Source organism: Centropristis striata, chromosome 12 (genome assembly GCF_030273125.1).
Source record: "Centropristis striata isolate RG_2023a ecotype Rhode Island chromosome 12, C.striata_1.0, whole genome shotgun sequence".
Lineage (NCBI taxonomy): Eukaryota > Metazoa > Chordata > Actinopteri > Perciformes > Serranidae > Centropristis > Centropristis striata.
Window position 1 is genome coordinate 20,875,965 of NC_081528.1, and position 72,089 is coordinate 20,948,053.

The window sequence follows — 72,089 nt, forward strand, 5'->3', positions numbered from 1 at the left end:
TTAAAAAAAGACCTTTCCACTATTGTAGGTCCACTATAATCTATCTTTGGTGGCCGGTTTGAAAATGTATACTTGTGTATGTTCTATCTCTCTCTCTCTCGTAGGTTTAAACCTAAATGTGCCTTTTTGCATTGATACAGCACAGAATGCATATTCATATACGTAAGTGTGACAATTGATTAAACACCTTGTCCAACTTAAATACATTGTTTACTTGGTTAGGCTATGTAACTGCACTTGTTCTTGTTATGTTTTGTTTGAAAGTCGGAAGTACGCACTTTTTGAGGCGACTTGAACGCAACAAGAGAGTGACAGGATGGAGAGAGAGGGAGAGCGAGAGAGGTTGTGTGTGTGTGTGTGTGTGTGTGTGTGTGTGTGTGTAAGGGGGGCGGGATGTGAGAAATTGTAAGAAATGTATTGCAAGAAATCCCAGGTCTATAAATGTGATCTATACAGCTTTAACGTAAGGTTATTTGGTTTCAAGCCAGACAGATAGGCTACTCTATGATATGAATTATACATAGTAATATACACACACCAGAGCCATAGACAGTACTTTTGAATAGCCACCCGTTTAGCATAAAAGCAATTGAAACGGCAGGCGGATGTACTGAACACACGCCATCTCGACCTCATTATATATTTATATATTATAGGGGGCGTGGTAAGTGGAACCCGGCTCAGCCAATGGCGTGGCAGTGGAGGGAACGGGGCGTTCCATTCGGTTAGGAGCAGAAGTTGAACAGCGCGAGCCGAGCCAGAGGTCTAGAAAGGCAGATAGAGAGAGAGCAGAGGCAGCGGCCCTCTTCTGGAGGGGGGGCTTATTATAACAAATATATACACACATGTGCGAACTGTTTGGCCGCACGATAGGTCACATGTGGATAACAGTAATTTTAGAAAAGCATACAACCGCGGCTTTACATTTAAAATGCCTATTTTACTTTTCCTGTTAGACACGTCCGCCTCTATGAATCAGCGCACTTATTTGGGTACGACGTATCTGGACGTTGCTAAAGGCGCGGTTGAGGTCTTTATGAAGGTAAAGAATGATTTTACCCCGACTTTTTTCAGCAAGAATGCACCTTTGGTTAGCTTAGGGTTCCTTGGACAAAAACGGTCGAAATTAATATATGTTGTTTTGGTTTTCTTTTTTTGACAGCTGCGTGCCCGAGACCCGGCTAGTAGAGGCGACAGGTACATGCTAGTTACATTCGATGATCCACCATACGGAGTGAAGGTAATTAGCAACTGATACAATGTTTACATTTCACCAGTCGAACGTATTTTTCTGTCAGTGAGACTTTAATGTCCTTCTGGTTTGTAGTCAGAGCTGGGCGGCTTCCCGGTGGCGAAAAACGGCATTTTTTTTTGCTCCAAATAACCGCAGACCCGGAGCTGCACTGCCTCCGACCATCCAGCGGACATTTTGCTTTTGTGTTGAGAAAAGTCTCGGGCGTTGAGATGGAGGCGGAGAGATTTATTATCGCCTATGACGTCGCTCTTTTTTTGAAAGTACAGCGTCTCGATTGGTCAAAGAGCCCGCCAATCATGCTCCACTCCGCCCCTCGCATCATCCACGCATTACCATTGGCCAGCCTGGGCTGAAAGTTGATAAGCCCCTCTTCATCATGAGATTTTTTTTTTATGCGAGTTCGCTAGAAGAAAATTATCATTATTCATATGATAATCATTTGTCATACCGATACTATGAGCATAATGGGCCCAGCATACAAACACTTAGTTTTCATACACACACACCAAGCATACAACCTGTGAATCACTGCAATAATTTGATGGGCTTCATGTCAGCAAAGCTATCCTCACCAGTAATCAATTGACTTGTTTTATGAGCTGGCACACACCTCTCTCTTAGCCTTTCATGCCCAATAAAATACAATCCTTAGTACTCACATGAACCCCTCAAGTCCCTGATCTGCTTTAGTGGTGGCTCTGTACTAGCAATCTCTTGGCTTGTCTAACTCTGACCATAAACAACACTCTTACTCCTCTCAACACAATATGCATTGCAGTACTTAGTCCAGCTTATGTCATTAATGCTTGAAAGCACATAGAAGGGTGCGCTTTCCTTGTAAAGCCACATTTTTATTGTTTGCATGTCTCATGATCAAATTACAAGATGCCAGAGCCGGAAAGTAATTGATTACTTCCTCTTTATTAGCAGCGGCTGATGTAAGATTTTAAAGATAGACACAGAAGCATATGTTATAGAGTACACTGCAGAAAAATAAGTACTTGTAACAACTAGTTAATTCTATACTTTGTGTTTTTATATTACATATACTACTTTCTTTCTCACATGTACTACTTTTTAGTGTCGTAATACTTATAATACTACATTTTAGTGCATTGTGGTGCACCAGCTGCATCTTATTACAATCTATCTTTTGACATTTAAATACATACTATACAATAATATAGCATAGTATTACATACTGTTTATTTACAAGCCTAGGCACCATGGATGCACTTCTAATTATGCAAGATGGAAAGAAAATTGGATGTTTGAATAATAAAACATGTGCTTCAGGGTGTAAAAAATATATATGTTTTTTTATCAGCTAATTAGAGAGTTAAAATAAATCACTGTTATTTGTGTATTCAATTATACTTTTGACTAGACTGTTATTAGCATCCTACAGAAGGGCTTCTTCTGTCATGCTAGGTAAAAAATGAAATTAAACTATTTTGTTTTGCAAAATGGTATTAATATAACCCTAACTTTTTATAGACACGCAAAAAGAGAAGTGACTTCTCCTTTTCTCATATAGAAATTTAAACAAACAACTTTTATCATAATACTTTTATTGCAGTATATTAAGTGTATATTTTCAACAAGGGTTTTAGGTTTGATGCTTTTTTAAAATTAACTAATGTAAATTCCTGATTCCTGAAAGTTGGGACGCTGTGTAATCTGTAAATAAAAATGGAATTAATCAAATTTAGAAAAAGTGTATATATTCATAACATGCTAAAGTTTCCCAATGTAAGCACTAAATATTGTCTTTGTACTGTATTCAGTTGCATGTAGGTCACAAAGGATTTGCAAATCACTGCATTTTGATTTTTTATTGGTTTTTACAGCATCCCAACTTTTTGGAAATGGGGTGTAAGAGCCATTTTGTTTTGTTTTGTTTGTTTGCAAAACAAAACAAACACGCAAAAGCAAAAACAAAACAAAACAAACGCGCAAAAGCGCTCATTATGGGTTCTTACGTGATGGGTTTATATATGCCCCGGTGTATGGCTGATTTTTTGACTTATGGAATGACCCCTTTGCTACTTGAAAAAGATGCCTCTGCTATGATGAGATCACATTCACAGTGTTTTACACCCACAAATGTGATATATCAGTTAGAACTTTATTTTGTTTAAGAAGTGTATGTTTGTTTAGAGAAGCTATAATTAACTGCAGTAAGTGACATCTTATGTCTGACTTGCACTATTGCACAGCATACTGCACAACTTGCACTTTAAGACTATTTATACCTGTACCTGCCTCTCTCTTGCAAAACCGTATATCTACATACATGTATATTTATCTTTGTTTATTTGCACATATTGTTCTTTTTCTATCCTATTTTTTATATATTTTTATCTGTCTTCTCTAGCATCTGACAGACAGCAAAGTAAGATTTTCATTGTGCAAGGAAACATGTTTCTATTGGGTATACGACAATACATTTTGCATTAAACTTGGAACTAACAGAATTATTATAGCCAACGGAAACTGTGGACATTTTAATTTGTGCACGTAAAACACTTTGAACGGGATCTCCTCATAGTAGTGGCATCTTTTTACAGTAGCAAAGGGGTGCTTACATGGAGGTTGTAATATTCAAAGCAGTACAAAATAACAGTCAGGCTGTGTGTGGCTCTTTATTGACCTCCACAAGGACCATGCTGAGCTCCCTGCACCAGCAGAACTTCAAGCATTACTGCATACTTTTTTATTTTGCTACTGTTACTCTATGCCTATGTGTCGGATTGGGTTCATGGCGAACTGTTCATGTAGTGCTTCCTACTACCCTCAGTCATTCACCTTGCAATTCTAGCCAAGTCCATATCATATCTTCATGTATAACATTTGAGCCAAATAATCCAAGAAGGGCCATTCCCTCATTGTTAAGTCTGTCCTCAACTCCTCTTCCTTCTGCTCTTCCTCTCTTTGTCTTCATTGCTTTCTCCTTTGTTGTTTCTGCCTGCTTTGTGCACTGAGAATTATGATGAAAGGACAAGGTTATACTGAATGGGGCTACTCTGATTGCACAGTAACAGAGGCAATAAATTGTTGATGTAGAGGGAGAGTAGAGGAGGTTGGGTGAGAGGAAGATAGAAATATTCTGTAGTCTGAATTATTGAGTGCAAGCTAAGCCTTACATTTCTACTAGCCTACAAGGGTCTGTGTCTGGCTTATTACCCATGTGAGTGTGTTTCCACCTTCAGTTTGGATGCCGATTGTTTTGTCTGTATAATATTTATCTAACGTCATGTAATACTCTGAGCCTTCCTAGGAATTCCACCAAATTCCTGGCTTTGGAATGATATCCCATGATAATCCAAAAAACCTACCCACTGGCCTGATTAAGAGCAAATGTGTAGACACACTGTGGCTTCAAGTACTTTCTCTCTTAGTCTTGAGCTTCTCCCCCTCCCTCTCCTGATGAAGGAAGTGGTAAGCTTGCAGGTCATCCTTAGATTAAGCATGGAGCGGCAGTAGTAAGGTACTTGACCCCGCCGGAGAAAAGTCCCGAGAGCAGTTACACACCCACATCCTCTCCTGTGGGAGTGTATCTCCGTCACAGAGGACAGGCAGCAGTGGGAAGTGTATTTTTGGATGCTTGTCATGTATGAAATGCGACTCTTTCTTAAACAGCACCATCCAGCTCAAATGTGGGCCTGAATTTCAACAATATTATCTTCCATTTCCAGACGCTTGACATAAGCTGATCTCATTTTCTGGTTACTGTTATGTCATGTTGCACATAGTCAATGGATTGCTAAGATTTCCACTCCTTTTACTGAAGGTGGCAGTCACATGCTGGACATGAATCAGTTTGTGGTCGTCAGCGAACAAAACTCTGTCTGTTTGTCTTTGTAATTACACAGTTTGGGTATCTGTGGGTGTGGATCTATTTTGGTTTGTGGCTGCACTGTAACTTCAGGCCTCCTCTGCTTCTCAGTTATATAGCTGCTTGCTGCACAGTCCATTCACTGTCTGTGTGCTGTGTGTATTTCAGGCAGGCTGGAAGGAGAACCATGCCACCTTCATGTGCGAGTTGAAGAACCTGCAGGCATCTGGGCTGACCACATTAGGTCACGCTCTCCGCACAGCCTTCGACCTGCTAAACCTCAACCGCCTCGTCTCAGGCATCGACAACTACGGACAGGTAACGTCCTATTATGCATTTCTTTAGCAGCTGTCTCATCTATAACCATGTCACAGTTGTTAGCATAAACATTCCCAAAGTGTCCTAGTCTAGCTCCTGATGCAGTGTATGTGAATGTAATCAGCTGACGGGAAGTTAAAGTGCAAGCTGCCTAGTAATGAAATTCCATTGAAACTGTGTATAAAGAAGTGAAACTCTCCATAGTATCCAGAGTAGTTTCAGTGGTTTCCAAAAGAGTTGAAACAATGAGTCAATTCCTTGTCAATCTTTAGAAAAATCAATCAAATATTTTTTAAATGATTTAGGTTAGGGCTGGGCGATATCGATATACAATATATATCCTGATATTTTTATCACAAAGTGAGAGCAAATGTTCAGTCAAATTTAAATATAACATGTCACAAGTAGTTTTATTGAAACCATTTATTTAAGTGAACATAAATACTGTATAACAACAGGAGTACCTTTTTTATATATATAAATAAAAGCTCCATAAAGTGCACATTTAAATTTTAAAAAATATCTTAAATAAAAATAGGCTATGAAATAAAATAGGCCAAACTTTTTCTGAAATAAATATATTTATCTTAGAAAAGAATAACAAACATTATAAAAGAACTAAATATGACAAAACCCTAGTTAGGGCAGCATTTATATATAAAGCAGCTGGCCTGGATCAAGGATCAACTACTTTGAACTATGTCAATATATGCGATATGGTCTAATTCCATATCACATAAAAATATATTGATATATCTTTTATATCATTTTATCGCCCAGCCGTAATTTAAGTCGTTTATCAAGCAAAGGTACCAAAGTGTCACTTTGGTACCTATTTTCAGACATTTTATAGAACAAGTGTTAAAAACATGACATATTTTTAGAAAATTTGCAGTGCATGTTCACATACATGTAGGTATCTGGAGTGCTAACCAACCTACAAACTGTAAAATAAGATAACCCAGTCAGTTTTTTGTGGGCTACATAAATCAGATAACATGGGATGGATTAAATAAACCATTCAGATTTGGTTCCCCTTCCTATGTCCCATGCAAGCTGATCTGAGTATCTCCAGCCATGATTTGAGAACTAGCTTTTGTAAATGCGCGTCCTATTTTTCTTGTAAGTGAATCAGAGCAGACTGGGCCCTTTTCAAAAGGCAGGCATAAAGAGACAGGTGCTAAAACTGAGCCTTTAATTAAAAGTTTAATACTGGTATTATTTTTAAGCTGATCTCCACAAAACAAAATTAGTTCTGACAAACCAGCTAGTAACTGAGTGTAAAACAAGGTTTTTCTAATACAGCCAACACATGAGTAAAATACATGATAAGAGGCCTTTATCTGTTCTTTATTCCTTTACCTTGAGACAAAGACGAGAGTATTGACTTTTGATTGCAGCGTAATCCACTCCGTCTTCCTCAGTTAGCACCATCATCAGCTCCTCTCACGCACTGTCTCTTCAAACCGCCGCTTAAAGGCAGAGAAAGATTACTACGCTCAAGAAGCATCACAAGTCGTGTGCACCGCGCGTGTGTGAATCTACTTAGGCATTCTGTGAGTGTTTGAAAAGACAAGGCTGACCCCTGCGGCACAGTGGTGGAGGCCTCTGTCCTTAACGAGTAGCACAAGGACACTCCACAGCTCACAGATGCATTCTGACAAAAGACAAAGATTACAAACTTGCGAAACACAGTTGATATTAGTATTCAGGAGGTAATAAGAGGTGTGAAGATGGTACCAGACCAAATACTGTGTGTACCTGTATTTTGCCCATAGACTGTGTTAAAGAAGTAATCAGCCATTTTGGCATACCGTCTAACATTTTGACACCTCAAGTTTGGCACTTTGGCCGTCACCGTCACCCAAAAACAACTCTATCAAATCAAGCAGACAAGGTATTCCAGACGTACGTCCCTCCCTCAAGCAATGTTTTTGCTCTACCAGGGGAAACACTGAAGCTTTTTCAGGCAAGACAAGATATATAATCTCTCCAACGTGTACTCTTCCACCCAAGGGCCTCTAACCAGATGGACGTTCCTAGAATACCTCTGACGAACCATAATTTACAAAATGAACATCATGCTGTGTTGAAGAAGACTTGCAAATGAGACCAAACCTCATAAAAATGTTTACTGGGGTAATGGATCAAGTTAGAAACTGGGTAATTTTAGCATGGACTTCTATAGGGCATCACAGGGATGAGTTCTTATACCAGGAAGCAAGTTAAATTTTTATCACCTTGGGGTCTAACCTCTCAAACTCAATAAGGATTTTGAATGTGTTGGTGGTAAGAGACCTGAAATAAGGTCTGTGGTTAACACAAGCTGAAGAGATGTTCATGTATTGTTGTACGACATAAAATAAGTTAGTAAATATCCCCACTTGTGAATTTTGGAGTTTTTACGTGTCCTTAAACAGGCGGTTGCTAACAAGTGGTTAAATGAGACTACAGTGGTTGTCGGGGAGTTTAGACGTCATCACACTTGACACAGACAGGAACTCTCTCACTAGTCCATCTCACAGCCTCTAGTCGTGCTTTTCAGTGCTTTTGCAAACTCTTGTAGATTATAGATTCGATAGATACACTTTATTAGGCTACGGTTTCAAAACTGGTGGTTAGCTTGTCGGAGACTGTCTAAAGCATAATGGCTCTTATGTTTACATCATGCGACCGTGGTGTAGTTCACTATAGCATAATGTTAGCTTTTTATTTCTGTCGGCTGCATTAACGCTTAACATACAACATAACATAAAAGTGGTGTTTGTTTGTGAAGATTATCCTGCTGAACAAAACATCAGCATCAGAAACGTGTGTTTGCCACATTTTCTGCCATGATCCAAAATCCAATGCAAAAATCACATAGGAGAATTCTCAATAGATCCCATGGAGATGCTACGTCGGGGTTGGCCTACAAAAACACTTTGTTTGCTCTCTATAAAATCACACTTATTTTGCAACCAGTGGAGTCGCTCCCTGCTGGCCATTAGAGAGAATACAGCTTTACAGTACTACCGCATTAAGTTAATTTTTCAAACATGGAGACTATGTCCACTTCTGTTATACAGTCTGTTATTTTTCCATTGCCGTAAGCACAAGAGAGCAGTTACATTTTATGTTTTAGGTGGGGTAAACACAGGACAGTGTGAAGAAAATAAAGCAGACTAGACAGAATAAATGGGGTCACTGTTTGCTTGAACCTGGATGTAACTGCTGAATGTTTTTGTTTCTGTCTCAGGGCCGTAACCCCTTCTTCCTCGAGCCATCTGTGATCATCACTATCACTGATGGGAACAAGCTCACACACAGCTCTGGGGTGCCAGATGAGGTGAGATCACAAACAAGTGCAGCAGTGCTTCTATGTACTGTTTGTAGTAATGAGTAACATGATTGGTATAGTTTATAAACTGTGCAGATGATGACCTTTGTGTTGTTTTTTACATATATAACTCCTCTCCCATCGTCCTTTTCTTCCTTCACCCTGTCTGTTGTGTAGCTGCACCTGCCTCTGAACTCTCCATTGGCAGGCAGCGAGCTGACGAAGGAGCCCTTTCGCTGGGACCAGCGTCTGTTTGCGTTGGTGCTGAGGCTGCCGGGAGCAGCCACCCCAGACACTGAGCAGCTTGGCAGCGTCCCCACAGACGAGTCTGCCATCACCCAGATGTGTGAAGTCACTGGAGGTTGGTGTTTTTCTTATTTTGGCAACCCAAACATGGTTACTGTATTCACACCACCGTTTATTTTTAGAATCATTACTGATGTCTTTACTCATTATTGATTCTGTTATATAAGATCATTGTGCCTGCTGTCTTTCTCTCAGGGCGATCGTACTGTGTGCGGACACAGAGGATGCTGAACCAGTGTCTGGAGTCTCTGGTCCAAAAGGTTCAAAGTGGGGTTGTCATTAATTTTGAGAAGGCAGGGCCAGATCCGCCTCTCGTTGGGGAAGGTGAGCAGCACACAGAGCAACAAAAAAGGGAATGCAGACAAAGTGGACAATAATTTTGATTTATATTTTTAAACAGTTTCTTGACATGGATTTTTTTTATTCTCGAATTACATCAGAGCAACTAAACCTTCGTCTTATGTTAGCTTTCTGTTACTATCTCTCATGTTAATGGTTTGGTTTTGACCCGTGTCTTAAATGATCAAAAAATACCCTCAAAAGAATTATTTATCATCCAATTTGTTTCTTACCTCCAGGGTTCGTACGGGTGCTTGAAATCCTTGAAAATGCTTGAATTTAAAAGTTGTATTTTCAAGGTTTAGAAATTCGTACTTTATTTCCTCTTGCAATCTGACTCTATCCATCTATAGACTATAGATAATCACATGTTCAATGTAAAAAATAATGACAAGCCTATCTTAAATGAAGACCGTTCCTCCTAAAAGTGTAATACCATCGCTGTTGGTGTGGTTAAGTGAAATCTCCCCCTTTTAGTATGTAAGCACTCATATAAAACATGTAATTTACAACAGGTGTAAGATACTGGAAAAGCTTGAAAATGGACCTTGAAAGTCCATGAAAAACGCTTGAATTTGACCACTGCTAAAGTGTACGAACGCTGAACCTCTGTGTGACCTTGTTAGGCTTTCTTATCCATGAAAAGATTAGCTTTAATATTTTAGGTGTTTTCTTTCTTTTGACAGCATACCCCTTGTTTTCAATTTTAAAAAATGTTAAAATGAACCTCAAGAGATTATATAACATAAAAGATTGTTATGTTATCTCACTATTACTGAGCGGTATTAGAAGACATCTCAAATAAATGTTTTATTTTAATATTAACTATAGTTACGTCTGTGGTGTTACGGGTCAATATGGACGCGTATATATATCTCCCTAATAATGTTTTATAATCTTATATTATAACTAAACAACACAAACGTTATAATTTTCCGCAGGGCATTTTATAATTTAGTGAAATTTATTTTTTTGTTCTATTTTGTTTCAATAGAGGTTCCTGACAAATTAAAAAAGCCTTGATGCAATAAACAAAAGTTGTGTGGTACTTTTATGCATTTAAAACCTAAAACGGGTCGGAGCCGACCCTAACACAAGAGGGATGCACAAGAGTTAAACTCATTTATGTTTTTAAAAAGATAAAAGCTTATTCATATCTGTGAGTCAGGGTTTGTTTGACAATGGTTGCTCTCATATTTACACTAATTGTTTGTGTTATTTGGATGATAAATGTGGTCTCACTTATATATATATATATATATATTTTATTTTTTTTCACAGATAACTCAGTGGATTCTACTCGTCCTGTGTCCTCCTTCAGCCCACAGCCGTGGCACAGTTGCCACAAACTCATTTATGTGCGACCGAACCCAAAAACAGGGGTTCCAGTTGGGCATTGGCCCATACCAGAGTCCTTCTGGCCGGACCAGAATTCTCCCACCCTGGTGAGCAGAGAGGCTTTAAATATCCCAGCAGCACTTTAAGTGTTCGTTATTCTTTTCTCATATAAATATGTCATTCTGCTGGTCACCTCTTAAAAACACAAACTTTCTCTTCCACTTTCACCTTGTCTGTCTTTCTCTCTCTGTCTGAATTAGTCAGAAACTTTGACTCACAGCCAGTATGATAAACAGTGACTGTAAACCCATTTTCAGTTGCTTTGGTAAAGTCATCACATGGGTCTGAATATATCTTAACAACTTCTTCTCTTCTCTCCATCTCGTGCTCCCAGCCGCCTCGCTCTGCACATCCTGTGGTGCGTTTCTCTTGTGTGGACTGTGAGCCCATGGTGATCGACAAGCTTCCCTTTGACAAGTATGAACTGGAGCCATCTCCACTCACCCAGTTCATTTTGGAAAGGAAGTCTCCACACATGTGCTGGCAGGTATGGTAGATATTCACACACCCAGCAGTTATTGGCTCGTTTCCACTGTCTCTGGTGTTGCTTCCAGGAAATTCCTGAAAACCAAAAAACATGGGGGTTGCAAACTCAACAACCAAAATGATATGTATCTATAATATTCTCTTTATTCCCCCTCAGGTGTTTGTCAACAGCAGCGGGAAACAAATTGACCTGGGACAGCCGTTTGGCTACCTTAAAGCCAGCACCACTCTCACCTGTGTCAACCTGTTCGTCATGCCTTACAACTACCCAGTTCTTCTCCCACTCCTCGGTAAGACCCCTGGCAGTAGACAGTTCTTTTAAAGTGGCCTGAAAACTTCTGGGTCAGTAGGTCTGAGCTCATATTAAATTTAAAAAGGCTTTCCTTTTCTGGGTCACTTCATCATCATCTCCATCTTTTGGCCCTGATCATCTTCAGCTATAAACATTATCACAAGTGACGTGCTTAAAACAGAGCAACTCCATGAACAGTTCATCTTCAATAATGCTGTGCAGGAAATAGATGGGTAATGAGATATTTAGCAGGATGAATAGTAGTGTGTGTTTTAGGGCTGTGCATCTTCACTTGTCTCTCGATTCAGTTTGATATTATCTATCTACTATTATCTAGTCCACGATTCGATTTGATTCCCAGATGCACTACATCCTATTTTTTTTTTACTTTAAATACTAGTGGTCTGATAAATGTGGGTTCACTTTTTATTATTTAAAGTGCTTTACAAAATGTGTAGTTGGCTTTTGGAGTGAAGTTGCAACTTCTAACAATGTCCTAATGCTCTAAGGACATTCCTGATCCTGAATATGGAAAACATCACAAACATGACTTTAGTCTAGCAGACAGCAGACGGCAGATGTGCTTAGGATATTAATACTAAAAGAGCATCAAACTGTAGTAAGAAACATTAATGATAACAAAGAGAAGTTTGAATACTAGTGCAGTGTACTCCTCATTCAACAGCAAGTTGAATTGTAAACCAAAATACATAGTATAGACCTAGCCTACTACCCACATTATCTGTCTGATTATTGATTTATGGACCGCCACTGCATCGATTCAGGATCATCAACATCTGGATTATACAATTATTTTCAACACCCCTAGTGTGTTTTGATGCTTGTTTTAGACACCTGAGTATTAGGTATTAATAGCTGACTGATCACTGATCCAGAATGCAAAAACCTAATAGTCCCTCTTTCTGTGTCTCCTTCCAGATGATTTGTTTAAAGTGCACAAACTAAAACCAAACCTCAAGTGGCGACAGGCTTTTGAGATGTACCTGAAGACGATGCCGCCGTACTTCCTTCTGGTAAGCCAACGCTACTATGTCACTTACAGTATGCTGCCTGTTCAATACATCTAGTTATATTCTTTCTGCATGTAAATAACATCCACAATTTCCTTTTACTATTTTTTTCTGACAGCCCTTAAAAAAGGCGTTGAGGATGATGGGTGCACCTAATCTTATTGCAGACACCATGGACTGTGGCCTGAGCTATAGTGTTATTTCTTACCTGAAGAAGCTCAGCCAGCAGGTAAACACTTTGACTTTACCACCCAAACATGAGGAAAACATTTCAACTTTGTTCTGTTATGTGGTGGAGGAGTTGAAGGATGAGTGAGGTTAAGTATGAAAAGAAAAATTTACCAAAAATGCTTTGACGTGTGTCTGCTCTATGTTTTGCTGCTATAAAGGCAAAGATGGAATCAGATCGTCTAATTGTGTCAGTGGGGAAGAAGGCTCCCCAGGAAACAGGCATAAAGGTGAAGAACCACTGCAGCTCTCTGTCTCTGGCACACCGGCGGGACTTTAAGCAGCTGCTGCAGGGAATCACCGGGGAGGGGCCTCTTCGCCTGGTGGACATCAACTTCAAAGAGTTTGCTGGCTTCCAGATCGCCCTGCTCAACAAGGTGGGTTTCAGAAAAAAAAAAGCATGACAGACTTTATGTGGGAGGGAAAGTTACAGTGAAAAAATTGGAACATTCGATGGGTTTTTAGTCCGAGACTAAATATGCTGATGTGTTCACAGGATCTAAAACCTCAAGCTTATCGAAATGCCTACGACATCCCGAGACGGAACCTCCTGGATCAACTCACACGAATGCGCTCCAATTTGCTACGGACGTCACAAAAACTGATCCGAGGGCAAGACGAAGGTATAAAACCTTATCTGAAAATGTAATGTTGTTATTGTTAGTTTTAACTGATGAAATCAGGCTCGAAAGTCAAGTTTAACAACTAACTGCAGTCTTAAATAATCATATTTCATGTTGCAAGGCAGTTATAAGAACATCTATTCTATTGCACACATACCGTTGTGAAAAAAAATATTAGATCACCCTTGTTTTCTTCAATGTCTTGTTCATTTTAATGCCTGGTACAACTAAAGGTACATTTGTTTGGACAAATATAATGATAACAACAAAAATAGCAGGTAGGAGTTTAATTTAAGAGCTGATATCTAGACATTTTCCATGGTTTTCTTGATCATGATTTTGGTTAAAACCATGGAAAATGTCTAGATATCAGCTCTTAAATTAAACTCTTATCAGCTATTTTTGTTGTTATCATTATATCTGTCCAAATAAATGTACCTTTAATTGTAACATGCATTAAAATGAACAAGACATTGAAGAAAACAAAGGCGGTCTAATATTTTTTCCATGACTGTATGTGTCCAATAGAATCTAATCTCTGCACTGAGATGTGCACAGTTAGCAGCTGCCATTTATTAAACATAAATGATACTAAAATCACTAAATACTAAACTTTGTCAATACTTGAAAGAGACTGTTTGGTGTGGTGATGTTGGTTCAGTGAACATCTGATGTGGTGCACATTTAAACAGGATCCAGGATGCCGTTCCAACTATTTATTTAGTCACAGCGGTTTCACTGCATGGTCAACAATAGGATGGATGACTAAGACATGGATTGTTGGATGATTTTTTTCTATACAATGATATACAATAGAGAATATAACTTATCTGAGAAATATCAAACAAATGATGTTACTAATAAATTAGGTTACTCCTTAAACTCACTTTATTAATGCATCCACAATGGCTTTTCATTTAGTCAAAAACAGGAATTAAGTTGTGAATCTAGTATAACAAAAACATAACTACAATTACTTTCAAACAATACACAGCAAAAAAGGTGTGTCTAAAAACAAGATGAAAACACTAAATCTGAGGGAAATGATCTTGCTGCATGGACAGATAATTTCACTTGACAAGATTTCTTAAATTAAGATTATTAAATCTAGAAAAAAAAAGGCATGTTGAACGCTTAAAATAAGAAATTAACTTAATTAAATTAAAGCTGCAAGCAGCGATTAACTGGCCCGAGCAGAGTGCACTGACAATTATTTGTTTGTTACCAAGATAAAAAAAAAACGTTCTTATTTTAAGTGTACAACATGCTTATTTCTAGATTTAATAATCTTAATTTAAGAAATATTGTCAAGTGAAATTATCTGTCCATGCAGCAAGATCATTTCCCTCAGATTTAGTGTTTTTATCTTGTTTTTAGACACACCTTTTTAGCAGTGTACATGCCATAACGACCAAATAGATAAGGCATCATAAGGTAAAACAGTCCTGTGGGTGCTGCTATGGGCTGTTTGGGGACTTGTGATTTAAAAATACTAATAATATTTCCTGTGGTTTTCAGACTATTTGCACAGTATCCCAGTAGCTCAGATGGGAAACTATCAGGAGTACCTAAAAATGATGCCGTCTCCTTTGAGAGAGATCGACCCTGACCAACCTAAACGGCTGCACACATTTGGGAATCCTTTCAAGCAGGACAAGAAGGTAAAACTACATCAACACATAATACTAGTAAATATAATATACCAATGCAAAATGTGTTTTTTTAAAGAGACATAGTCCTTTCATTCTTTAATATTTTGTTTTCCCGTGTGTTTGCCTCAGGGGATGATGATCGACGAGGCGGATGAGTTTGTAGCGGGCCCTCAGAATAAGAAAAGAGGAAATTCCAACGATTCCAACTCGAGTACTACGATGAAGAGAAGGCGGAGCATGTCTCCGTTGCTGCGGCGGCCTCAGACTCCACCAGCGAGCACCAACCATGTGGTGGTGGGGAAGACTCCGGTAGGGGTCCAAGGGCAGCAGAACCTCCTCAAACCCATCCCACAGCACAAAGGTAACATTAAGATGTACCTAGAATACAGGTTTTATTGTACAGGCATGGAAAAAAATCATTAGACCACTTTTTTCCCACAATTTCTTGTTTATTTTAATGCCTGGTACAACTAAATGTACATTTGCTTGGAGAAATGTAATTATAACAACAAAAATAGCTGATAAGAGTTTAATTTAAGAGCTGATATCTAGACATTTTCCATGGTTTTCTTGATAATAACCAAAATCTTTATCAAGAAAACCATGGAAAATGTCTACATATCAGCTATTAAATTAAACTCTTATGAACTATTTTTGTTGTTAGCATTATATATGTCCAAACAAATGTACTTTTTTTTTATTTGATTTAAAAAAATATATTTTTATTGCATTTTCCAACATAGACAAAAACAACAAACGACACACTGTGGCCACAAAAAACAAATATCCAACTACTTATTATGTAATACAGACAATACTATGAAAATGATCTGTCCCATTACAATTGACAGTGATGTAGCAAATACACATCTGGAAAGAAAAGAAGTAAACTAAAAACTAAAAAAAAAACAATTTTTACAAAAATCTCAATTTCCATTTCGAGAGAAAATGCTATATTTTTTTGATGATTAAAAATAATAATAATTATAAGTAAATTAATGTCCTGCCTTATAACCCAAAAACATCAGTTAGCCAGTTTCCCTCATTGCCATCTAGCATCCCTTTTAATAGAATATAATGTACTTTTAGTTGTACCAGGCATTAAAATGAACAAGAAATTGAGTGAAAAAAGTGGTCTAATATTTTTTTCCATGACTGTACCTATAATGAACTGGTTGAAAAATGTTGCACAAATGGCAGTGAGTAATAATTTTTACTTGTTGCGCCGTCAGGAGTGGATGGCAACAACGCGGTAGTGTCTGAGAGTAACGGTGACGGGATTCTAGAGCCTGAGACGAGGGAGATCTGGCCCGCCGAGATAGACGCTGTAGCAGAGACGCCACCTTCACTGAGCCTAGAGGAGAAGGCCGGGCTGGTAGAAGCAGATCAGGAAGAGGACGTCGACATGACCGAGGAGAGATTAGCAGAAGATCCTCTGGATGAGCAGCAGCTGGAGGAGAAACACAACTGTGACCGACTGAGTCCACAGAGCCAGATAGAGGACACTGAAGCTGACCCTGCAGTGCTGGAGACCATATTCATCGCCCCCCTAGATGGCAGCCAGGCAGAACTGAGAAGTCAGGTCATCAAGGAGGTCCGCAAACCCGGGCGGAGTGAGTATGAACCAGTGCAGCATTTCACACTACATTCATTATCGCCTCTGCCAGGCGTCTGCCTGTCAGTCTGCAGCTGATCTCGTATGCTACTTCACTAATCAGCTTTATATTTTCATGCACATTGAAGGACCTACGTGTTCTGTTTGTGGTTTCAACAGCTGCTGTCACTATGACAAATAATGACACATCAGCTGAGAGTCACCAGTTAACATGCTCTCTCATGAAACCAAAACACCAGAAGGCACCCAGGCTAAAAACAAGCCTGTTTCAGGTCACATCTTGGCCTTTGTCATGGATTATCTATATTTTATCTATTGAAAAGTTTCGTCTAACATTTAACTGGAGCACCTGCAGATTAATTCAATACATTATATGCTGTGATTGACTAAGGCAAGGCGAGTTATTTGTATAGCACCTTTCAACAACAGGGCAATTCAAAGTGCTTTACACAAAACATTTAAAGCGTTTAAAAGAGACACATTCATGGAAAGAATTATTAGACCCTTGTTTTCTCCTTGCTTTCTTGCTTTCTTTTGATGCCTGGTACAACTAAAGGTACATTTGTTTTCACAAATAGCTCATAAGAGTTTAATTTAAGAGGTGATATCTAGACATTTTTCCATGGTTTTCTTAATAATAACCAAAATCACTATCAAGAAAACCATGGAAATGTCTAGATATCAGCTCTTAAATTAAACTCTTATGAGCTATTCTTGTTTTTATCATTACATTTTCCAAACAAATGTACCTTTAGTTGTACCAGGCATCAACATGAACAAGAAATTGAGGAAAACAATGGCTGTATGTATATATTGTATATAGAATATATGAATATGTCTTATTTTTATATTCTTTATTCTGTCTCCTATATCTATGCGTTTGTACCTTAAGCTGCTGTGACAACTACATTTCCCCACTGCGGGATAAACAAAGTCATACCTTATTTTATCCTATCTAATCTGATAAAGTGCTTTACAGTATTGTAACATTTGGCCCTTTATTTACTGTCTTTGTGTTTTTTCAGACTACGAGGCAATACTGGGTCTACTGCAGCAGGTGAAAGGACCAGTTAATGTTCAAAAGTACTTCATCCAACATGCTATCAAAGAGGCCGTCAGGTAAGAAACAATCACTCATTTTACACTTACAGCTGCATCTCAATAAATTAGAACATCATGTAAAAATCAATTTCCAGTAGTTCAAGTCAAACGGCACCAACCAAGTATTGAGTCATATAGATGACATACTTTTCAGAGGCCAACATTTCCATATTAAACATACTTTTTAAAAATTGGTCTTTTGTAATATTAAAAAAAATTGAGACGGGTGGTCCGTAGCGTAGTGGGTTACGCAGGCGCCCCATGTATAGAGGCTACAGTCCTCGCTGCGGTGGAGCCGGGTTCGAATCCGGCCTGAGCTCCCTTTACCGCATGTCCCTCTGTCACCCCCTTTCTATATGTCTCTCGCTTTCAATAAAGCATGTAAAATGCCCAAAAAAAATGATCTTTAAAAAAAAAAAAAAAAAAAATTGAGACACTGAATTTTAGGTCTTCATTAAATGTAAGCCATGATCATTATAATTAGAAGAAATTAAATATATATAATATAATATTAAATATAATGTTTCATTCTGTGTGTAATGGATCTATATAATGTGGTATTTCCACTTTTTCAATTGAATTACTGACATAAATAAACTTTCCTATGAAATTCTAATTTATTGAGATTTATTGTCTTCTCTCTAACTTCCTTTGCCTCTGTGGTTCAGATTCAAGAAGCGGGTGCTGATCCAGCAGCTGGAGATGTCCCTCGCTGAGTTGGAGGCGAAGCCGGCAACACCCTCACAGCTTCCCAACGATCACGGCAGTTAGTGGTGAAGACAGATTTCCTTTTGTTACTCGAAAAAAGGGAATAAAGCTTTTATTTTGTTGATTGTTTCACCATCATAAAAAGACAGACGTCCTTGTTGAGCGGCCTCAAAGCGACAAATTGAGGAACTGAAGGAAGGGGGAGAAGGACAAATGCACTGATAGCAGATGCTCCCACTGTCCCTGTGCTGTTACGTCACATCCTGTTAGAGGGTTTAACTGGAGGGGGGGCCTTTAGGACGGATCCACTGAGGATGAGGAAAGTATAATCCTCTTCATATTGACAGATGCCTTATACGTCCCATAGGGCTTTTGTCTGTATCGACACATTCATTCGTTACACACACACACACTCACTCTGTCAGAGAGATGCATAATAAGCTGTTAGCTCCTCAAATGGACAGGTACATTCCTGTTATTCCTTACAAGCAGACCTTTCTTCAGCTGGTCTGATAAAAGTGTTTGTAAGACTGCAACCATTTTTTTCTATGAGTGAGAAAATATTGCAGGTCAACGTCATATTCTGAGTGTTATATCTACAGAAAGGCTGCACTGATCAGGGCTGGGTGTCATTTAAAGAACACCAATACCAGTGATCCCCATACCAACACAGTACTAAACCTGTTTTTCTCCTTCATTAGATACCGATCATGTGAATGGAAGTTGCGTAAAATGCTGCCACCCCTTTTTCTTCCACACAGAAATTATTTTTATGCAAATTCATTACAGTCTGGACTGCCAGCTACACACTCGACATTAACACCATATAGACTGTACAAGTTGTTGCTGCTGCACTTGTGGTGACTAGGCCTGTCACGATAACACATTTTTTAGGACGATATATATTTTCCCAGAAGCTATCAAGATAAACTAGGGCTGGGCGATATGGACCAAAAGTCATGTCCCAATATATTTAGGCTGAATATCGATATACGATATGTATCCCGATATTTTTATTGCAAAGAGAGAGCAAATGTCCAGTCATAGTCAAAGCCAAATATGACACGTCACAAGTAGTTTTGTTGAAGCTGTTTATTTAAGTGAACATAAATACTGTCTAACAACAGGAATATACATTTTATAAAATCAAAGGTCTATAAAGTGCACATTTAAATACAAAAATATATTAAATAAAAGCAGCAGCTTGTCTTTAACAAGGATCACAGTGCAAATTTGAACTATATCGAGATGTGTGATATGGTCTAATTCCATATCTCATTTAAAAATATATCGATATATTTTTTATATCTATATATCGCCCAGCCCTACGATAAACGATAGTATCGTAGTATCGATGTTGTTTTAGTTTTATAATGATATTAGAGCATAGTATAGCAAGTATATCCTTTTCCACAGCAATACATTTTTAATTCTCAAGAATATTAAACATTGGAATTGAAATGTGGAGAAGAAATACTAAAATATCCGAGATAAATAAAACCTAAATAAATAAACTACAACCAAAATATTAAATAGACTCTCAGGCTGTGTTAACAAAACATTGCACTGAGATAATCATTATGTATTGTATTATTTTATTATTAAAATAACATAAACACTGGAATGGCTGCTTGGGAAATAGTTTTTTTGTCAAACATTTGCAGCTTTACTTTAAACACAACACAAAAAAGCACAAAATAGCATGTAAATGACAAAATATCGAGTCCAGAAAAAAACTATCGTGTCCATTTTTATATATCGAACGATAAGTCGATATAGTAATTATCGTGACAGGCCTAGTGGTGATTGACTGAGAAGTTTCAGTACTACTTGGTACTGGGTTGTTCTGGTTGCTACCTTAAAGGTATTAAATACTGATACCCAGCCCTAGCACTGATGCCCCCTTTTTATTTTGTATTTTTAATAAAACTCATACCGTTATCTACTTTTTTCCGCGCCTTATCAGCTGATACTGACATGATTTAGCCTTAGGGGTGGGCAATATGGACAATTCTATGAGCTTATTATATGAAGTACTAGCAATATATTTTGATATATATATAGTCATGGAAAAAATATTAGAACACTTTTTTTCTTCAATTTCTCGTTCATTTTAATGTCTGGTACGTTTGTTTGGACAAATATAATGATAACAAGAAAAATAGCTCATAATAGTTTAATTTCAGAGCTGATATGTAGACATTTTCCATGGTTTTCTTGATAATGATTTTGGTTATTATCAATAAAACCATGCTCTTAAATTAAACTCTCATGAGCTATTTTTGTTGTTCCCATTATATTTATCCAAACAAATGCACATTTAGTTGTAACAGACATTAAAAATGAACAATAAAGTGAAGAAAACAAGGTTGTTCTGATAATGTTTCCATGACTGTATATTGTCAATTTTCTGAATATTAATTGAAAAAGATTAAAAGTACCCAGATGGAAATTTTAGGCTAATCTGGTCAATAAAGTACCTAACTCATGGTTTATTTTGTCATATCGCCCATCCTTAATAAGCATAATTTCAGTGCAAAAGTCCAAAAAAGATGAACCTGCACATCTTCACCTGAATAATAATGAATTGGCTTTTTAAAAATGGGTCCATTTTGTTACAGCTGTCCAACTTCACATACTAGGGCCTTTTAAAGCTGGAATTGATGGACACCAGCATTAAAAAGACAGTTGTGTGTCTGGTTTATTGATCGAGCATTATTATCCTCTTACCTGCCATTACAGCAATAGAACATGAGTTCAGTTAACGCAGCTGTTGGTGTCCATCATTTAGAGATGAATCCTCCAACCCCCAACACACACACACACACACGCACACACACACACACAAACACACAAACACACAAACACACATCTTCCTCCACAAACACTCCATTGATTCCCAGAATTACAACTTTATTGGTTGGAATTTCTGCATCTGTCCGGCTCAGTCGACAGTCACCTGTTGTGGATTTTAACAGCTGGTTTTCTGCCCTCTGCTGCTTTTTACATGAACCCAACTTAGCGCTCCTCCTTTTGTTTTCCTTGTTTTTATGACAGATGTACACTACTTTTTAATGTTCATAAGGAATATAGATTATTTTTGTGAATTTGTTTATTTCAGAGTATAAGAGATATTTTGAATTAAATGTTTAAAGCCAATTTTGTAAACTGTTAAATACATATATAAAACGGAAAGTTTTATGAACCTACTTTTTTTTTACAAAACAAAAAATAAACCACAGTTAGAATGGTATCTCCTCTTGTGTGTCAGTGTCTTGATTTTTAACGTAAAGTGACGTGTAATAGCTAAAACAGTTACATGTTGCATCATGAACAAGTGTCGGTTTCATAAAAGGAATGACTTTGCTCTCCTGTGCAACTCAGCAAACATTTGAGCTGATCCCTTCAAAACAATGTCCATCTGTGAACAGTCTCACCAAAGAGTTCTGAATGTTGTCCTTGTTTTATCTGAATCAGTGCAGAGGTAAGGGAAATGAGTAATGCCTTAGAAAAAGTGTTGGGTTTTTTTCTATTTTTTTGAAGAATTGGCAACCAGTTCTCAGCCTGTGGTTGCCATCAATTGGAGCCACTGTAACAAAACAAAAAAAATAGAGACTGCAAAACATGCACCTCCAAAATTCTATTTTTAATAATTGTTGACTGCTGATTTGTGAAGAACACGACAACAGCTACACTACTGGTATTTTGTGTGCTAGAAATTAAGAGTGGACAGGTTAACACTGAAGATAAGTATCAGGTAACACACACTCCCAAGAATTTAGTTTGGCTACTGTAATAACGGTTTCATTCTTACATTTTTATTATTAATCCGGCATACAAGTGCATCTCAATAAAATAGAATATCATAGAAAAATTGTTTATTTCAGTAATTCAATTCAAAAAGTGGAAATAACACATTATATGGATCAGTTACACACACAATGAAACATTTAATGTCTTAATTTATTTAATTTCTTCTAATTATTTTAAAAAGTGTGTTTAATATGTAAATGTTGGCCTCTGAAAAGTATGTCATCTATATGACTCAATACTCAGTTGGGGCTGTTTGACTTGAACTACAGGAAATTTACTTTTCCATCATATGTACTGTATAACTGTATGGTATGTTCATTAGTATCGTTGTGCTTCAATGATAATAGTTAAAACTTTGTTTTGCTGCTAATCGTGGTCCAGTCTCCCTTGTAAAAATAGATCTTCACTCTCTGAGGGACCAACCTGGTTAAATAAAGTCTAAATAAAACAAAAAATAAAATGTATCAAAATATAAAGTGATTAAAAATGGTTATATTTACAGTTCCAGCTACCAAGAGCTGATGCCTGCAACCATGTCTGCTTTTCTATCTTGTTAATCATGTTTTAACCCCAACTATTTACCTTGTGAGCCTCAGAGGTGATGCTCAGGTTGGGAAACCTTTAAAGCCCCAAAGAGTGGGTTCCAACAATATTCTGCATTAAATAATAAATCACAACAGACCAGAGCAGAAACAGCCTACAGTATATGTTTACTTGTAACTAACCTTATTTAAAATGTGAGGGAAGATGGACATAAAAACACTTTGTGCTGAAGAAGTCTAACAGCTGAAACATCTGGATTTTGTGAAGCTTCTTTGACTAAAAAAAAAAAAAATCAGCTTGCTCTGCCACCTAGAGGCCAACATGTGGAACTGCTCAGGTGGAAATTTTTCTGATGCAGCAGACAGGCAACAAGGTCACAGACACGTCTCTGCATTGCCATTTTTAAATTAACTTCCATTGCAGACAAATTACTTTAATCTGTGATACAGTTGTTGCTTATTTCTCCCCAGTGATTAAGCAGCAGGGCAGGAGAGTTTTCTGCCCTACAAAGTCTAACTGCAGTAACTACATTTTTGGTAGAAATTGAGTTAGAACTAAAAATGAACTCCTTGATGTCTGTTTTATCTTGTGACAAAGTTTTAGATTTCAATTTTGCTTTATTTCAGAAAGAAAATGTCAAAATTGCATTAACTACAAAATCCAACTCAAAACCAAACAGCAGCGGTCTGCTTTGAATATATACACAAATTTAGGCTTAAAACCAAAGCAGACGGTCTACACTGACTGTGATACAGCGTAGCCTTGTATTTCTTCATTGTGTTGAAAAGTGAAGACTAGTAATAGAAATTATATTATAATTAAGTTTATTTGATAGGGAACTTATACTAGATAGTCATCAGGTAGAAAGTGAGATAAAATCATATTAAGACTAAAATATAACATTAATTTATAATATTAAGTCTAAAATACACAAATCTTTGAATAGAGTTGTTAACCAAGCTGAAAACAAGAACAACATTGTACTTACTGCTCTCTGGTTTTGCATTACCTTTTACAGCAATGCAAAACCAGAGTGCAGTAACTACATTTTTGGGGTCAAAGTTCAAATAAATCGTCATGATTTGAGTATAAATATGACATCAATACATGTAGAAATAAGTGTCATATCACTGACCTACCTATAACCTGTTAGGCTGGCCTGTTAAAAATCTTTATTAAACTTTAAAGCAGTTTTTCTCAGGTTTACCCTTTATGTAGTTACTGCAGTTAGACCTTGTAGGGCAGGATAGATAGCACTGATGCCCTACAGCTCACACCACACTGGAGCCCTGTAGCTTTTTATTCCAGCCTCAAAACAAAAGATTCAGAGACCTTGTAAAATCAGTAAGCCTTTTATTAAATTAAAAACATCTGTTGAATCTTAACAAAATGTAAAATGAAGGAAAAAACAAACGTCACCCAAATGAATGTACCGTTAACTTTCTAGTCCGCCTTAGTGTTCACAGTATCAGTGGAACGGCTGTCTTAACGTCTTCTGCTCTCACATCTCACACCCTGAGCTGATTTCCTGTGGCACAAAGCAAAACTCTCTAATGCATACAGGATGTACAGATGAGTCTTTATGCTTCCAGGAAACCATCAAGGAAATAAAAGGGGTCCTCAGTTCAAACAACAAAACTAAACTCAGTTCACAAAATGTTGCCCCGACAGTTGCTGAGGACTGATGTGTGGTGGAAATGAAAGAAAAAACGAAAACAGGCGTTTTTATGCCCCTCATACAAAGGATATACAAAGGACAGCAATGTCCCCGTTCAGTTCAGAGGGGACAAGAAGGGCAGATGTCTCTGTATCTTAAGACTCCAAAGCGATTACATACTGTATATACAAACAAATCGGCTTGAAAAATTGAAGGGTTGGCACAGTCAGTGTTGAATATGGTGGTGACCACTTTTATGGACAGAGATGCATGTTTGGACAGCATATTAGTTTATGTACAAATACAAATTAAAGTCGAGGAGGGTGACTTCTCACTCTGCCTCCTCTGTCTAACAAAAACAAATCTTATCTGACGTTGATGATGTTACAGGCAGGAAAGGCCAGTCTCAGTGCAAATGCTCCAGCTTGCGTAGCCGTAAGGGGTTGGGGAGAGCCTGCTGGTTGCGTACGGAGGAGGGCTCCTCCTCCGGCGAGCGGAATAGCACCCGACCCCGGTGATTGAAAAGGTAGAAGGATGGGTGGTTCCTCAGTGTATCGAACGTTCTGGAGAAAAAAAAGCATCAAGTGGTGAAAAAACTGGCACTGGACAAATATGGTTCTGCTTGCCAAGAGACAAACCTTGCATGAATATAAATAAATAAAGGATGATTTCCTTTTGTTACATAGATGATGGCTGGACCACCTTTTTTCCAGTAATTTTCTTGTTAATTTTAATGCCTGGCACAACTAAAGGTACATTAGTTTGGACAAATATAATGATAACAACAAAACCAGCACATGAGAGTTTCATTTAAGCTGATATCTAGCCATTTTCCATGGTTTTCTTGATCATGATTTTGGTGGGAAATGGAAAATATCTAGATATCAGCTCTTAAATTAAACTCTTATCAGCTATTTTTGTTGTTGTATTTGTATTATATTTGTCCAAACAAATGTAAACAAGGTATGTATGTATGTATGTATGTATGTATGTATGTATGTATGTATGTATGTATGTATGTATGTATGTAAGTAAATTGGGAATGTAAAGGCACTTTGTTGTTTAATGTTTTTCGGGCTGCACAGGCACAAGTTCTGTTTTGTAGTTTATAATGTCCTCAAAAATCAAAACATTTAAAAGAGAGACTGAAGTTTATGCGTTTGTTCTAAATAAAAAGTAACATTAAAACATTTCAAAGTCATATTTAGACATTTTAAGGCCTTAAATTCAAATTGTTGGATTCTAGACGTTTTAAGACCCCGCGGATACCCTGAGTAAATCAATCAAGAATCACTAAGGACATTGATAAAGATTCCGACCAATGAGCAGAATCAATCATGGCATTGGTATCAATAAAATCTTACCAACTCCAGCCCCTTTTTCTGGTAACTGTAAAGGAAATGTACCACTATTTCAAGATATTTCATAGAATAAACAATAAGAAAAAAGAAATAACTTGTTTTCCTCAGTCACATTTCCACAATTGGACTCATAATGGGCAGATAGATGTAACCAATCTACCATCACATCATGTTGTTATGGCAGTTATTACTCTCATAAAATAGCTTGAGGAAGCCAAAATCATTTTGTTGACTCAACAGTATTTTTCCTTGAATCTTAATGATCTGGCATGGGACCCATTGAGAAAAAAAATGCTCCTTTATATTACTTTTGCAGTTAGAAAAAAGATGATGAAATCTGTAACTCGGTAGTTAAACCATCCAACCTTCACATAAAGAAAAAAATAATGTAAAATATTTATAGTTGTTGTTTTAAAGTCATTTGTTGGGAGGTTTCTTCAGTGCACTAACTAGATGTATTATATTGTCAATTTTTTCTGTTATTTACATTATGGTTTAAGACCTAGACAATACAATCTTATAGTTTATTCATTTAATTTTATTTCCAATTACAATTTTGCCTTCCTTGCACTGTGATCTGTCTTTTTTTGTGCTGCATCTACATGAACCAGTTTAACTGTAAAAAACGCTTTTTCTGCTATCTATCAGTGTGTCTGTAGGAAGTGATTCAGAGTAACATTTATATTAATGTAGTGGAGGTGGTGTGTGTGTGTGTGTGTGTGTGTGTGTATGTACTTCCCCTGTGTAAAGGAGACACAAACAACCACATTATCAAGGGAGTGGGTGCTGCAGCTCTACTTACTTGTTTTTGAGCTCTGAGGAGGCGTCCATGTCTTTGAACTCTCCAGCAATGTGGACAATACCATAACAGGTCATCACAAACGATAACAAGGTCTGTAATACAATCTGTGAAAAAATCAAATAAATATAAAGATAATGATGAAAATAGAATGTACATCATTTTGTAAATGTCTAAAAATGTTTAAAATCGTCCTATTACCGTCTGTTGATATGTATTATATCAGATTTTTTTTAAGACAAAAAAACACCATATTACAAGATGTCCAAAATTTTAGGGAAAATAAAACGGCATAGTATATAGTATGTTGATTTTTGTCATAAATGGTCAAATTTTATAATGCCTAAAAATGTTAAAAAATAGTCCTATTACAGTCTGTTGATATGTATTATTGTTGTTTGTTTTGTACTGTTTGTTTGTTTGTTTTTTTTTTCTATTCCCTTATTTCCTTGATTGTCTGTTACATTACTAAAATGTTACAAAATAAATAAAAAGATAATTGAAGAAAAAAAAGGTCTAATATTAAAATGTTTAAAAATAGTCCTATTACAGTCTGATGATATTATAGCAGAATACAGAATGTACAGTATGTCGGTTTTTGTCAAAATGGTCAAATTTGAAAATGCATAATTTTTATAAAATGGGTCAATTACAGCCTCCTGGCGCATGTCATCACTTTATATTTCCAAAAAATGACAGAAAAACACAATGTTATAGGCTGTCTAAAATTTGAAGAAAAAATTATAGTCTGTTGATCTGTAAATACCAGAATATTTTCTAAAAAATGACAAAAAAAAACACCATGTTATAGGCTGTCTAAAATTTGAGAGAAAAAGTAACCCCATAGTATGTTTTTTTTTTGTCAAAAATGGTCACATTTTTAAATGCCTGAAAATGCTAGAAATTGGTCTATTATAGTCTATTGATACATGTGGTAGTATAGTCTGTCCAAAAATAGCGAAAAAACACTAGATTCCAGAGAATATGGGGACCGCTTATGACCTCCTCTATCATACCATAATAGGGTACATAACATTCAAAAAAGGATGAACTGTGACCATGGACTGATTTGATTTAATTTGGTGTATTTTTTTTTTTTTCGTTGTTGTTTGTTTTGTACTGTTTTTGTTAGTTTTTTCTATTCCCTTATTTCCTTGACTGTCTGATACATTACTAAAATGTTACAAAATAAATAAAAAGATAATTGAAGAAAAAAAAAGGTCTAATATTAAAATGTTTTAAAATAGTCCTATTACAGTCAGATGATATTATAGCATAATACATAAAAACATCACAGGAAAAACACCATATTATGGGCTGTCCAAAACTTGAGAAAAAACAGTAAAGTATGCAGTTTTTTTTGTCAAAAATGGTCAAATTTCAAAATGCATATATTTTTTCAATGGGTCAATTAAAGTCTCCTGGTGCATGTCATTGCTTTATATTTCCAAAAAACGACAGAAAAGCACCATATTATAGGACGTGTTGTGTGAAAGGCAGGTGGAGATTAAAATGGATGAATGTTATGAGGATAAAGTGACTCACATCGATGGGGAGCGTCTCGTTTTCCTTCTCTGTGAGCCTCATGTATGATCGATCTGATGGGAGAAATATCAGGTTTATTAGCAGCCATTCAATGAAAAGCGGAACACTGAGGACGACACACAGCCAGCAGAAAACAACCACCAGGGACCCGTCTGTCATATGAAACACAAAGCTGGTCACAGTAAAGTCTGTGTGGAGATATTTAACACTATGTAGAGGATTCTCTGAGTCTTTCTCCTGTGAATGGAGCTTAGCTCAGCTAGCGGTTAGTTAGCTGGCCGTTGGACCGAAAGGCCCAGGTTGATGTTTTATCCCGCTGCCCGGTGACTGGGGAGCCCGCCGGACACAAACAGGGATACAGAGAGCCGTGGTGTCGCTCCCCGCACTGAAACTTACGCTGTGCTGCTGAGAAAGCTGCATGAGCTAAGGCAAAAAGTCCGACACCGACAACACCTTTCCAGAACGACGAGGCCATCTTGATCCAGGGCGAGGAGGAACTGTGAGCAGTGTCGTAAAACACTGTCGTAAACAGCCGCAACCATGACACGCTCATATTACACAAGATACTAGCTAGGAGGGACGGAAAATTAGATTAAAGTAGAAAATAAATAAATACAAGCATAAACTAGGGAATAAATGTATAAATAAATACACATGAAAATGTAAAAAAACAAAAAAAACAAGGGGAGATGATTAAATAAATAAATAAATGAAAATGTAGAGATAAATAAATACAAACATAAAAAGTGAATAAATGTAGGAATAAATAAATAAATTCACATGAAAATGTAAAAAATAAATGTGGAAATAATTCAATAATAAATGAAAATGTAGACATAATGAATAAAAAACACAAAAAATGGATAAATGTAGGAATCAATCAATAAATAAATACACATTGAAATGTAAAAATAAATGTGGAGATAATTTAATTAATAAATGAAAATGTAGAAATAAATAAATCAAAACATAAAAAGGTGAATAAATGTAGAAATAAATAAATAAATACACATGAAAATGGAAAAATAAATGTGGAGATATTTTAATTAATAAATTAAAATGTAGACATAAATAAATCAGAACATAAAAAGGTGAATAAATGTAGGAATAAATAAATTCACTTAAAAATGTAAAAATAAATGTGGAAATAATTAAATAATAAATGAAAATGTAGAAATAATAAATAAAAACATAACAAAGTGAATAAATGTAGGAATAAATATATAAATTAGAAAAATGTGGAAATAAGTCAATATATAAATACACATGGAAATGTAGAAATAAATATGGAAATAACTAAGTAAATAAAGGAAAATGTAGAAATGAATCAGAAATAGAAAATAAATAATGCATTACATGTAAAAATATAAAATGTACATGTATCTTTTGCAATTATTAATTAATTAATTTTGACATTCATTCATTCATTTTTTATGCATATATTTATTTACCACAGACTGATAAAACATCTGAAACATCTTACTACAGATGTCAAGAGATCTGAGCTTCCTAAAGAAAAAGAGGTGGCTCTGCCCCTTTTTGTAGAGAGTCTAGTCCCTAAACTGTGTTTAGGGACTAGTTCAACTTATTATCCAGGTATACACCTAGATACTTAGAACTTGGCACCACCTCCATGCCCACCCCACAGGTATTCACTGGCTGAAGAGGGGGCTTGATCCTGTGGAAATCTATGATCATTTCCTTAGTCTTTGAGGTGTTCAGTAGGAGATAGTTCTTGTGACTCCAGTCACTGAAGGCTTTTATCAGATTCCTATATTCAGATTTCTGTCCATTCCTGATACATGGCACAATAGCAGTGTCGTCCAAGTACTTCTGGATGTGGCAGGACTCAGAGTTGTATTTGAAGTCCACTGTGTACAGTGTGAACAGGAATGGAGCAAGAACAGTCCCTTGCGGAGCCCCTGTGCTGCTCATTAATGTCCCAGAAACACAGTTCCCCAACCTGACATACTGTGGTCTTCCTGTCAGCTAATCTGTGATCCAGGAGATGAAGGAAAGATCCACTCCCATCTCTGTGAGCTTGTTTTTTAAATTATATTATCAGTTGTCCTTAATGAGATTATATAACAGTTTATGTACTGTGCTGGACTGTATCTTTTTTATTTAATATTCATAAAGCTACATTTCATAATTTTAATGTGATTGTGATGTTTATATGTGCCAATTAATTTGCCATTAATACTATCCTGAGGTAGTTTTTTTGTTTGTCTTTATTGGCAATTAAGGAACATTACAATCATGAGGTCAGACAAAGAGGGATTTCGAGAAACAAATGTCATGAATCAAAGAACTAATCAGGAGAAATAGTAGTAAAAATAATAAATAAATAAAAAGAAAAGAAAAAAAGAAAAAGAGGTACATTGGTCACGCAGAGAATACGAAGTTCATAAAGTCTGTGCATTCACTGATAATGATTTTAAAAAATCATATAGTTATTAGAAATTCAAGTTATACATTCATCAAGCTGTCATAATATTGAAGAAATAGTTCATTTTTTGTCTTTTATAATTCTGAGAGACTTAAGAAGATAGTTGACTTCAAGTAGAAACACCTTAAACTTTGGCTTAGCTTTGAGAAATCTGTGTTTGTGTATAGAGAACTTACAAGAGAGAATTAAACTATCCTGAAGTAGTGAGGGCTCTTACTTTGAAGGCATGACGTAACATCCGCTCTAGCCGCTGCCCTTTCCTGTTAGCTAACACAGAGCTCTCATCTCATATTCACACATTCACTCACATTCCGCTAACTAACGTTATCTCTTTGATATATTTACACAGTCTACAGTCTACTTCTTCCACCAGACATAAATATGGCAGAGGCCATTCAAAAGAAATTGAAAGCGGAGGTGGAGAAATACACACAGATGCAGAAAGGTAGGTGGTAGCTAGCATGGCATGGCTTCTCACACCGTGTCTAACTGACCATATTAGGACAGCTAGCTATTCGTTACATTTACTCCTGTACCTTTACAATGTATGGTTGCAACAATACTCCATTCGTGTTATTGAAAAAAACCTCCACTCAACAATGTTTGTCTGTTGTTTAGATGTTAGCAAGAGCATGTCAGCCAGACAGAAGCTGGAGACGCAGCTGACAGAGAACAACATCGTCAAAGAGGTAAATAACATCTTATTTTCCTTTAACAAACATTATTCTATCAGCTGGTGCTGTTTGCCCAGACCCAGTTATCCATAAAGGAAAATGAGGATATATGATGGGGATATACCACAGACCAAGTGGACCACATAGAACACATTTCTGATGTTTTTTTAATTCTACCCCTAAATGTTAAAGATAGGAAATGTGACATGTACGTTACATTGGAGCGTTTATGGTTTTTATGTTTATGATATTTCTTATTTTAAAATACGAAATAAACTAGACACATTTTCTGCTTACAGAGACACAAATTTGCAATTTTCTTTGCATCGCCACAACATTTATCAAAATTATTTTTCAGATTTGTCTTTAAGAAACAAAATAATAATAAATCAATAATAAATAAAAACAAATAACCATTTGCCTTTTTGTTTGCATCTCCATAACATATATCAAAATTGTCACTTTAATTTGTTCAGGAAATATGTCAGAAAAAGTTAAATGCAATACAGGACACCCTATTAACGGATTAGAATTGTTAAATGGGTTTAAATTTAGCAAAAATAAAAACAAAATTAGCTTTTTGAAATTAGCTACTTTTTCACATTTCTGTTTCCAGTCACAGCCAAATTTTGGAGAAGTCACTTCTTGTCAAAGTCACATGACCACCACACCAGGGTGTTGAGTATGTGTCACTTAGGGATTTAATGAGTTAATGTGAAGCATAAAGCTGAATAAGGGAGATTTTAAAATATTTAAAGTGTTTGTTACACAGGTTTCACCATGGGTTCTTATGGGTTAATTTTATGTACTAGCATTTGTAGTATCTGATCTCTCTCTTTCTCTGTGTCTTATCAGGAGCTGGATCTGATGGACAGCACAAACATCGTGTATAAACTTATTGGCCCAGTATTAGTGAAGCAAGACCTGGATGAGGCCAAAGCCACAGTCACAAAAAGGCTGGAGTACATCAACGGAGAGATGTGAGTCACTAATGCCACTGTGCTCCTCTATGGAGTGATCATGCAAGTGGTCCTAGATCTTGCACAGGCTGCATAGACTTGACCAGAGCAGATACTGACAAATCTACAGGTTCAGTGAGGTTGAAGTAAATTCAATTATTAATTATTATTTACACATATTAAGGTGTATTAGGGTTCATAACATTAATATTTTGCTATTTGAAGTCCAGTTTAAACTATGTCCAGTAAGTTGTAGAAGCAATTTTGGGGTTGATACCATTTGTTACACACATTTGGTGCAATTTTATTCATATTGAGAACGGATCAAAATGGTCTAAAACCCTCCAGAATATATATTTTTTAATTTATTTAATTTATCCTTTATTTATTTTCTCGAGGAATCATTGAGGGCAACCCCTCATTTACAATGATGTCGAGAGTACAGAGAAAACAGAAAACAGCACAGACAAAACACATGCAAAAACATTAAAAACAGTTACAGTGAAAGGCAGAGTTGTTGGTCATCATAGTTTTAAACTGGCCCAGCAGAAAAACTGAAAGCAGTTTTTCCAAATTCAGTATTAGTCCGGGGAACATTGAGCATTAATCACTAGAGCGTGTTGGATAATGACTATGTGACCAGTTTAGTAAAGTGCTGAGGTATGGTGGCATGTCGCCTATCAAGACTTTATAAATGAAAAGGAACCAGTGGATGTCTCGTCTGATAGATAAAGGTGCTCATCCCACCTTGTTGTATAGAATGCATGATGGGTGGAGTAACTGTCACCAGTGATGAATGGGAGTGCAGAGTGATAAACAGAGTCAGGTGAGGTGAGAGTGGAGGCAGAAACATGTCTATAGATAACATCAGCATAACCCAGAACTGATAAAAAGACAGCCTGAATGATCTGTTTCCTACAGAACAGAGGGAAGTTTGCTTTGTTTCTGTATAAGTAATATAACATCAATACACCAAGACCTTTGGAGCAACATTGAAGACTCCATGCTGTGATTTGGGTTCAAAAACTTGGATCATATTGGAGATTCCTGTATTTTTAGCGATTGGATGACTAGCACTTTGTTCTTCAAACTACTGAGAAACCCCATTGGTGTCAATATACCTAGGGAAGCTTAGAGCATATCCTCTGAATGCTCTAGGTCTCTAGTTTATGGTTATAAAGTTTCATGAGGCTGTGATTACTCTAGAGGTCACAGCAGCTTATTTTATACAGTGAGGTCAAGACTCAAGAAATACCCTCACTGCAATGAACTGGCAACTACTGATGACTAACATCACCTCACAGGAAGAAAACTGGCCTCATTGAATGAGTCTCAGCTTTCCACTGATACCCAGTTTATGTCATTCAAAGCCTGTTTATGGACCTCTGTATGCACAAATATTTAAACACAGTAGGTGGACGTAGCAAATTTGTACTAAATGAGAAAAACAATGCAGTTTTTGCCTTTAATTGCATGTTATCAGCATAAGTCATATGCTGTTGGTAGCCATGTTTGTAAAGAGCAGACTTGTGGGAGCACAGATATTTTCATTTTCATTGAGATAACTAGGCCTGTCACAATAACACATTTTTTAGGACGATATATTTTCCCAGAAACTATAACGATAAACAATAGTATTTTTGTATCGATGTTGTTTTAGTTTTATAATGATATTAGAGCATAATAAGTACATCCTTTTCCACAGCAATGAACTTTTAAATCTCGAGAATATTAAACAGTGGAATTAAAATGTGGAACAAAAAAACTAAAATATCCTTAAAAAAATAAAACAAATAAATAAACTACAACCAACACAAATAAATTAGACCTTCAGGCTCTGTTAACAAAACATTGCAATGAGATAATCATTATGTATTATATTATTTTATTATTAAAATAACATATAAACAGCTGGAATGGCTGCTTGGGAGATATAGTGGGGTTTTTTTCAGCAATTTCTACTGCCTGTCAAACATTAACAGCATTACTTTAAACACAACACAAAAAAGCACAAAAAGTCATGCATGTAAACAACAATATATTGCGTCCAGAAAAAAACTATCATGTCCATTTTTATCTATCAAACGATAAGTCAACAGCCCTAGAGATAACATGAAGTCAGAGGTCACATGACTGCTTTGAAAATAACCATCAAACATAAACAAATAGCTTAACTTTGCAGCATTATTTCGACAATTTAACAAAACGATATCCTGACACACATAGTGCCTGTAGATTCCTTAGATTTTCTTGTTTCAAATGATACCAATATCTCATATTTTGATGTGGCAGTATTGTCTCAACTACATATCTCTTTCTCAAATATAACAGTATAACTCATAATACCGTTTACTGCCCAACGTTATTTGTGAGCACCCTCATCAAAAGCTTTTTGAATCTTAAATCTTCATAGCGAGAGGTATCAACACTTTATTACAAAGGACAACATAATTATTGTAATGGGTAGGTATGAGTGCATTTATTTTATAATATCAATTCATCTCGTTCTCAACGTATCTGTCGTCTTAACAGGTACCTGGAAAACCTGAACAAAATGCTTAACATTAATCACACCAGTAGGCAGCTCAGAGTGTGGATGCTGTTTAACCCTCTGGGGTCTGATATACCACATAATATTTACTATACTCATGTTTGGTATTTGGTATTTTCTTAGCACAACTTCAGCATGATCTGACAATTATTTATTTCACTTTAATCCAATTTATTAACCCTTTGGAGTTTGGGGCTATTTTGATGGGTTTTGACTATTTTTCATTCTGCCTGTATAAATCCCTTAAAAAAATGTTGGTATCATTTTTTTCAACACAACCTCGCCTGATTATTATTTTGTCATTTTGACTTACAGGATCAACATTTTGAACACACACAAAAAAACATTAAACACACATAAAATAACAAAAAACAAACATAAAAAACCCCCATAAAAGCACAAAAAATGAGAACAAACAGAAAAACAAAAAAATACACAAAAACACACAAAAAAACATATGTAAAATAAATACGAAATAAATTGCAAAAAACACACAAAAAAAACTTTTACCTTTGCTGAAAAAGAGTTGATGCGCTAAATTGGACATGGAAACTTCTGGAAAAGCCAAAACTTTAGAGAAAAGCTGACAGCAGGGCTCCATGCTGCTTCGTTTTTATGTTGCAACGTCTTGAGGCTCCGGCACTTTCATGGACTCCAGAGGGTTAAAGCTCAGCTGTGTGTCCTGCAGCTCTCTTGCATGTAGAGGGCAGTAATCAGCAGGAATCTCTATCTCTGCTATAACATCCTTGTCACAGCTGCTACTCTGTGATTACAGAAGCAATGTGACGCTACCATCTTTATTTTATCAGGTTGTGTTTTTTGATGCTGTTTAACTTTACCATATTAAAAATAGGGGTTTTCTGTTTGCCATTGCCTAGTTCCCAATGTTTGTGTGGGATAGATGTAGTCAAAATATCATTATACAAAAAAATGCAGAAAATGTTAGCAATATTTATTTTCTGAAAGTGAATATAATGTAGATAAATGTGGCCCAATGTGTTTCATTCTGGTGTTAAAATCTATCTTTTTCTCTTTCTTTCTTTTTTCTTCTGTTACAGTCAAAGGTACGAGACGCTCCTGAAAGAGATGGAAAAGAAATCGGAACAGCACCGAGAAGTCTTGTCCAGTTTACAGCAGGAGTATCAGAAAGCTCAGGGCCTGGCTGTCGGCAAAGTCTGACCAAGTGACCCAGCTGCATGCTGACACACACACACACACACACACACACACAGATAAAAGTAGAACGGGTTAGTCATGATATAATGTAGAACTTTAACATGAGGCTGAGCAAATTCTGCTCGTATCTTGTCATTTATTTGTTATTACAGTGACTTTTCCCTTGTTACTAATAAACACGTTTTTTCATGAAAGGTCACGGCTTCTCTGTAGTTTTACTTGTGTGAGTGGAGTCTCTCTGTGAGAACCAGCTGGCTGGCTGGGTGCTGGTCTCTGTTGAACATTTGCTGTAATGAGTGGGGCGGCCGGTGACCACCAGAGCAGATGTTGTCCAGTCACTGACCCGCCCCACAGCTCACAGCGGTGAGAAAAGCACAGCAGTGCAGCTTTGTTCACACTAATGAATGTGCTTTCCCCCGCTGTCTACCACCAGCAGAGGATTAAGGCAACATGAATAATCAAAGACAAAGTCTTCTGAGGAATCAGGGACCAAAACTCTCTGAAAAGCAAATGCTGACTCAGGACAAACAGCCCAGATATCTACTATGACTTTACAGTTGTGGTTGGAGACAGCTTGTAGAGTCTTGTTAGTCTTTGCTTACTGACCAAAATGTGCAGGCTGTTCTATGTTATTGCAGGCTGTTTCCTACACTAGTAGGCTACATTTTCAAGATGCATGAGATATCTTAGCAACATTTGTGTTTAACTATGCATATTAGGCGTGAGAGCTAACAAACTAAATCTTTCTGTATATCTTTATATCTATGTATCCAATGAACACACTCAGGGTCTCTGTATCACATTTTGGATGCAGTAAACAAACCAGAATCTGATGCAAATAACTAGTTAAATATATGCAAACAAAGTGTGGCTATGCTGAATTGGAAGGATTGGATGTACTCTGATCTTTTAAGTAGCATCAAAATGTTTGTTGCAGTAAACAAATATTAGCATTAAAAATATACTTAAAGTACTAAAGTGAACACAGGCTTGTCTTCTGCTATCGGGTAGATTGGCCCATATTAGAATAATGCATATAATTGCATATAATTATTTATAGGCCTACTTTATATACTGATGTGTATATCTCAATATTACTAAATAGTTTCTTAGTTGATTAATATGTTATATTAAATAATCTGAATCTGCAAAGTAAATGGAGTTTAAAATATAAGACTTCCTTCTAAATTGTAGTGGAGTGAAAGTATAAAGTAGCACAAAGTAAGTTAAGGCAACATCAAAATGTATTATATCCATTTGCCATATGAGGTCCTTTTTATTGAGAATTGCGGGTTGTCAGCGGATGTTTAGAGGGAGATAGCAGGACAAAAATAAATGCCACATAGAAGTGGTGATCATCATCTGAGAGCTGAGGATCTAAAGATTAATTTGAGCTACAGCTCAGCACTGTGAGTCAAGTTTTTCTGGTCAAAAATATCTAATAAAAAGACTTAATGAATCATTAAACCTATGAGGGTGTATCTGAAGTCCTTTTCCATGTTCAACTATTTCCCATAAGTTGTTGCAGCAATTTTTTGGTTGATACCATTTGTTACACACATTTGGTGCAATTTTATTCATATTGAGAATGTATAAAACAACTCCAGAATATTACATCAATACACCAAGACCTTTGGAACAACATAGAAAAATCCATGCTGTGATCTGGATTTAAATAAAAATGCTCAAAATATTTGAGCACCTAGACCAGGGATGGGCAACTTAAATGCTGGATGGGTTTTTTCATGGACACTACCACAGGGCCACAGGACCGTGCACTTAACCAGATATGATGAAACTGCAATTTTAAGTATGTTTACAGTGCAGTAACTTAACATATGTCATGCTCAAATGCATGTATAACAGTATAAATAGGAATACAAAAGGTTTGAAGTAAATAAAAAAAATGATTTGTTTTTTTTTTCAGTGCAAGAACAGCAGACCAACATTAATTGCAAGAAGTAATTTGGTGCATTTTCTACACTGCAGTTTTAAGATTTCATGCTCAAATGCATGTTGTAGTGGGGCCACTTCAAGTAAGGGTGCGGGCCCTATGCGGCCCCCGAGCCTCCAGTTGCCCATCCCTGACCTAGACTGTACTTTGGTCCAGTACAAGAGTATATGTAGGCTGCACAATAACATGCTTGGATGAAAAACAACAACTAATGTGTAGACGTGTTGGTTTAGTGGCAACAAATTCCTGACACCACACGCATGCGCAATAACTGTGTCACAAAAAGCTGTGTTCGTGCACGAGCCTGTCACCTCTGGCGCGTGTGTGGCAGCAGGCCCATTAACACCTTGAGGTGTGGCGCTTTTATAACCATACCAGAGTTCAGCTGTGGAGCTGGCCGACACGTGGCCACCGCTACATGACCTGCACATCTGTGTTTACATAGAGCTTACAATAATAAATGGACTTCCGTTCAGTAGACCTGTAGCTAAATCTGTATCTCATTCATTCATTGCAGGTGAGTTATAGTCAAGATGGAACACGCCTGCCACTGCAACATATTAACAGTCAAATAAAGTAAAACTGATCAACGAAATCCACATTTTAAATGACCCCAGTAGGTGTACAGGCTGCTATAAATATATCATAGTGATGGATCCGTCCTGTGAACTGCAGCCATCAAATGGTTTGTTGAGGCCAAAAGGTGATTTATCCCTCCACCATCACTGAGGTGGTAAAAACTAACAGTTTGCTCATTGAGTGTTTAGCAGTGTGATGGTGTTAAAACTGTGGACGTTTCTTGTGATAACTTTAATTCAGAGATACATCCCGCGTGCTTTATGTCCAAAGTAAACAAACCTTTAAGTCGATACATCCGCATTGCACTAATCCTCATCCAGCCATTTTACACTGACATTTAATCTTCATTTAGACAGATGCCTCTCGGATGAAACTCTAATCTGATTCCAGCTTGAAATGATTTACTCAGTCCTGTGGGCTTTTCTTCAGGCTTAGAGCTTAGAGGCGCACAAAAGAGCATCCTGTCCAGAGAGCAGCCCAGCGGGACTAAACCTGCCGACATAAAGGATGCTTTCAAGGAATGTGTGTAACCTCCAGCCTCCAGCCAGACAACACGATCAAGAAAACTTCTTCCGAAAAATATGCGCCCACATCTTGGGAAAATATTCAAATTAAATATTTAAAGTGACCGTGTGTGATTACTTTGTTGTTGTTGTTTCTGTTGTTGTTTTAATTAGCCTAATAAGCACTACATGTGTGTCATCGGGATGTTTTAATGTACAGTCATGGATGAAAAATATTAGACCACCTTTTTTTCATTTTATTGTTAATTTTAATGCCTGCTACAACTAAAGGCACATCTGATTGGAGAAATATAATGATAAAAAAAAAACATAGCACATAAGAGTTTAATTTAAGAGCTGAAATCTAGACATTTCCATGGTTTTCTTGATAATGTAACTGTAACGTAATGTTATGATAATAACCAAAGTCATTATCATTTATCTATTTTTGTTGGTATCATTATATTTTTCCAAACAAATGTACATTTAGTTGTACCGGGCATTAAGATGAACGAGAAATTGAAGAAAACAAGGGTGGTCAAATATTTTTTTCCATGACTCACTGTATATGTATGTGGGTTTATAACTGTAATCCCCAATCAGAAGAATCTTTTTCACTTCAAATAAAGTAAAAATATTAGAGTCACGTAAGTCACGTAGGCTATTATGGTGATACGAATGGGAAAGTGGTTGCCTGATAGGCTAATTAACCCATGATTGTGAACTATCATGTTCAAGTGCGCATTGGTATGTTGATGGTCCGGAGCCGGTTTGTTTAAGTACAGTCTTTTAGATGTACAAAAGCACACGACAGTGGCCATTAACACTGTCCACACTCAGACTGTTTCATCCAATCTACAAAACAACTTTAGAGTCTCGCATTATGCAACTGAGTTGGCAGATTAAAGTATCCTGTAAAAACTAACCACCAAAACTCAAAACGTGTGTCTGTATACAGTTTTACGTGATGCGTTTTCTGTCTTATTTCACCCCACCAACACACCATGTGTCTGTGTGTTTACTTCATCTATAAAAATCGAAATGTAGCTCCAAGGTTGTTCCAGCCTTCCTACTACCAGAGACAGCTGCTCCTTTTACTGGCTCCTCCAACACCTGGAGAGTCTGTGTAGGTGGTAGAAAAAGAAGAGAATCAACACACAAAACATGTAATCCAATCTAAACAAGTCCCTACTTTTGGGTTACTTCAAAATCAAACATAATTAAAAAAATGATAATTAATGGACACACCAATATACATTTAAAAATCCATATATATTATAAATTAATTTGTCATATTTAGTATTTACAGTTGTTCATGTGATTGTTGTTGAGAAATGCATTGAGGAAACCTTTAAAATTTAATTATCTGACTCCAACAGTAAATCCTCTCACCAATTTTTCTGCGCAGGTCGTTTGATGGGGAATGATGAGCAGGAGACGTCAAAGTTCTCAGTTTAACATAGTTTTATTACAATACGTCACAAAATGTGCAGTTACAGAGTCTCTGGGTTCAAACTACCCTTCCCTGATTTACATGGTTAAGGCGGACCAGTTCATGAAGTCTGGACCCCTTCTGTCCCTTGAACCCTCTTTTATAGCCCAACAGAGGTTTTTTTTTTTTAAAGAATGTATGTAGAACTCTCCAGAAGGTGCATTCAGGTGAGGGTTCATGTGGCTGTATATGGGTCGATTCTATAACATGGTGTTTGTTTTTGTTGCTGCTGTTTTGTAATCACAAGGACTTTAAAATATAGTTATTAAAACAGCATTTGTTTTAATTACCATATTTTGGAGACAAAAGTTTCTACACTATTGCCCATAAAAGTTGGAATGATTTTGTTTTCAGACAGAATCCTTTTAATTGTGGTCTCATTTACATTATGATATGTTTGGAAAAAATAATGAATAACGTTTTGAGAAGATATACACTATATGTAAAAAATAAATCCCATTGTAAAAAAAGACTTTATTCCAACTTAATAAGTGACTGTGTATAATGACTACATTATATAACTATTGATATATATCAGGGCATATTTCTAATGTAAAAATAAATAATTGATTATACTTAATTATTTGTTGTAATCTGATTACATGTAACCTGCTACTACCCAACCCTATGTTTTACAGCTGGCTGGACCAAACAAGGAGTGCCAAATAATCAATACTTCTATTGAGTCATATACAGTTGAATGTTCTCTATAACTATATACACAGTTATATATGTACTATCACTAACTGTGATTGTGGTCTGCAGGGTTTGGACGTGTAAAGTGCCCCCTTATCTGCAGCAGTCTGTCTGCTGCACAGTGTGTGAATGAGCACTCTCCTTTGCTTTTCTACATTTGAAAAAAGTGCACTTAAAGATCATAGGAGCAACTGGCTCCCCCTACATCAACATTTCAATAGACTGGTGTTTCATAACTGCTGTCCAGCCTGGATAAAGTATGTGTTAACTGTCCTTTAGATGTCCCCTACAAGTGCAGCAAAGACTGCTCAAGTACGAGCCATTCACACAGCAAAGAGGCCACTCACATGGTCTAGAATGATCAGGAAGTTGTGCTTTATTGTACACGGGAGCAGAGGATTAGTCAAGCACAATAGAATAAATGCAGATAGCATGTCTCTAATATGAACAATATGTACTCAGAGCAAAGAAAAAAACACAATAACATCCCTGTACAAGCACACGCACCTCAGTACTTATGTCCCAGCAAAAAAAGTAAAGAAAATAATCTAAATGAAGTTGTGGACACTGCTGCATAAAGAGGCCCCATAGAAATAATACTATGTGTGCAAAAAAAAGCAAAAACATGCAGAATCAATCAACAATCTATCATGGAAAATATCTTCACTGTACAAAAGAATCCAGGCTGTACAACAAAATACATATTTACACAGTGTGTCCATGTTAAAATAGAATCTATGTGAGAGGAGTCTGTCACTGAGGCCAGGGCCTCCACACGGGGTCAGAGAAGTGTGTGGAGGCCAGCAGCCCCCGGGTGTCACAGGGGCTGAGGTACGGATGGGAGAGGCCGTGGTGATGCTGAGGGGACAGAGCGTCCTGGCTGCTGTGGATGTGTCCAGGAGATGAAGGGTGAGATTCCTGCACCGTGTCCCCCATGGACTCCTCTACCTCCTGGCTCTTGCTGGTGATGAAGTGGCTCACCCTCAGCAGACAGGACCTCATGCCATCCTGGTAGCTGTGCTGGCGGGCCGACGTCGGTCTCTGCTCCTGGGACAGGACTCTCTTCATGGGCCGGTGTCCTCTCTCCACCTCCCTATCTGTCTTCAAGAAGTTGACCACACTCTCCAGAATCTCTGCCTTCTCCACCTTTGGATTTTTCAGCTTCTAGATGCAGAAATAATAGTACACACATTAGAAAAAACAGGAAGTATAGACTTTAACACCAAAGCATTGCACACAGACGTACCTCATTGCTGGTGTTATCCAGCATCAGGAGTGATAATGCAAAAATAAATAGTTTCCTCAACTGCTAAGCCTAATGCTATTTTTACATCAATAAAATCAGAAATAAATACAATACTCATTGAAGAAAAACATTTAATTGGAGTAAAATACATTTGATATGTATATATTTTGCAGTTTTTCTTAAATAAATGACAGAATTAAACAGTCTTTAGAGATATGAAGCCATTTCAGCTTATACGAAACCAATGATGACAGAAGTTTAAGCTTGTATAAGTAAACGTAGCAAAGTGTTGGCAGCTCATTTCAACTAATGTGAATTCAGCTATATTGGGACCGCATAAAATACCGTTTTTTCCCAGAAATACATCAGTCAAAGTAATAGTTGCTGAGCCCAAAGTTACATAACATAATTCCTGCATCAAACCAGGGGATGAGCCCAAAAAGCAAGAAATTACATAAGATTAATGTTGATTTTATTGGAAGGCTATAATAGCAATACATAATATTCTAAGCATTTGCTCGGCATGTTTTAGGTGAATTTAGACAATGTTAACATAGAACCACATAGCTGTAGCTGTTTTACTCTGTATACAACTGTACAGAGTAAAACGCTCAAATTGTGTGTAATTGTGGGTATTATGATTACGTCTCACTAGTTTATGATTTTGCACGCGTTAAAAATAAAGGAAGTGTATACTTTAACACCAAAATAAAAGCATGGCACACAGACAAACACACGTACCTCATTGTTGGTGTTATCCAGCATCAGGAGTCGTAATGTCTCCAAACTGTGGTTGATCCGCTCCCGTCTGCGTTTCTCCATCACAGGTTTAGAGAACTTTGGATTGGAAAAATTGCAATTAGCCTACAACTTCAACATTTAGACGATTTATTATCCTGAAATTGCTTATAGGAGTCAGATGTCTTACCCTTCTGATGGTCCTCTGTCTGGGAGACTCTGCTGAGGGGAAAGCCTTCATGCTAGAGGTTTCAGTCGTGTGTCCTTCCTGTGGGTCCAGAAGAATAAATGCTGGTTCAGTTTCTGTCCTCATTTCTTCTTGTTGATATCCCTGCAGGTAGCCCCGCCCCCTCGGGACACGCCCCTCATTCATTGAGCAGCACGCGGCCTTGACAATGGGCAAAATTTGAATTCACCTAATCCTCTTCTTTCACTTCTTTTCATTTCTTTTCACTTTCAAGATTAACTGATATGCAGTTGAAAGTAAAGGGAGTGTGCCCTGTAGTTTTTAATTTTAAATGTGTGTTACTTTGTCTATTAAGGATACTATGAATTATTTTTTAAATGTAATGTAGATAGATAGATAGATAGATAGATAGATAGATAGATAGATAGATAGATAGATAGATATGGCGTGTTGCAGTCAAATGCTCTCTGACTTTAAGTCTTTTAAAGTTTTATTCATTCACACACAGTGGTTTCAGTCTGATGTGATAAAGGTAAAGACCTCATGAAGACCTTTTTTAACAACAGATCAGTGTTGGAAGAGTATTCAGGTCAATTACTTTAGTAAAAGTACTAATACTACACTGCAGAATTACTCCACTACATGTATCAAAATGTTCTTAAAGTATCAAAAGTAAAAGTACTCTCAGTGCAGATTGACCCCACTCAGATTGTTAAATATATTCCAAATATATTATTGCCATTGATGCAATTATGTAAGCAGCATTTTAATTTTCTTAACATAGGGCTTATTTTAACTACGTAATATACTGTTAAGAGGTTTCATTTACAAAAATGTCTAATCACTTAAAATGTATAACTTTTCATGTTAAATCTCGACCTGAAAAGGAACTTAAGCTGTCAGCTAAATGTAGTGGAGTAAAAAGTACAATATCTGCTTCAAAATATAGTGGAGTAGAAGTATAAAGTTATTTAACATGGGAATACTCAGGTAAAGTACAAATACCTCACAATTGTACTTAAGTACGGTACTTGAGTAAATGTACTTAGTTACATCTCACCACTGCAACCGACATTGTCAACATATTAGAGCTGCATTACATAACATTAATGATGTCTGCATTACATTTAGGGGAGCTCCTGGTGCTGGCTCACTGGAACATGGATTAATACATTAACATTGGAAGATCTAGCTGGAACTGAGCTTTCATTAATTATATAAATCCAACTTTGTTTTTCTTGCTATGACCAGTGGTGGAAGAAGTATTCAGATGTCTTACTTAAGTAAAATTACTTTTACCACATTGTGAAAGTCCTGCATTCCAAACGTACAAAAGTATCAGCATCAAAATTAACTTAAAGATTCAAAAGTAAAATTTTTAGTTATGCAGAATGGAGCCACTCAGATTGTTTACAAGTTCTGTAAAAGTCCTGTATTAAAAAAATTTACTGAAGTAAAAGTGGTGGAAAGTAACTAAGTACATTTACTTAAGTATTATACTTAAGTACAATTTTGAGGTACTTGTACTTTACTTGAGTATGTCCATTTTATGTAACTGTATACTTCTACTCCATTATTTGAAGCAGATAATGTACTTTTTACTCCACTACATTTAGCTGACAGCTTTAGTTACTTTACAGGCTGTGATTTAACATAAAAACATGATACATTAAAATGATTAAGCATGTTTATAAATCAAATCACATAAAAGTATATTAGTAAAAGTGAATCCTACCTTGAGAAAATTCAAACACTGCTTACATAAATGCATCACTAATAACAATAATAACCCAATTATATATATATATATATATATATATATATATATATATAACAATATATATATATATATATATATATATATATAACAACATATATATATATATATATATATATATATATATATATATAACAAGTACTTTTTTATACTTAAGTACATTTTGATGCTGATACTTCTGTACTTTTACTTTAGTAAGTTTTGAATGCAGAACTTTTACTTGTAGTGAAGTGTTTTTTTCAGTGTGATATTAGTAGTTTTGCTTAAGTAAGAGATCTGAATACTTCTTCCACCACTGCAGAAAATACAAGTGCAAAAACTGTCCCAATATACTTTAAACTCTGCTGGGTAGCTTGTGAACACCCACAAATCAATACATTTTTATCTTAATCCAACCGATAACATCATACTTTATTAGCTGATTCAATTTTGTTGCCAATTATTAATTGAAATCTACAAAGCAGGGTAACTACTGTATCAAATAAATGTAGTGGAGTAATAATAACAATAAATGTCTTTGATATGTTGCAGAAACAGAAATACTCAAGTAAAGTCGGCTAAAAGTACCTCAGAATTGCACTTAAGTACAGCACTTGAGTAAATGTAGTCCGCTGTGTGAAACTATCTCAGCCCAACACCCCTCATAATAGGACGTGGCTGGTTGTTGTAGAGCCTTATTGTCTTATTTACACCTAAAAGCTTGTGTTGTGTTTATCTTTAGTGGGTGTGGTTGGTTGAGCCTACACAATAAAAAAAAAAAAAAAAGAAGTTATTTTCCAGAAGTTTATTATTATTATTCATTTTATGTTTAAAGATACACACACACACACACACACACACACACACACACACACACACACACACACACACATATATATATAATTCACTGTATATGTTACTTAACATTCAAGACCATTACACAATTGAATAATACTGTAAACTTCCATTTTGTTGTTAATATATATATATATATTAAAGTTTGTTTGTGTTTTTTAAATATTTTTAAGTTTGTTTGTTTTTATGAAATTTCAATATTTAAAAAAATTTGTTTTTATTTATTTAATTTTTTAAGTTTGTGTGTGTGTGTTTTTATGTATTTCTTAATTTATTTATTTTTATTTTTAAGCTTGTTTGTGTGTTTTTGTTTTTTAGATTTTTTTTTAAATTTACTTAATTTTTTAAAGTTTGTGTTTTTTTAATGTATTTTACATTTTTTAAAAACATTTTTTAATTTATTGTATTTTTTTACTTGTTTACCTGCTTTTATGTATTTTTAAGGTTGTTTGTGTGTCTTTTATGTTTTAAAAAAATATATTTTTTAATTTTTTTTAAGCTTGTTTGTGTGTTTTTATTTTCATTTTTTAGATATTATTTCTTTATTTATTTTTAAGCTTGTTTGTGTGTTTTTATTTTCATTTTTTAGATATTATTTCTTTATTCATTTTTAAGCTTGTTTGTGTGTTTTCATTTTCATTTTTATTTTTATATATTTTTTATTCATTTTATTTTTTAAGCTTGTTTGTGTGTTTTTACTTTTATTTTATTTTATTGATATATTTTTCATTTGTTTTATTTTTTAAGCTTGTTTGTGTGTTTTTATTTTAATTTTATTTTCATATATTTTTTTCTTATTTTTTTAAAGCTGTTTGTGTGTTTTTATTTTTCAGATATTTTTTATTTATTTTATTTTTAAGCTTGTTTGTGTGTTTTTATGTTTTGCGCTTGCAGAAACTCTCGTGACTGGACGTGCAACAGCTAGATGTTTAATTTCCCCAGTTTCTCCAAACTATCTTTAATGTGTCTTCTGGGTTTACAGTCTGGGGTCGGGGTAGCTTTCTCCGCACTGCATTTGTGCTCCCCCTGATCCCCATAATAGGTCAAGTGTGGAGATAACACCGGGATGATCGGATCACGGGGATCCCGCACAGATTAACTGTCTTTTCAGAGGCAATGATACTTCCGCTTTAAATCAAAGAGGCCGATTAGTGCACGCTCAAACATCACGACTGGTAGCCATGGCAGCGAGCAGCTCAACGAAACTCACTGGGACTTTAACGTCAACTACAACTCTCAATAATCACTTTTTGGACAATGTAACTTTATACTTTTACTTACATTTTGAGGCAATATTTTTTACTCTACAAAATTTAGCTGACAGCTTTACTTACTTTTCAGGTCAAGATTTACCATAAAAAGAGGATACATTTAAAATTATTATTTAAAAAAAATAAAAAAATCCTCATTACAGTATATTAAGTAGTTAAAACGAACCATATCCCTACAAAATAAAATGCATCTTACATAAATAAATCAATAATCCAATCATATATTTGGAATATATGAAAAAATATGCATAGGTACTATGCTACAGGTACTTGTAGGCCTACTTCACATGAGTAGGCTATTTCCATTTTATTTCATTTTAAGACAAATATTGTACTTTTTACTCCACTACATTTAGCTGTCAGCTTTAGTTACTTTACAGGTTGAGATTTAACATGAAAAACATGATCAATTTAAAATGATTTGACATTTTTTTTAAATTAAACCTCTTAACAGCAGTAAATGCAATTAGTGCTATATTTACAAAATTAAAATGCTGCTTACGTAAATGCATCAATAATAATAATCCAATAATATATTTGGAATAGCCTATATTAAACAATGCTGATACTTTTGTACTTTTACTTCAGTAAGTTTTGAATGCAGGACTTTTAGCCTACTTGTAGTGGAGTAATTTCACAGTGTAGTATTCAGAGATCTGAATACTTCTTCCACCACTGGGTAAGGAGTAGGAAATATACATTTATTTTAGGCTATTTATCTAAATATCCCGTTTGCTCTCTCTGCAGTGGCCCCGCCCCTTTAATATGTGCTATAACGTGCTCGTCTGAGCCTGAGATGGGAACTAAAGAGTGAAACGTGTGCTTTGGTGTCAGAGAAACGGACCGTTGACTGCTAATATCGTGACTGTCCGGCTGCGACGGCCACATGGACAAAAGAGTGGAAATGAAAGGGAGCTGACAGAGAGAGAGGAACAACTGCTGTGTGAAGTCAAACAGAGCTGCTGCTGCAGCACACTTCACACTCAGGTGTCACCGTCAGCCTCACACACGACCTGAGCTGCCTCAATCTGTTTGGTTAAAGTCATTTTAAAAAATGTTTTATGTGCCTAACTGTAAAATAATACATCGTATTAATAAACGTGCTATTTGTACGGGAGATGATTAGGGTCAGATAGGAGAAAAAATAATGAGATGAGGAGAAAAAAAATGAATTATTCTCTTTGAGAAAAAAGTCGAAATGTCGAGAATTAAGTCACTTTTTGAGTTTGTAGAGTAGACTGCAAGCTACAACCAGATTTTTGTCAATATATATTTTTAAGGCCTAGGTAATGTGGGACACTTAAGGTTTGGCTGGTTTATTTCCTGCTTAAAGCAAATGTAGTCATCAAAACCTTTATTATTGGGTGTCATGTGACTGAAATTACATAAAATATTTTTAAATTAAAAAAATAGTCAAAATTGCAAAAAGTGTCCCACATTACCCGAATTCACTATATAAAATACGATGGTTTTACATGACATTGAGCTATATTGAAAATTTTATTTTCCATTTTTTTTAAATTTTATTTTATTGAGTGAGTTGATACATTAACACCAGTCACCTCTTCTGTTCAGGGTCAGATTGACCATTGAACAGTATGTAATATAAACATGCAAATATGTGAAATGAACCATTTTCCTTTTATATGTGGATTACACTTATTAAGCCACTGTTCACTTTGAGAAAAAAGTCGAAATGTCGAGAATTAAGTCCATTTTTGAGTTTGTAGAGTAGACTGCAAGCTACACCCTGATTTTTGTCAATACGTCTTAATGTCTAAACAATCACATGAATTACATAAACGCAGATTTCCCCAAAACAATAGTTCTTCTACCAAGATTATCTCATTTACTACACCTTAAATATTGTGCTTATTGCTCATTTTATGACAGATGAGAATCAGGTTGTAGCTGCAGTAACTGTTTGGATAGAAAACAAAGTTCCTCTGATGACTTATTGACTCGAAAAAAAAAAAAATTGGTGAATATCTTTACCCCTTAACACGAAGAGTTGACTCTATTCTCGACATTTCCACTGTATTTTGGAAATTTCGAACTTTTTTTGCTCCAACCGCATTGCAAAAATATCTCCCTCTCAATATTTATTCCCTACCTGGCCCCAATCCGTATATTTGTGATACTGGGCTGTGTAAATAAAAAAAATTCGACCTCTTCTTTCGGACCATCATTTGGTCTTTTTCATCACTTAACTCAAAGTGTGGCTGTCTCACACATCATAAAAAGTCCTCATAGCTGCTCACTTTCTCACTTCATCCCAGTTCCCACGAGAAAAAATCAGTTTCCCATAGTCTCACTTCTGGGAGGTGTTACAAGTAAAGATCACAACCACATTTAGCATAATGAAATTAAGAAAATGTGAATGAAAAGACTCTAATAGGCTATATTTACTTCTTATGTGGGAAACCGAAAGATTGAGCTTAATGGACTATGATACTGTGCATGATGATGTCATATGTTGGAAAGATAAATTGGTGGTCCATATAATGTAGGCCCATATAATACGCCAATAATAATAATAATAATAATAATAATAATAACAATAATACTATTGTTGCCGTGAATATTAATAGTCATATAAGTGATTTTAAAGACGCTTCACTACTCGATCACTGTTAAAAGTCTTAAGTTTCGGTTTTATTCACGTCGATAATAAAGTTGACTAAGTGTCGTCACTCACACTTGTGAGCCAATCAGAGGCAGCAGGAGCTCTACTTATAGCGGCCCCCAGGCCTCAGGAGCCTGTTTGAAACTGCTGCTGCAACATTCAACATGACTAGGAAACTACAACACACACGTGTGGAAGATAGCAAGAGCAGAAAAAGGGTAAGAACTTTTAATTAAATTATTTTGTGTTCAGTAGTTTCAGTAGACCCTTTTCTCTCTCTCACATACATATAATTGGCTGTCCTCTGTTGGTTCATGACATAAACATAGTAAGAAAATAATGATGTGAAAAATGTGAAAAATGAAGATGTGAAAAATGAAAGTAGTTCAGTTTTTTTAAGAGTAACAAATGAATAGAGACACATAGTAATACAAACTTTTTTATGTTATTGAACAATTCAATATTCGGTTATGAAGCAATTCTGAACTATTACTGAGAACTATTGTTGGGTTGCCAGACTTATTAATTACCAAGATTTTTAACTGCAGCCATGACAACCAACAGGACATTTCACAACCTGGCAACCAAAGTTGTTCTTTTTCAGTTGCTTATATCTTGTTTACATTTAAGTATAATTAATATACTTTACATCCATATGTAGAGACAGATGTAACTGGTGTCATTTAAATACATATTAGTCAAACCATTCATTAGAATAGATTAGATTAGATTATATTGTCCAGCATGGTGGAAATTTGTCTTTGGTGTCTCCAGTATATAAGATACAAATATGACACACATAAAAGCATACAATCTATGAATATACATAAATATACATATGTAAAAAAAAATACACTACACCAATAAAAACATATAGCAACAATTGTGCAAATGGAAAACAAAAAAAACATTAGCACCACTTCCTCACCCTCACCCAGCTGTCATCTGTCTGCAGGTTCTGAAGCCAGTGGTGGAGAAGAAGAGAAGAGACCGAATCAATCAAAGTCTGTCTGAACTCAGGAGTCTGCTGTTGAATCATACGTCTGATCCAGTGAGTCATCTCAACTAAATCACATCCAGCCTCTACACAGAAAACATATAGTGTTTTTAATATTTAAAGTGCATGAAATGTATTTATTGATTTCATAGGAAGCTACTTACTGCTACTTAACAGCTGACACATTTTGAAGCATGAAATTTGTTGTTTTTGACATCATTTTGGTCTGGCAGCACACTAACATTGAATTGAACGTGACAAAGAAGTGAAATAATCACTAGATTGCGTTTTACTCTACTTTGTGTAATCAACCACAGCTGTAATTTGCCGGGAAAGCTTGAAAATGCACTTTTAACCTTCCTGTTATGTTTATTTCTCAGGAACAGCAAGAATGTTTGTGGGTCAGTTTGACCCAGGGCATGTTTAATTATACAATAGTGTCAGAACCCAAAAAATCCCAATAAACATTGTTTGTATTTCATCATTAACTCCATTGCTAAACATTTCAATCAATATTTAGTGCAATGGTTAGTTACCTCTCACAGATCATGGTTCAATGAGGATAATTCACTAGTTTTTCAAAAGAAAATTCATGTTAAAATGTTTTTAAGACCTACATATAAAATACAATGGTTTTACATGACACTGAGTTATTGAAAATTTTATTTTACATTTTCTCATATGGAGTGAGTTAATAAATTAAAACTTCTTCTGTTCACGGCCAGATTGACCATTGAACAGTATCTATGTAATATAAACATGCAAATATGTAAAATGAACCATTTTCATTTTATATGTTGATTATACTTGTTAAGCCAAGCAGAATAAGTTTCATCAGAAAAAATACTTTTAACAATTTTTTATTTTTTTTATTTTTTAAACTTTGAAATGGGTTGATTTGACTCGCAACATAACAGGAGGGTAAAGGGAGATCTTACAAACCGCTCCATGAACCTTACAATGATGAAATGTGTTCACCACCCACAGCGGCTGCAGAACCCTAAAATAGAGAAAGCAGAGATTCTGGACTTGGCTGTGGAATATGTGAAGACATGGACAGATGGGAAGAACCTGAGAAAGGGTTAGTCAAACAAAACTGAGTTGTCAAAATGTATGTGTGCTTCTGAATAAATTAGAATATGATGGAAAGGACCATTTCTTGTAGTTCAAATCAAAGAGCTCCAACCAAGTATTGAGTCATATAGATGGACAGACTTTTCAGAGGACAACATTTACACATTAAACATACTTTAAAAAAAAAAAAAATGAAATATTGAATTTTTTTTGAAACACTGAATTTTAGGTCTACATTAAATGTAAACCATAATCATTATAATTAGTAGAAATTAAATAAATTAAGACATGAAATGTTTCATTCTGTGTGTAATGGATCTATATAATTTACGGTAAATTACCAGCAGCTGTGGTTGCCAGATCTCCACGGTAAAAAATACAGTGAGAGGGTTTTCTACTGTAAAATATCAGAAAGAACTGTAATTTAGACTGAATATTCCTGTTATTTTTAGGGTAATTGTGTCATTGTGACATCATGGCATTTCTCCATTAACTTTACATGAAAATGTTATATTTTTACAGCAAAACGGTTTCCTACAGTTTATGACAGTAAAAGTTAGAGTTTTGTGCTATTCTTTGATTTACGGTAATTAAAAGCGTCTGCTACGGTGATACACAATTTTAAATTTTATGCCCTATTTCTGATGCAATTTGACATTGTTTAACTGTAATTTCTACAAACATTTTTACAGTGTGACATAAACAAACTTTTCTATGATATTCTAATTTATTGAGATGCACGTGTATGCAACGTTCTGCTGAAAATCAACATTTTAACCTGGTGTCTGTCCTCTGCTGCAGACGTGAGCCTTCACCACTCAGAGTCCAGCTCTCCCGCTCTCTTCACCATAGAGAGTGCAGGTTTCCAGCAGTGTGTGGCCCAGCTGACCAGCTACATGCACAGAATAACCCCGGCACAGAGAAGCAGCCTGATGGAGGGGCTGAAACACCACACAGAGAGGCAGCAGCCACCACCAGACTCCACCCAGAGAGTGTCTGAGAGCGAGACGGGAGCAGATGGAGGATCTCTGGATGCCATTTGCACATCTAAGAGGAAAGAAGAGCCTCTAAAGTTTCCGTCCCACTCCCCGTTCCAGCCACACTCCTGCTCCACACCGTGCCACGACTACCTGTCCCCCCCTCCCTCTCCCTGGCTCTCTCCTTCCTTCTCCACATACGCCACCTCTCCTCCTTTCCCGACATTTGCCTCTCACTTCTCCTTCCCCCCCAGCCTGTCACCTCTGTCCTCCAACACCTCCTTATTCAGTTTCTCGCCCACGGCCCCACACTCTGGCCCCCCCGCCTTCCACTGCCCCCCTCTCCTCACACTGAGGTCCCCTCCACACCCTGCAGCCAGGGAGAGGGAGGGGTCCCCGCCAAACTCTTCTTCGTCCATGTGGAGACCCTGGTTTTGATGAAGAGGATCAGAGACTGATGAACTGAGAGCAGCAGAGCCCCCTAGTGGGGACAAACTGCAATCACTGGTTGTGGAGAGGAAGAGAAACTCTCCACCGCAATGTATAGTGTACATATTATTCAAATTTCCTATATTTTCTATTTCTCTTCTAAATAAAACTTGAACCTAATAAGTCTCAGTTTGTACATTTATTTGTAATCATACTCTGAAACATGAACAAACTGCAAATAAGTTAGTGAGTCAAGCCCTCATGTCCACAGTGGGGCCTCCACACCAACATTAACCCTCCTGTTATGTTGCGGGTCAAATTGACCCTTTCAAAGTTAAAAAATGTATTTTAAAAAATAGTAAAATGTTTTTTTTTGGATGAAACTTCTTCTGCTTGGCTTAATGAGTGTAATCAACATATATGGGGGCAGTCCGTGGCCTAGAGGTTAGGAATCGGGCTTATAACTGGAGAGTCGCCTGTTTGAATCCCAGAATTGACAAGTCAAGGACTGAAGTGCCCTTGAGCAAGGCACCTAACCCCCCTGCACAGCTCTCCAGGTGCAGTAATGTGCTGCCCACTGCTCCTTGCATGGTGTGTTCACTTGTGTGTAAAAAAAGAATGGGTTCATGATGAACTGATGAGCAGAGGTTGAATTTCCCCATTGTAGGATTAATAAAAAAGTAATTAATTAATCTTAATCTATAAAATTAAAATGGTTCATTTCACATACCAACGTCATGTAAAACCATTGTATTTTATATGTAGGTCTTTCCAGTGAACTTAAGAAAAGTTTTAACATGCATTTTTTATGAAAAAGGAGTGAATTATCCTCATTGAACCATGATCTGTGAGAGGTAAAGAACACCAATGCACTCACTATTGATTGGAATGGTTAGTAATGGAGTAATTTAAGAAATATAAACAATGTTTATTGATTTTTTCGTTTCTGACACTTTTGGATAATTAAAAATCTGGAGGGTTATGACAATATTTGGGAATTACTAACGCTTCCTGATCATCAATAAGCCCTTTGCTATAAATGGCAATTATTTTTTTCCTCAGCTGTCACACTGCTGAACATTATTCAGCTAAGAAACAAACTGTGGAGAATATTTGTTTGTTTGTGCATTACATTTTCATCATTATTCTTTGTCAACCCATGATTTATTCTGCTTTAAAATTACAGTTTTATGCATGTATATCATATACAGGGGTGGAAATTACATTAACTCAATTACTGTACTTAAGTACAATTTTGAGGTACTTGTACTTTACTTGAGTATTTCCATTATACGTAACTTTATGCTTCTACTCCACTACATTAAGAGGCAAATATTGTACTTTTTACTTCACTACATTTAGCTGACAGCTTTAGTTACTTTTCAGGTCGAGTTTTAACATAAACACATGATATATTTAAAGTAATTAGACTTTTTTTTTTTTTTTTTTTTTTTTAATAAATCAAACCACATAAAGTATAGTTAAAATGAGCCCTACCTTGACAGCAGTAAAATGCTGCTTACATAAATGCATCAATACAAATAATGTAATAATATATTTGGAATATATAAAACAATCTGAGTGGGTCCATTCTACATAATGAGTACTTTTACTTTTGATACTTTAAGTACATTTTGATACTGATACATTTGTAATTTTACTTCAGTAAGTTTTGAATACAGGACTTTTACTTATAGTGGATTAATTTCACACTGTGGTATTAGTACTAGGGATCTGAATACTTTTTCCACCGCTGACTCCCTTGAATTTTTTAAGAAAATAGTGAGAGTGAAAAAAAAAGTTGTGACCAGCAGAGAGCAGCATTGACACACTGTATGAGTTCAGCAGAGTCTGTGCTCTCCATCCCTCCCTGACCTCTCCCAGTGAGGATAACACAAAAAGTGGGCTGTGATTTGGGCTAAATAGAGGATGTCATTAAGCTATTCCATCAGCTATAAGCCTAACATGCTGGACCACCATTCTTCTGTCTCTCCGTGCTCTACCCACTCTTTATCCGATGATCGAATCTTTATTACAGGCTCTGAATATTTTCAGCAGGGAGGCACAGACGGATTTGGTTTGAGAAAACAGACTTTATCACATGATAGAACATGTCTTTGGATAATGGTTATTTTTCCCCCACTTTGCTTCTCTACTCTCTCTGTGTGTGCCATTAGTTATGAGGTGGCCATTGTTCTTTGTCAGAAAAATGAGAGGGCAGGCACATCACTGGGAGCTTGATTCTCCGCACTGTGTCTGTGTGTGTGTTTTGATCATCCTGCACGGACATATGAAAGCAGAGAAGGTCGCTCACGTCGGTCGGAGAGCACTGGTAGCTGCGGCATGGCACATAATTAATAGGGAAAGAGATCACCTCTCGGAGTGACCTGACAATGGTTGAAAACTCCTTGGCATTTTCTCCAGAGAGGCTGATTAGAGCTGATCCTGTTACCCTCTTTAATCACTGTTTTTGTTTGCCATGAATGCACCCATGCATTCCTGATTTGGAGAAAACTCGAGACGTTGTGCTTTGGAGATGTCACGGAGGATCTTTGAATACCTTTGTGTATTTAAAAAAATTCAAATGCTGGGATGGGACCAGTGTCAAACACTTTAACAACCTTTTAAAGTATACACGCAAGCAGTGAACAGGACAGGGCAGGTGCTTCTCAGGAAAGATCCAGCATGAAAACAAAATATGGATGTTACAAATTTAATACTTCTGATTTGCCCAGATTCAGTGGAGACAATCTATAATAATAATAATAATAATAATAATAAATCCAAATTTCCTTTGAGGAAACTTGGTTTTCCCCATTAAATGTAACTGACATTTGTGGTTTCTCTTCCTCATTCCACAGACCTTAACCAGTTTGTATTTAAGTCCAGTAGCAGAGGATTATTTGACACAGAGGGCAGAGCGAACTTTTCGTGCCAACATTTACATAAGTGCACCAATCCAAGATTCAGACACATTAACCTACTTCCAGATTAAGTAAAGGAAATTATTTTGATTTATGTGACGTCGTATGAGTAAAGATCTTATATAACATCATGCACGTTGTCTTTAATAACTTGTATTTTGTCAAATGTGAATAACCAGATGATAAACTGTTCAACAGAGGTTTTCCAAAGCTTGAAATAATAAGAAAAAAGAACATTTAACAGTCAAGCATGCTGTCTGTTTATATGGGAGTGACTGTGAATTCTTTTGGAGTTGAGTCAGTTTGTTTAACTAAGCTTGATTTTGGGCGACCGTCCATGGACACAGTGCTTTTTTATCAGTCAGATTTAAGGACTGCAGCAGACTCAGTCAGCATCCCCAGAGGAGGAGGACTCCTCACTCAGATCGCATGTCAATACTCAAGAATGTAGATCTGTCACTACCCACAACTAAATATCATTTTTCCTCCCTTTCATTTCTCTCTCTTTCCCTCTCTTTGCAAGGCTCTTTGAAGTAATAGTGAAAGGATCTCAGACTGTAGCAAATTACCTGAGGACTGAAACATTTTTGACATAAGTCCTGAGAGACGGGGCGAGCCACTTTTCCTGGCGGCCCCTTTGGCGTTTTTAATCTGGGGCTGAGGGAGACAGCGGCGCTGACAGAATGATGGGACAGCTGGACATGCTTCCAGGCCAGCAGCAACGGGCAAAAGAAAAGCCAGGAGAAGGGCCACTGCAGACATCTCACCACGGAGCCAACAACTCAGGACAGCAGACAGAAGCAGGATGGAGCTTGACAAGTGTCCACGGGAGACATCCACCTCCTCCATCTTGACTCAACAGCTTTTATCTGCAGTCACGGAGGACAGACATGTAAAAATATGGATTTGGACACAATGTTTCACAAATTATAATTAATTACAGGTCATTAAGATCAAAATACTTTTATTTTATGTACACTAGTCCCCAGAGGTGGGACCAAGTGATTTTTTGCAAGTCACAAGTAAGTCTCAAGTCTTTGCCCTCAAGTCCTGAGTCAAGTACCAAGTCCTACAGTTTAAGAGTCCTTTCGAGTCCTTTTGAAAACAGATTAATAATATTTACACGGATCATGTATGCTTTTAATATCTGCATTTATTCATCAAAACTTTTCTTGCAAGAACACTCTTCAAACACATTTGAAAAACCCCCAAAACCAAGTACATAACAAGAGCATATTGCACTATAACGAGTTCCACAGCAGTTTCTGTCCTGTCTTGTCTCATCTCATATTGTCTCTGTGTGTGTTTTTTCCCCACTAATTTAGCAATGCTGCTAGCAAAGTTACGGGAGCATATCTAAGTTCCCCGGGTTCTATGTTCCCCAGTCTCATACAAACAGGGGAACATAGTACCCTTTTTCAGAAAAAGGGTCCTATGCTCCCGAGCGAGGACATCGAGAGACGCACACATTTATACAAAGAGAGATAGAGCGCTCCTTAGTAACAGACTTTTAAATCTTTGGGTTTTGGGGAAAGTAACAAGTCTTTTCAAGTCAAAAGGCTCAAGTCCAAGTGAAGTCACAAGTTATTAAGTCCAAGTTGAGTTGCAAGTCTCTTTACATTTTGTCAAATCGAGTCAAAAGTCATCAAATTCATGACTCAAGTCATGTGACTCGAGTCCACACCTCTGGCTAGCACTATGGCTTTATTGAGAGCAATGTCAGCCTGTCAATGCACCACTTTGTTCCAGACTCAAATATCTCAAAAACTACTGCATAAACTGACATTTATATTGACATTTATGGTCCCAAAAGGACAAACTCTGCTTACTTTCTTTTACTGATTTGTGTGATGTAGTCTCCCTCTGGATGAAATGTAATAACTTTGGTAACTCCCTGACTTTTTATCCAGAAACACCATCAGGTCAAACTTTTTGTTTGTCCAGTTCTTTGGTTTGTAAAAAACAGCTTAGATACGGGAGCAGACCATATCGGGACAGTGGAGGAGCGAGAGGGATCTGATCACTGACCTACAGCCTCTCTACACTTCAACCTGACTGAGAGAAGCTGCTGCTAATTCATGTTAGCATTAACTGGAGCATTAAGTGGAATGTTTTTGGCAACAAACTAAAACAATTTTTTTGTTATTTACCTCAGAAAAATGAGCAGCGACTTCTTGGAAAATACAGTGAAAGGGTCAAAGTTATGAGACCAAACCGCCAAACGTCCTTTTTTATATCTATATAACATTATATATAACTTCATTGACACGTTGCCGTGGATACGCATTGTTCTGCTACTCTCCTGATGACGCTCGCCTTGTCAGTGACCTGTCAATCAAAGGTAGCCATGCCCCAAATCATACGATTCTTTATCTTCTATTTTCTTCTAAATTGGGCCATTATTTGAACTATTGGCTGAGGCCACCAAAAAGCACTTTTTCTTGCCTCAACCACTGAAATCGCAGGCAGGGAAATTTTTCTAATTCCTCACTGCAGATTGCTTAGTCATTGTTCTTTGGACAGTGAGCTGACAATCTGGCATTTTCAGAGCAATTTGCACATCATTTGCTGAAGGAGCAAGGGCAGGCTAGGTGGCTTGGACACAGCGATGGACTGGGACCCAAAAAAAGGCACTGGACTTTTTCCAAAATTTAGGCCCACAAGCCCTCCCCAAATGCAAAAAGTAATTTTTGGAGGATATTTTTTGACATCTTCCCCTTTTTCTAGCATATCAGAAGTGACACCAATGAAATGGAAATTAATTATATAATCGTGAACTACTCGGAATTATGGGGTTGTTGTAATATTTTCCATATTGCGTTATTAGTTATTTATTTGTGTTGTTTCACTCATTAACATTGACTGCCCCAAATACGTATTCATCTGATCATCATCATCATCATCATCATCATCATCATCGTCATCATCATCATGGTGTAAACTCGAGGTTCATACCAACAAAACCCTAATAAATGTAGGTAAGCCTATTATACTCAGCTCAGTAGGCTTTCTACATTTTAATGCCTCCACCTTTAACTCTTTGTCCCTCTTCTCTTTAGATTTTGCGCAGCCACTTCCTATTTGACATTTTCTTACACTCTTCCTTGTGTTTTTGTCTTTAGTTTTTGTGTCTTTTTTCCAAGTAATAGATGATGGTATTGGCGACCCTTTTGTTTTCACATCAATATCGCTAATCAGATTTTTTTCCCAATGAACCACAAAGACCACAGACAGGGTCCTTGGGATGGCCATTCTGGACTTTGACAGACTTCCCTAATGGTTAGCCGCCCTGCTTGTGCAGAACTGGCGCAGAACATAGCGTGAGCACGGTTTGATACATGTGGAGATGGCTTTGAGTACTTTTTCAGGTTTTTGAGTTCTTTCAGTATGAATGTCTTCGATACACGAGGCCTCCTGTTAGTGTTTTACAGATATTTGTGTGGACATCCAGCTGGAAGCTGGGACATCCTGACTGGTATTGATCTTTTTGCGTAACTGTCACGAATAAGCAGATTTTCCAAAATGTCAAACCACTGCTTCGAGAGTTAAAGTTTAAATATGACATTTGCCTGAAAAACAGGAAATGAGAGGTCATTAAATTGCAGCTCTTTGGTGCACAAAGACATGGGAACATCCCAAAACCTCTCCAGGAGCTTGATTGTCTCGACAAACATGCTTAAAGCAGACAGGAAGTAACTCGAGCCAAGCAGGAGGGAATCAAATCAGACATCGCTAGCTTGTTTTTCAGGGCAGGACAATTATATTTGACATAAGGCGCTTTTCACTCATGCATCAGTGATCTCCACTTTCATGGAGCTGCTATCACATTGGTCCAGTGGTTTGCCTTTCTTCCTCTCAATTTTACAAAGTCATTTTGCTGGAGATGATGAACAATGGCCGCCTTTTCAGAGATCCTATAACCTTTTCTTCCTGAGGGACCCCGCTGCAATCAAGTATGCAAGAGTGTATTGTCATTCGCTTTGCCTGCGCTGTCCAAATTGTAATCATTACTGCACTGCTCGGAGATATCTTTAGATTCAAAGTGCAATTAATTGTCAGCATGATCTCACCTGATATCAGGTCTCTATTGGCTTCATCACGTTGCCATATCATTTGCCAATCTTTTTACTTGAGGTTTTGAGACTTAAGCCTTTCCTGTGTTTTGTGTTTGGGCTCTGGAGCTGTCTACTTTGTGTCTGGGAACATGCATCCTCCTCAGCCTTTGTGACCCCGTCCTCCCTCCCCCTTGGGTGGGCTGTGACCCTACTAGCCTGCAGCTACCGCGGGTTACAAACTCTCACCCTGGAACGCTTGTAATCCCCGGGATGTACTTCAGTACACTTTATGCTCTTTGCCCCCTTTCTAAAATTCGGTAAGAACCTCACAGGTCGGAGGTCATGGTACCAAACAGAAGCTGCAGATAAAAATAGCAACTGATACACAGGTCATCTAAAAATACTAGCTCCTGTCCGCTCTCATTTAGGGAATACTTTGTTTTGCTGGCAACCTTTTGGGAACTTTTGACATTTTGTCCTGATGTCACCAGACACAGGAGTGAGAGGCCGTTTTGTTCGCAGAAAAAGCCGGCTAGATGATGTAGATGTCTTTTTCCTCGTATGTAACCTCATACTGCTGAGAAAATGTCAGAGTGCAGGAGAGAGAGTGTGTGGACGTCAGATTCTCCGGGCCCTTAAGGGGCCCCCTGCACTGACAAATAGAGCAGTCTGTCCTTATCTCTACCATGTAAGAATTCCACCGGGGACCGCGTCGTCTGAAGCCAAGAGTTTGAACAATGTAGAGCACACTTAAAGAAGGTCTAAAATTAGTCCCATTTGAAGGTTTGTTTGATTGTGTCCTATGGTTTAATTTATACAGTAGTTGTACCATATTTCACAGTGAAGTGGAGATGAAGGGTGTGATAAAAGATGACAGGTACTTTGGTGCACAAATTGTTCCAAATTTACCACCACAGGACAAATCTATAATCAGAAACTGATGTTCTTTAAGTCTAAACTGAGACGGAACAAACAAATCAAGATGGCATTCATGATATTTATAGAGTTCTCAGTCACACGTTACGAGCATGGAAAAAATGTTTTTATTTCATTAAGGCGTCCCAAGTTGACACCTGGCAGTGCTGGTGCAGAGCCGAGTGTGCTCTGTTTTAGGAAGTTGGGGTTTCCCACTGCGGCTCCATGCAGGAACAAGCACTGAACAAGAGCTACGGTAAAAGAGGAAATTACATACCTTCACTGCCAAATACCTGCAGCCCTCACTGAGCTGGGAGTCGTTATTAGCAGCACTGTGGAGGCTTCAGAGGTGTCAGACTGATCACTTACTGACTGGATAGTAGGGATGGTTGTTAGCCAGGCTAGCAGCTGGTTCTAGGTCTGTCAGTTGGTCCACCACATTGATCCAGAGACGATCTGATATATCTCAACAACTATTCAAAGTGTTATATTTAAATTAATTATAAGAAGGCAAATAGACAATGTGTTTTGCTCCACTGTAGCTTTTCTCTTTCCCACAGGCCTGAAATAGGGCAGTTTGTGTTCCCACAGGGGTAAGATGAAGTAACAGCTGCATTTTATCATGTTTAGGCTTTGTAACTCATAGATACATGCCTGTAAGAACAACACACACACACAATAGGTGTGTTTCCACTATAGTGGAATACCAGAAATGAGGCAGGTCCCCCTTGCCGAAACGCCCCTAATTTGAATGCCGTTTGACCAGACTTTTTTCGTCCCTGTTGAAGAGCAGGGCCATTTTTCTCCCCTGAAAAAAGCCTGGTTGCTGATTGGATAGAAAGCTAAGTGAGGTAGTACTCAACGCCACAACAACACGCACCATTTTTATAAAAGCTGGCGAAGCAGCGAGTAGTCACAACAATAAGTTTATCAAGAAGAAGAAGAAGAAGAAGATGGACTAGCAGAAGAAAACAACAACGAGCAGAGCATATGATGGTGGACCGACGAAGGTACGTTTGGCGCGTCTCCTGTGTTAAATTCGTCTTGTATGTGACGTCACGGTCGAAACTGTCGATAAGCGATTACGCAACAACTGGAAAACATACGTCACCTCTGGGGTCTCGTAAATCCCTCTGGGGCCTTTTTTTTGTAATGGAGACACACAGATTGAGAGACATTTGAGGGTACATGGCCTAAAATTTCCAAGTGACCACTTTTTACCTTAATGGAAACGCTCCTATTGTGTATAACAAACATCGTATAGGAATGACAGAGCTGCTGGCCTGTCCATGTCGTAGGTAACTCGGTTGCGTGTAAGTCCAGTTTCCGTACGGGGCGGGCCCAACGCAGGTGAAATGTGAATTATTACAGAGATCGGGGCTCATTCTGACTGTGATCCTGCAAGAGTGATGTCAGTCTGAGACCAGCTCTGTATAACTTCACCTGTGACCCAAATAAAGTCGACATTGAGACCAGACTTTTTTCTCTGGTTTCACTGGTCAACAAACCTAAAACTCTACAGAAGGATATTCAATATATTTTTGTAATATGATGAAATACTTGCAAAAGCAGCATTTCCGTCATTCTCATTTGCATTTAGCTTACTGCATATCTCTCAGTTTGCGTTGTTGGTGCGTAAGTGCGTTCACACTGACAAATATAGAATAATTGCAGTGCACTATGGTTATGTGGATGGCATCCTCACAACAGTCAAATAGTGTTTGGACACTTGGCTATTTACTCAAGTACTGTACTTCAGTACAATTTTGAGGTACTTGTACTTAACTTGAGTATTTCCATTTTATGTAACTTTTTACTTCTACTTCACAACATTTTGAGGTAAATATTGTTTTAACTCCTACATTTAGCTGCCAGCTTTAGTTACTTTTCAGGTCGAGATGACATGAGATAACATGTAAAACATGATAAATTTAAAGTGATTACACATTTTTTTTAATTAAAACTCATAACAGTATATTAAGTAGTTAAAATGAGCCCTACCTTGAAAAAGAAAACAGTGCTTACATAAATGCATCAAAAACAAATAATCAAATAATATATATATATATATATATATATATTTTTTTTTTTTTTAAAGATTATTTTTTTTGGCATTTTGTTGCTTTATTGATAGTGAGAGATAGAAAGGGGGTGATAGAGGGGAAGACATGCGGCAAAGGGAGCTCAGGCCGGATTCGAACCCGGCTCCGCCGCAGCACACGGCATACATGGTTAGCGCTCTACCGGTGTGAGCCGGTGATACTTTAAGTACATTTTGATGCTGATACTTTTGTACTTTTACTTCAGTAAGTTTTGAATGCAGGACGTTTACTTATAGTGGAGTAATTTCACAGTGTGGTATTAGTACTTTTACTTAATCAAAGGATTTAACACCTCTGATGATATTTCGTTTTTGTCAGCAGATATTTTGGATGGCTTCTCTTGCGGTCATATGTTGGTAGTAATGCTCCATCTGGTTGCAAATAGAAGAATCAGTCCAATGTGGCGATTGTCATTTCCAGCAAGTTCACAACAGCTGTGTAAGATTTTGAAGCAACACTTCTCTGTTGAGATTCACACACTGTGCAGGTAAGTACAGAGTGCACACAGTGTACCACATGGAAGTGTCTAGTGGAAGTATTCCAACTGAGACACAGCGTTTTTTTTTTGTTTTGTTTTTAGAAATTTCAACTACAGATTTCTCTTGGACAGATTTGCCGTTTTTTTTTAATCACTCATGGTGGCTCACCTTACATAACACCAATACTCTTAACTTAGGCCTGTATCACGTTAATGTCTCCCAGACTGTGTGATACGTATCTTGTGACGTCTGGAAACTCCATCAGAGCAGAGAGGCGACACTGTCAGCTTGATCTCAGTTTGTCACAGAGATATGCTGACACTGATACGTAAAGTACCAAAGTATTAGTGTTTTCTTCTTAATTCCACTTAGTGTTCTTTTTATGCAAAAATGCACTCCAGAAATTCTATGCATCACTTTCATCCTGAATGGTCACATGCAGCCTCTTACATGTTGAGGGACTTTCAAGAGATGAGCACGCTATCTCCTCCTGGGAAGTGTTGCGTGAGACGATGTGTGTGTAGTTTATCAGAGCTTTTCTTCTTCTCTCTTTTCATCCAGCTCCATATTTGTTAGTCCTTCATAAAACACAGATGCCTCCTCTTGAATAAGACTAGACTTATCTGCCATTCAGACTCCCACCTCTATTTTCACTGTGGTCTAAATGCGTGGACCACCAACCTCCCATCTCCCCCGAGGACTACAGGCTGGGAGATATGATGAAACAGATGAGATCCTGCTCAGAGCTACGGGACCTGGTGGTACTTTGTCTGGCCCATCTAGATCACTCTGATAGGGCGTCACGATAAGTAACATGAAAGTACCCTGTCATCAGCTTTTTTCTTCTCCTCTTTTCTGCCCTACAACATCACAGCAGGCAGAAGCCTTCATGATGCCGAGAACAGACAATGCTTTTGCACGTTATGGCAAAAACAGAAAGATGAGCGAGAGAAGGTTTTGCTTAGTCGTCTGCTCCCGTAATTATCTACCTCACTGGCCCTTCTGTTCTCCTATCCATCATAACCATGTGCATTTTCTCCATTACATGGTCTCTGGACAGCCCAAAGCTTGAGGCTATCAGTAATGTTTTATTATTGATCTGATGCTCTGTCAGATTGTGGCTGACTCCAGGAGGCCCTGAGTTCCAGCCTGGCACAGGAACTCACAGGGCCTCCCACCATGTGATTTGTGAGTTGCAGTGAGGTCCTGAGCTGCAGTGCCAGCAGATTTACACTCTGTCTTCACCCTTAAAAACAGCATTTCTTCAAAGTCGGCTGGTCTTACTTCATCTGTCCAAAAACAAAAGTGACCTCACAGTCAGACTGAGGGGTTTGTTTCGTGTTATATATATATATATATATATATATATATATATATATATATATATATATATATATATATATATATATATTTTTTTTTATTTTTTTTTATTTTTTTATTTTTTTTTATTTATTTTTTTTATCATCTTTTTTCTTAGCTAATAAATCTTAGATGATTTCTCAATTCCCTCTCACAGCCTAGAGGATACTTGTGTCTGAGATTTTTGGCAACCGTCCTGATGATGGAAGTTAATTTTGTTTGTGATAATTAAAACAGTGGCAGCAAGTGACTTAGTACATTGACTTTAAGTAATGTACTTAAAGTAACATGATGCAACTATTCCACCTTAAAATAACAGCTTCAGACTCTCTTTGATGCCACACTGACTCATAATATAGAGAATGGTGCCACTGTTATTCACACTCTGTTTTTGCCCTGCACAGTAAGTAAAAGTGCTAATACCACACTGCACTCAAAACTTACTGAAGTAAAAGTACAAAAGTATCAGCATCAAAATGTATTTAAAGTATCAAAAGTAAAAGTACTAATCATGCAGAATGGACCCACTCAGATTGTTTTATAATTCTGAGTATTTGAGTAAATGTACTTAGATACTTTCCACCACCACTACCCCTGCGTTACTTTGGTGGGCAGGAACAAACTGCCTTTAAGAAGTGACTTTACAAGGCAAAGTCACACAACATTGCCTCCAATTTTGGTGAAACAAAATCATATTTGGATCATAGAGAAATTATTTGTGGTTTTCCTCTAATGGCCTCTGGCTGCTCTGCCTCGACTCTGTGATTTACAGAGTTTCCTGGTGGTGCACTTGCTAGATGTTTGACAGTGTTGGCGAAGTTGTTGACTAGTTTTTGATCATACAACCTTGGTGGATCAAGAGTTAACATGCATAAAAATATGATCACAAGTATTATGTTATAGATTAAACTGCCCAACCATACAAAGCAGAATGTAACAGTTGTAAAAAAAAAAGACTTTGACTGACCAGATACAACTTTAAAATGTTCATAATTATCCAACAATATAATAATTAGAGGTGGGTGTTTTATCCCGATACTTGAGTCACGATATAATACTATTGCGATTTTAAGCATTTTGCGATATGGTGAGTATTGCGATACAACATATTGCGATTTAACTGTTTAACTAAATTTTGTGTCCACAAGATTAAATTCAATCAAGGATTGTTTTGTCCGATAAGAGAAAATTCTCAGTCTGTTCATCTCACTTCAGTCTTTTTATTTCTCCACAATGAGAGTCAAACCACAGACTGACCAACAAAGTATTCAGCCAAACTGAACTCAACTGATATCAAACATGTATGGACGACAACAACTGCAGCATTTTATCAAACTTTCAAAAACTTTAAGCTTCACTGCTCTGATTTTTGTTGTTGAATGAAACATAAAAAAGCCGAACTTTGGAGCATTATTTTGACAATTTCCCGACACAATATTATGCACATGGTGCCTTTAGATTCCTTAGATCTTCTAGTTTCATATGATACCAGTGAGCCCGCTCATGAATCGGCTATGAATCAATATAATGTTGCCACTCAAAATATTGCGATGATATGCAGTATCAATTTTTTCCCAACCTCTAATAATAATATAAAAGTCAGAATTGGGCTAGAGGTATAGGAGAATTTATTTATTTATTTTTTCAATTGTAATTTGGGTGTAGCTTACTGACCCATGACATTGTTGTGTTCAGGTGTACCAACCCTGACGGATAAAGGAACACAATATGGGCCTCTCAGTGCAGCCACCACTCACGGCCCTCAGGAGCCTGGCACTGAGTTTCCCCTTTGGCTGCACCTTCAAGATGACTAAAAACAACCTCTATATTCTACACCGTTCTTTCAAGTTTCACTATGAAGAGAAAGTATTTTTCACATAACAACAAAGTAGGATCCCCGGTGTCTAGCACTGCTCAGTGTTTTACTTTAATATCTGCGTGTACATGCTTACAATCAAGATAACGTTTCCAGTTCACAGGCTGACAGCTGGCTTGTTGACACAGCAGAGGCTGAATGAATGTGTAACGTCTGCCGCTCTGCAGACATTCAAACACGCTCCTATCAATGCTGTTATGATTATACACTGCATCCTTCTGGGTCAGACCAAAGGAATGAGGTGGTCCCTGTGAAAATAAACATTAACTGTGAGATGTATTACACCCGATTGTAAAACATCCACCAATGACAACATAAACCCTCACCTATCTTCCTTCAGGGCTCGGGATTCTAACTGCTATTGTGATTGGTCACCACAGGTGAGGCATGTTGAGGAAACAACATGCCTTTCTCCTCCCAGAAAACTGTCTTTGTTTGCCTCTGACAGGGGGAATGTGTGGCTAAGCATCTATGTGGCACTTTGAGCGCTTGAAATGAGTCCCCTGTATTTTCCTAATGTGCACGGAGAGGCACTTTGATCCTCCTGAGCAGGAGGGTGTCAGCTATCAGGCAGCTTGTCCTGCTCTCTTAATTCATGTAGTCGAACTGATTGTACTTCCTGCATAATCAAAGACTAAACCAGTGATATTTAACTTTTACTTCTGAATCCTATACTCCTTCTGTACTTTCTTTGCCCCAACAAATGCTTCTGGTTTCATAACACAGAGACTTGACCTACCTAGTTGGCAGCAGGTTTCTGATCACCTCCCTGATAAGTTTGAATCCAATAAAAACACACCTGGGTTGGTGCAGGAACAGAGCCAACCAGACAGAAGGACAGTAAACATTATTGTGGGAATATAAATGCTCCTACACTCAAACACTGGAACATTTGAACGACTCTCCAAATTTTTTCTTGTGGGATCTCGGCTCTTTGAAGTCTAATTTGTGCCCACTGAGGCGGACAATACTGACATCGTCTTGGTCGAGGCATGGGAAATGAACTTGGGAAGCACAGGTGAAACTCTAGAAAGCTTGAATATGATATTTCCTGTGTGTTCAGCTACTCTATTCTTGGCCAGATCTGTATGATGATTAGTTACTGGGACGTGGAGAGGTATGCATGCCTCGTGAGCGGGAGGAAGAGGAGGAGAAGGCCAAAGAGCCTTCAAACCACTCCAACTGTGTCCAACAACTGCTCATCTGTGTGTTCTTCTTACACTAATTACTGGAGGACCTCTTTAGCCTTTATATGGTCTACACTACAATATATCACCATTATTATGATTCTCAGAGGTAGGGGGCTATGCTCACTGACTCTTCAAGTTGACATTCAGAGTTTTGACTTTCAGAATCTTTCTCAATCTCAATTGCAGATTTTGTCCAAAAAATTTGGCAAAACATTCAATTCAGTTTCACCCCCAAAATTACTTTCTTTTGCATCTGAATAATAAAAAAAGTTCAATTCTTGGCCAATTAGTGGCATACCATGTTTAGTGTTAATTAGCCACTTTTAGCAAACTTTTAAACTTTAAAACGCTTGTTTTCTGAATAGTTTGGATTGAACAAGGTTATGCTTTGCAGGAGCATCTAAATACTGATCGGCTTTTGTGAAGCAGCCTATAAGCAAATTTCTTCCTCAAGTTGCCTAATTTGCATCATCCTGCAGAAATTTGTCTTTATTTTGACTTTTCTATGAGATTTGCCTCATTTTTGGTGTGAACATAAGACAAAGTTGCTCTAAAATGTGCACTTGCAACTCCTCATAAAAGCCTTTTATATCCTAATCTCCTAAAATCTGTAATAATATCACTGTTACAATGAAACATTTCTGTTAAGTGTTTCCTTTGAAGGGTGAATCTTCCTCCAGTGTTACTTAAATCTCACCGCTTATCACCTGCAGCAGCTTCTTGCTCTGGTGTTTCATGTTGCCTTTGATACTGGGGGAAATGCAGGCTTTGGCAAAATAAAAGCCTGTTGGAGGCACAACTGATTCACCTCTGAATCTGTGATAAGCTGGGACAAATCGTCAGGCGTAAGCAGCATGTTGGGCTGGATTCTGATTGATATGGATCGGCCTGTAAGAGGTTTTTACATGCGGGCAATGGGAATAATAGTGTCATTATTTAGTTCTTGAGTTTTTAAAGGGAATTTATGATCATTTTGGGGTTTATAGTTATTTTGTATTTTGTGTCCCTACTAGAACATGTTTATATGCTTTAATGTGTGAATATACCTGTATTCACCCTCTGTTTTAGCACCTGTCTCTTTAAGCCCAGTCTGCTCAGATTGGTCAGTGTTTCCACATCTGTGCTCTCTGTGTCTCTGCACCATCATTGCAGCCAGGGAATGAATATATATATAGTATAGCTGTGACATTACAACATTCCAGATGTCCTGATGGCTCATTTAAAGGGACAGTTTATGAATACGACCTTAAAAAGGTCCCATATTGTAAAAAAAATAAAAAAAATAAAATATATATATATATATATATATATATATATATATATATATATATATATATATATTTTTACAATATGGGACCTTTTTAAAGATAATTTCACTGCATTTATTAAAAATGTCAAGACAGGGCTCATTTGACTATTTAATATACTGTTATGTGGTTTAATTTATAAACCTGTGTAATCATTTTAAATTTATATATTTCTTCATGTTAAATCTCAACCTGTAAAGTAACTAAAGCTGTCAGCTAAATGTAGTGGAGTAAAAAGTACAATTTTTGCTTAACAATGTTGTGAAGTAGAAGTATAAAGTTACATAAAATGGGAATACTCAAGGAAAGTAAAAGTACCTCCAAATGATACCTAAGTTCAGTACTTGAGTAAACGTACTAAGTTACATTCCACCACTGGTTTTAAATTGTTTACATGAGCCAATTTTGTCAAATGAAAATGTTAAACTGAAAACCTAATAATAATGAATAATAGCACCACCTCAGGTTTAACCTAAATACAATCAGTAGTGTGTGTACGTTTGTGGACTCTGTTACTATAACACTGTGTGTGTACTATCTAGTAGTGTTGTGTGTTGTTATTTCAAGGTGGAGTCTGCAGCCGGGCTGTGTTAAACCTCAGTAGTGGAGTGATGTGTCTTTCCAGGCCAGGGGATTTCCTTCTTCCAGAAGCACTCAAGGTTATTACTGTGGAGGAGGATCTGAGCTCTGCTGCTGCAACGCCTGTTTGAAGTCCCCCCACAACATTTCGCTCTGCTAACACTCCCCGAGATCACAGCGCGAGCAGCCACAGCCGTGAGCTCACACGCTGCAAATCAATCACATCTTCTTTCTTTTCCATTTGATAAAAGTCCATTTAAAATGTGATCTGAGGTTACAGCCAGTGATGACAGCTGTGAAAACTGTGTGAATCCACTTTCATCACACACACATACTTTATGTATAAGTGATGTAATTATGGATGTAGAGTTTGAAATGCAACAGATTACAGCTCTATTGATTCACACTGATTCCTCTGAAGTGGTTGCCTGTGTTGGCTCAGACTCCCTTCAGTTCTCCGAAACAACCAGGACTCAGGCGGCACTCTTGGATCACTCGTGCCTCGTAACTCGCTGGGGCTTGTTCATGTTTAGCCCTGTGATTTATACAATGCAACTGTGTAAGAGCCACAGATTAATGTCGTGTATGGAAAAGCTCTGTTTAAACTCTATCTGTGCATCAATCTTGTCAAAGGAGATATCCTGTTCACCATTACTGAGCACACAAAGGAAATTCATTAATTAAATGCTTCATTTAAGGATAACTTAAATGTCAATGCACTCTACACTACAGCCTCACTTGTTCTTGTATGAACTTTTCCAGGTTCTGGGTATGCTATACAAATGTTAAACTGGGATGGTTTAAAAAAAGTATAAATCAAAGATTAATAATTAACTTTGGGAGCAGTTTAGGTTGTCCTGTCAAATGTTTTACAGATGTTCTTGAGGTGTTGAGGTCTGCTCCACCAGCTTCTGTAACTCATCAGTCTTTCTGTACATTAATAGACAGATCGGCCTCCACTACAGCACTCTTCATTAACCCTCCTGTTATGTTCGTTTCTCATCAACAGCAATATTGTTCGTGGGTCAATTTGACCCAGGGCATGTTTAATTATCTAAAAGTGTCAGAAACTAAACCATCCCAATCAACATTGTTTATATTTAATTAATAACTCCATTACTAACCTTTTTAATCAATATTTAATGCAATGGTCATCTTTACATCTCACAGATCATGGTTCAATGAGGATAATTCACTCTTTTTTTACCCACAATATTTTTATTTTATTTTCAATTTATAACACTTTGACATAAAGCTTTTACATTCATGTATCTTCATTCAACTTCCATATTTTAAGATAGCTGCATTCACATAGAGACAGAAAAATTAAAATAAACAAAACATAACACTTAAAATGTTTTATTTTACATTTTTTAATATTTTCTTTTTATGAAAAAAATATTTTAACTACTTTTTTATATTTTTAAACTCTGAAATAGGTCAATTTGACCCGCAACATAACAGGAAGGTTAAAATTTTAAGTCAAGTAGAGATTATAGTTATACCTCTACAACCAATTTCACTCTGGACTGTTTCCATTCAGGATTTTTAAACTGTTAACATTTAGCCCAATAAGGTCTAGGGCTTACTGGAAATTATGTCCACTTGAGGCAGCTAAAAAATAATTGAATAAGCAATGGCATTTGTGATTCTGATTCTGATTAAAAATAGCTTGTATGTCCATATTTAGGGCGAAACACATATGCTGTTGAGCATGGTTATGTTGTAGGGCCTCAACTACAGAAGACAGTTTTTAGCCACCTGGGGCTATTTGTAATTGTTTTCAATGGGAGTCAAGACTTTAGCTAGCCACTTTTGGGTGCATGCTTTGTCTTACGGAAGAGGATTGGGGCCAGGAAGGAGAAAAAAAATAATCAGAGGGAAAAA

At 36.9% G+C, this 72,089-nt stretch overlaps 5 protein-coding genes across 6 annotated transcripts; 3 read left to right on the forward strand and 2 right to left on the reverse strand.

Annotated features, from left to right (window-relative positions):
- Positions 1-801: 801 nt before the first annotated feature.
- ints6l (integrator complex subunit 6 like) lies at positions 802-20,316 on the forward strand. The gene is made up of 18 exons (XM_059346683.1): positions 802-1,042; positions 1,163-1,240; positions 5,262-5,411; positions 8,650-8,739; positions 8,908-9,091; positions 9,232-9,360; positions 10,657-10,820; positions 11,108-11,260; positions 11,417-11,549; positions 12,491-12,585; positions 12,701-12,811; positions 12,972-13,187; positions 13,307-13,433; positions 14,952-15,094; positions 15,215-15,446; positions 16,318-16,698; positions 17,726-17,819; positions 18,470-20,316. Exons 1-18 carry the CDS (start codon positions 932-934, stop codon positions 18,570-18,572), a joined length of 2,694 nt encoding a protein of 897 aa, XP_059202666.1. The 5' UTR covers positions 802-931; the 3' UTR covers positions 18,573-20,316.
- A 1,989-nt stretch (positions 20,317-22,305) lies between these two features.
- Positions 22,306-28,771, reverse strand: mmgt1 (membrane magnesium transporter 1). Its single transcript, XM_059346816.1, has 4 exons — positions 28,624-28,771; positions 28,228-28,280; positions 26,686-26,789; positions 22,306-25,085 (listed from the first exon to the last, which is right to left on the reverse strand). Exons 1-4 carry the CDS (start codon positions 28,700-28,702, stop codon positions 24,929-24,931), a joined length of 393 nt encoding a protein of 130 aa, XP_059202799.1. The 5' UTR covers positions 28,703-28,771; the 3' UTR covers positions 22,306-24,928.
- A 2,140-nt stretch (positions 28,772-30,911) lies between these two features.
- pfdn6 (prefoldin subunit 6) lies at positions 30,912-36,230 on the forward strand. Its single transcript, XM_059346315.1, has 4 exons — positions 30,912-31,121; positions 31,295-31,365; positions 32,206-32,330; positions 35,919-36,230. Exons 1-4 carry the CDS (start codon positions 31,058-31,060, stop codon positions 36,037-36,039), a joined length of 381 nt encoding a protein of 126 aa, XP_059202298.1. The 5' UTR covers positions 30,912-31,057; the 3' UTR covers positions 36,040-36,230.
- Positions 36,231-41,613: 5,383 nt separating this feature from the next.
- On the reverse strand, positions 41,614-49,635 carry her5 (hairy-related 5). Of its 2 annotated transcripts, XM_059346598.1 has the most exons (4): positions 49,575-49,635; positions 43,435-43,512; positions 43,248-43,343; positions 41,614-42,424 (listed from the first exon to the last, which is right to left on the reverse strand). In XM_059346598.1, exons 2-4 carry the CDS (start codon positions 43,483-43,485, stop codon positions 42,014-42,016), a joined length of 558 nt encoding a protein of 185 aa, XP_059202581.1. In that variant the 5' UTR covers positions 43,486-43,512; positions 49,575-49,635; the 3' UTR covers positions 41,614-42,013. The 2 variants fall into 2 exon arrangements, with proteins under 2 accessions (XP_059202581.1, XP_059202580.1); XM_059346597.1 differs by lacking the exon at positions 49,575-49,635 and having other exon boundaries at positions 43,435-43,665.
- Positions 49,636-50,103: 468 nt separating this feature from the next.
- Positions 50,104-53,570, forward strand: her11 (hairy-related 11). Its single transcript, XM_059346873.1, has 4 exons — positions 50,104-50,157; positions 50,895-50,990; positions 51,924-52,017; positions 52,812-53,570. The coding sequence occupies exons 1-4, from the start codon at positions 50,104-50,106 to the stop codon at positions 53,423-53,425; spliced, it is 858 nt and encodes a 285-aa protein (XP_059202856.1). The 3' UTR covers positions 53,426-53,570.
- Positions 53,571-72,089: the final 18,519 nt, after the last annotated feature.

Coding starts and splice junctions, on each gene's coding strand:
- ints6l (XM_059346683.1), top strand. CDS start 932: ATGCCTATTTTACTTTTCCTGTTAGACACGTCCGCCTCTATGAATCAG. Junction 10,821..11,107: donor ACCAGAATTCTCCCACCCTG/GTGAGCAGAGAG, acceptor TCGTGCTCCCAG/CCGCCTCGCTCTGCACATCC. Junction 11,261..11,416: donor CTCCACACATGTGCTGGCAG/GTATGGTAGATA, acceptor ATTCCCCCTCAG/GTGTTTGTCAACAGCAGCGG.
- mmgt1 (XM_059346816.1), bottom strand. CDS start 28,702: ATGGCCTCGTCGTTCTGGAAAGGTGTTGTCGGTGTCGGACTTTTTGCC. Junction 28,281..28,623: donor AGCTTTCTCAGCAGCACAGC/GTAAGTTTCAGT, acceptor TTCTCCCATCAG/ATCGATCATACATGAGGCTC. Junction 25,086..26,685: donor TCCTCAGAGCTCAAAAACAA/GTAAGTAGAGCT, acceptor TTTTTTCTCCAG/AACGTTCGATACACTGAGGA.
- pfdn6 (XM_059346315.1), top strand. CDS start 31,058: ATGGCAGAGGCCATTCAAAAGAAATTGAAAGCGGAGGTGGAGAAATAC. Junction 31,122..31,294: donor ATACACACAGATGCAGAAAG/GTAGGTGGTAGC, acceptor TCTGTTGTTTAG/ATGTTAGCAAGAGCATGTCA. Junction 32,331..35,918: donor GAGTACATCAACGGAGAGAT/GTGAGTCACTAA, acceptor CTTCTGTTACAG/TCAAAGGTACGAGACGCTCC.
- her5 (XM_059346597.1), bottom strand. CDS start 43,617: ATGAATGAGGGGCGTGTCCCGAGGGGGCGGGGCTACCTGCAGGGATAT. Junction 43,344..43,434: donor GACAGAGGACCATCAGAAGG/GTAAGACATCTG, acceptor TCCAATCCAAAG/TTCTCTAAACCTGTGATGGA. Junction 42,425..43,247: donor TGGATAACACCAACAATGAG/GTACGTGTGTTT, acceptor TTCTGCATCTAG/AAGCTGAAAAATCCAAAGGT.
- her11 (XM_059346873.1), top strand. CDS start 50,104: ATGACTAGGAAACTACAACACACACGTGTGGAAGATAGCAAGAGCAGA. Junction 50,991..51,923: donor TGAATCATACGTCTGATCCA/GTGAGTCATCTC, acceptor CACCACCCACAG/CGGCTGCAGAACCCTAAAAT. Junction 52,018..52,811: donor TGGGAAGAACCTGAGAAAGG/GTTAGTCAAACA, acceptor CCTCTGCTGCAG/ACGTGAGCCTTCACCACTCA.